Consider the following 66,085-nt stretch of genomic DNA (forward strand, 5'->3'; position numbering starts at 1 on the left):
AAAATAAACTTAGAGAAAAGTTGCTAGTACAATGCAAAGACTTTTGTTTTCTTCAGTTGACACTAAGCTGCTGACCTGTTGTCCCCTCTGTAACAACCAGGTCTTTTATTTTTCGTATTTTGATGCTCTGACATCTGGGATCTGGGGCCTTGCTGACCCTGGAGGGACTGCCCCCTCAGGGTAGCCAGTTCCTAGAGATAACAAACAACTTGTGGGTGAGGTCATTTCAATGTGAATCAGCCACTCCAGAGTCCCCCTCCCCCAACTCTCCACTCCAGCCACTATCCACCTGCCCTAACCACCCCAGGGCCAGGTACCAGACAACCAGGGACAGCTCCTAGAGCCCAGGGAAATTATTCCAACTAGCCAGTCCTAAGCCTGCTTACCCTGCCTTGCCTATTCCTTCCAATGGAAGCCTCTTGTATGTCATCAGACTCTGTTGCTGTGGTGCTTCCCTCCCCCATCTGCCAGAGCCTCCCGTTTTGCGGGGAGAGGGGCACAGATATTGACCCCGCTTCCTGCACCAATTACGTGTTATGGTCATTCTTTGCCTGCTGCTCTGGCCTTTACGCCAGGCCTGAAGTAAAGAAAAGCCCAGGGGTTGGCACCAAACCCTTCTAAGTGTCACCTGCTCCTGACTGCCTCCGGCCCTACCTGATTGCACTGTGTCTCCCTCATGGTGCCCCTCAGGCCCTCACAGCCTAGGGCAGCTAGAGCACACCCAGAAAGTTAGCACATACCAGGCCCACCAAGACCCCCTACCCACGTTTGCACCAAGTCTGAGAACACAGAATGTTCTGCAAGAAACCAGATGAGAGAAGGCCCCCTTTAAAGCATAAGGGCCCCAGCCACCTGCAGGAGGTCCAGCTCTGGGATCATGTGACCAGACCACCAGCCATCGGCAACATGAGCTAAAGCAGACCACACATGCCACCCCTACCAGGGAAAGTGAGCCGCTCCCTTGGGGGCCTTCCGCTGGTCCCCTGGTCAGAGACTGAGCTACAGCCTGTTCTCCTAGGAGAGTCAACCTCACAGACCTGAAGAGAAGAGCAGGAAGGCAAGAGAGGGAAGGAGAGTGGCAGGGAGGAAGGAGAGAGCTGTTGGAGGGTGGGGGAGGAGGAGGTCAGGCCACGGGGTGTGAGGTGCCAACCGTTCCATCAGGTATAGCCAGCAGGGGAGGAGGTGCTGCCCCCGAGGAGAACAGGCTGAGTCCCTCTCGAAGACAGTGCGGCCATGAAGCAAACCTGGGGGCAGGAGCGCCCCTGCAGGCTAGTCCCTAAGCCTGACCCCATAGCGCCCCGGGTTAATGCCCCCTTCCTGCCCCCCGTGCCTCAGCATGGGAGAAGGGAGGAGTAGGGGTGCGGTAGGGTTAGGGGAGGGAGGCCTTGCCCTTGGCCCCCAGGGCACACCTCCTTCCAAGTAGGAGTAGCCAAGTAGTGGGAGGCTCCAGGCAGAAGGGGTTGTGAGGGGATGGGAGGGGGTGGGGGCGATGGAGGCTTTCCCCAGCAACCAGAGAAGATGGTCCTTCTGAGCCGTGGTTCATCCACTTTTCCACTTTTTTTTTTTTTTTGGCTGCGTTGGGTCTTCATTGCTGCGCGCGGGCTTTCTCTAGTTGCGGCGAGCGGGGGCTACTCCTCATTGCGGTGCGCGGGCTTCTCATTGCGGTGGCTTCTCTTGTTGTGGAGCACGGGCTCTAGGAGCGCAGGCTTCAGTAGTTGTGGCTCGCGGGCTTAGTTGCTCCGCGGCATGTGGGATCTTCCCGGACCAGGGCTCGAACCCGTGTCCCCTGCATTGGCAAGCGGATTCTTAACCACTGCACCGCCAGGGAAGTCCCGTCTCATCCACTTCTGACCGGTTTTAGTTTTAGAGACTGATAAAATGGGGCAGAGATGAGAGAGAAGGAGGTAGGATGGCCGAGGAGGGGCACAGCTCCCTTAAGCACGGCTGGCATCAGAAACGGCTGCGCTGTCTGGTTGGAGGTGCACTCTGAAAAGACTCCTGCGTGTCACAAAGCCATCACCCTTTCTCCACCTGTCCGTACTTTAGTTCCACCACTGCCAATTCAGTCCTGAGGTCAATATTCAATTACCCCCGGGCTCCTTCCTCCCTTGGGCCCTTTTCAAAGCCCTAGAGGACGTCATCTACTAACTGATCCATTTCCCTTATGAACCAGCACACAGTTTTCCCTCCAGAAAAGGTAAAGCAGGAACGCAGAACAGGCATTAGGGACTGCAGGCCCCCACTTGCATAAGGCGAAAAGCCAGAAGTATCGGTAAAAGGAGAAAGGCAGGCTGGTGGAGAGTGAGTGAGTCTGTTGGCATATTAGAAAAGGCCCAGAAAGGTTGTGCAGGTGGGACCAGGGCAACGATGTTTCCCTTTCTGTTCCTATCATTCCACAAAATACTTCCAGAGGTCCCTAAACAGGGCCAGGCTCTGGCAAAGCAGCCTGAGCTGTCTTCCAGCCCACCTCACAAGGAAAGGATCACTACTGATGCAGATTTTTCTACCGCAAATCACCACCCACACTGCTCCCTTCCACATAGTTAAAGCTCAAACATGATAGAAATGCTATGAGTAATTCCAGACACCTGCCTCTGTAAAGGCAGGCACACAGCTGCTGTGGTCCAGAAAAGGGATCTCCCACACCTGCTGGTCCAAGGCCAAAATGTGTTCTCACTGTTTCTACCACACTCTAGAGGACCAATATCAGAGTTCCTGGTCTGGGTCTTCACACTAAGCCTGTCTCTCATAGGGGTAACACCTAGGAAGGGGCAGCTAGCGTGGACAGGGCAGCAAATTTGTCCCTGCCGTTGCCATCAATTTTTTGACTAACACCAGATCTCCTTGTCTGGGCCATCCAACCAAGTCTCCCCCTGGGCTTCCTCCCAGCCACCTAGTAAAGGGAGGATGTCTCCTGGTCCATGCCCCTTAACCGGTACATGATTGCTTCTACTGGAAATAGATCAGACTCTGGAAAAACAGAAAAGCTGATGCTATTTCCAGTTCCTGGCCTCTGCAGAGTGCATAAGGCAACTGTTCAATCTCAGAGGGGAGGGTTCTGCAGAGACCACAGGCACACGGCAGCAGAGGCTTGTGAATGAGGCTCTAGACCTCATGGGGCACCAACATTTCCTCCAGTGTTAGTTATTTCTCTGGACCAGAGCTCCCTTTCATTCTCCCTTTGGTCTGTGTTCTACCCATCAGTCAAGGGGAAGATGACTGTTGACCTATCCCCTTAATAGTCAATACGCAACTGCTTCTCCCGGAAATAGATCAGGCTCTGGGAAAATAGAAAAGCCGATGGTGCTTCATGGCCCCAGCCCCTGTAAAGGCACAAATGCAGCCGCCCCATCTCAGTCTATCCAAGGCAGAGGAGACGGCAGCAGAGCCGGCAGTCTAGACTCAACAGGGCAGAAAGGAGAGTGGAGCAGAGCGTGTGGAGAGTGTATTGATCCTTGGGTAAAGAGGGTCAATCAGTTTCAGAAAAGTTTGAATCCTTGTTTTCTGGCTTTTGCTTTTAACCTCCTGAAAGCCATGATCACAAATCCACCTTTCTACTCTGTTGAGTCACTGCCAAAAATTCAAGGATTAGTCTTGGTTTATTAGTTTTAGAAACCAAGAGAGATAGTGTCCCCTTGCCCATAGTAAACTCAGCTGAAAGAGTAAAGCATTACCTAAATCCCTTACCCCAGCCCTGTAAAGGCCCTAACACAGTTGTTTTATTTACAAGGGAGCTAAAGAATGGGTTGAGGCAGACAGCTCCACATGCCAGGCCTGTGAGAAGTGGAGTCTTGACTCTCAGGGACTCTGGAGCAGCTGTGTTGGCAAATCATTGTTTCCGGCTCTCCAGCTTCTCCCCCTTCCGTACTCAGGATTGTTGTCACCACATAATCTTTTCAAAGTCTTCCAAGAGATCATCTTTGAGATTATGTAAGTAACTGCCTATTGACGTGCACTCAAACATGTGGTGTGTGTGAGAGAGATGTATAAAACCGTTCATATCATTACCCCGCCATAAAAATGACTAAGGCAGGCTTGTTATATACCCTTAAAGACAGGAAACTTCGAGGTGGTCGAGGAGAGTCTTGCTTTGGCAGCCTTTCTCTCATCCTGCCTTTGTTAACCAACCTCAGGTTAATCTGGGGATGTTCATTCCCCAATCTCATGTCCATCATGGACCCCTACTTAGCCAAGGGCTGTGAGACTCAGAGACTCGGTTCCTAAGTCCACGCAACCACCCTGATAAGCAGCCTGGGACACAGAACCTTCTCCCCAGCCTCACACCACGTGAAGGAGCAGGCCTGCCCAGTGCCTCCGAGGGTGTGTCGGGCGTACTTGAATCCCAAACAAGGAGGAAGAATGAGAACTTTGGTCTGTCTGACAAACTGCACGGGAAAGCCATCTGGGTGAGGTCGGCTTTCGAGCGGAAAGGTCAGTTGTGCGGGGAGCTCCCAGCTGCGTCCTAACTGCCCCCTGCTGGTGCCGGGACCATATGCTCTGCCATCACCACCACCCCCGCCCCATGGAAGGGGCTGGCCCCCTTGCTCTCATACGTGCCAGGTGAGGCAGGGAGCTATTTTGCACAGCTCCCTGCTGGAAAGAAACTGGATAGTGTGAAACGAAGGAAGAGCATCTCAGAAGTAACAAAAGAAAGAAAATGGGAACTGAAGCACCATCACGTCTTCACAAGGCCATGGCAGTCTGTTTTGCTTGTCAGGAGTTCAGGGTCTACTTCTTGTTATTATTTACGTGCATCTCCAGAGCTTCAAACTATCATTATTACTCACGACTATTAGCTCATCGACATGCTTGTATTCCTAGCATTGATATTTGGTTTGTTTCATGGTATGGGATGTTTTATTACTCAGGTTCTCTGCATTTCTACTACAGCCAAATAACACTCAGTAGTAAAGACGCCAGGGGCCTGCTCCCTAGGCCCTGAAGTCTATCGCCTGAGAGATGGATGTTCTCGGGGTTAGCCCTGCCCAGGAAAGTCACTATACTGTTGTGCCAGACGCTAAAGCACTTCCTCTGGCCTGTGAGAGGGGCGGTGCAGGTCCTGTCACATCCTCAGACTTGACATCCTCCTGTCTCCGCTCCGGGGACTGTAGGATGCTCACCTATGTATTCAGTTCCAGCCCCCAGTTCATATGACTGAGGACTGGCTTTGAGGCAAAGGAGTGTGTAAGGAGCTCCAGCCAGCATTTTGGACTTGGCTTCAAGCTGCCTTTTTCACTTTGTGTGGCTCTGCCTTTGCCTTTAGTTCAGATGGCCTTCCACGTTACCTTTTTCCTACCTTATATAAACTTGGGCCTAAGTCCTTCTCTTGATACTTTACAAAGTACCCTTCATTTTCCTTCCTCCATGGGGAGTTCTCTTGTTTCTTGGTGGCGGGTAGAGGTGGGTGACTCACAGGTTTGAAGTTACTGTGGGGTTCGGGAAGCATCCCTGAAACAGCTCGGGTCACCAATCCTTCTCCTCCCGCTTCCACGGACCCATCTTCTCTAATTTACACACCTCCCCTTCCTCCTACGGTCACTCAGGAAGCTCTAGCTGCTTAGCTTTTTTGTCCATTCCTTCTCCCAGATGAACCCAACTCATAGAAACCAGGCTAGATCCCGCAAGTCAGAGCTGCCCGCAAGGGCCTGGGGTTCCCAAGGCAGCGCCAAAGAATCTCCACTGAAGAGCAGCCGGGTCACTAATCAGAAAGGCCTGGTCCTTAGAGAGTAGATCTAAACAGCCTCAGCTGCCCCTACACCATGCACCAGGGATCTGCCCAGAAGAGGGGCGCTCTGGCATGGTCTCAACTGGCAACAGCCTGCATTCTTTGCATCTGATCTTGTTCTTTCTTCCAGTTCGTCCTTACGCTTTGTCCTTTTCTGTCTGGCCTTAAGGATGAATAAAAAGAAAATAGACCTTGGTACTAGAAGGTTCTGGATTTGAATTCTGGCTCTTCCACTTACAAACATGTGTGACCCTAAGCACATTTCTTTACCTTCTGGGACAATTTCTTCACCACTAAAATGCAAAAGCCTATCACCTACCTCTCAGAGCTGCCTCGGGACTAAACGGGATAACATGCATGGAGAACACATTACAGCACCCAGCGCACAGTAGGTGCTCAAGTCCATGGTGGCTGTTATTCCACCTCCAATCAAGCCTCACGGAAGTCTGGTCGTGGCCAAATGTGCATATTCTGCTCTTCGTATCTGAACCTCGCGACTCTCCAGCTAGAGCACTTCCCTCCTCAACCACGTGGCTTCTATCCCCCAGCATCGGCTCCAGCAAACAGGCTTTTTCAAATTGGCATGGCCCTAGGAACCCTGTTTTGAAACCCCTCCTTCCTCATTTCCAGCCCCCCACGGCACTCCAACCAGCCCTGCTTGTACTGGGTGGGCCTGGAAAATGGGAACTGGAAAAGCAAAACAAAACCAGATCTTCAGACCAAATAAGACTTGGAGACAATGTGGTCAAAGATAAGGTGAGGTATGGGCAAGTCAAGGTGATGTTCAGAAATGATTCCAGGGCCACAGCCAATCTGCCCTAGTACAGCCCTTAGGTATGGTTCAGTGCACCTCTTAAGGGACAAGGTGTGTCTCGGGTGTTTTTAAAGGAGGCGAGCTAATCCAGACACCCACTTTAATTCTCTCAACCACAGGTGTAGTATGGTGGCTGTACCCCTAAACTGTCAACCAAAATACAGAAGAAGGCTCCCGGAGCATCTGGTCTGAGATTGTGGAGAGGGGGTCTGACGCCATGGCTCTTCAGCTAAAACATTGACATAACTTCTTATTGAAACGACTTCTTATTTCCTTTCAAATTAAGTTCAGTCTCAGCCCACAGCATTCAAATGTTTTGCACAAGTTAACCTCAACCTACCTTGCCAGGCTTATTTCACCTTGCTTCCTTTCCACCCACCCTTCAGCCAAACTGGACTGTTTATTCCCTGAACATGACCCTGTACACTCCCACCCCTGTGTCTTTGCCGTTTATCTTATTTTTTTTATTGCAGAGTTTTGGGTTTTTTTTTTTAATTGGAGTATAGTTGATCTACAACGTTGTGTTAGTTTCAGGTGTACAGCAAAGTGATTCAGTTATACATACATACATATATATATATATATATTTCAGATTCTTTTCCCTTATAGGTTATTACAAGATATTGAATATAGTTCCCTGTGCTATACAGTAGGTCCTTGTTGGTTGTCTGTTTTATATAGTGTATACATGTTAATCCCAAACTCCTGATTTATCCCTCCCCCTTTCCCCTTTCCCCGGTTTATTTTTATTTATGACTTCTTCCCCATCCCCCATCACTACCTACTGAAATCCTCCAGACTCCCTCTGAAAAAATGGACCCTCCCATGAATCCTTTCCTGAGCCCTCAGCTCTCCTCCAACGGGACAGAATTTACTTTCTATCTTGCTTGTGGCATGGGTTCTAGCTAGAGCCTAGGTGCTGGGGTTGAGACATACCGGGCAGTCTGGTAAATTGAGGGAACGGTGGTGGGGCTAAGGGCCTCTGAGGAGCTAAATCCTCCTGAGGGGAGGAAATAACCAAGCATGACAGAGCTGACTCAGGCACAAAGGCCAAGTCGGTAGTAGGAAGCCGTGAATTGGAGTACAATGCGAAGGCCCTTAACTGAATCTGCCCAGCCCAGCCTCCCTGGATACCTACTTCTGTCCTATCCAGGGACCTATTTGCATCCAGGAAGGCTTGTCATGGCAGCAAAGGGAATGAGATCCTGACCCCCTCTTCCTAACACAGCCCACTGAGGTTCAAAGGAATAAACCAGCGGTCCCCAAACTTTTTGGCACCAGGGACCGGTTTCGTGGAAGACAATCTTTCCATGGACGTGGGGGGGGGGGGGCGGGGGGATGGGGAGGATGGCCCAGGAGGTAATGTGAGCGATGGGGAGGGGCAGATGAAGCTTCGCTCACTCTCCCTCCGCTCACCTCTTGCTGTGCGGCCCGGTTCCTAACAGGCTGCAGACCGGTACCTGTCTGCGGCCTGGAGGTGGGGGAGCCGTGGCATAAACGATGTCTAATGGCCTGGAGTGGTCCCAAATGAGGTCAGATTGCTGAGAAGGAACAAGGAGGGCGCTCTGAGAGGAGGCTTTCCGTAAAAGGAGAATGTGGACAGGCTCTCAGAGTCCAGATCGTTGGAGGGCATCTGGTTCAGGACATGCAGCCATTCTGGATATCCTGTGGATGCTCCTCGAAAGGAAAGAGCTGCATCCAAGCCGCTAAAGAGTTAAAATCCTCCAGGGCCCAGGCAGTCTTTCTTTAGGACCCTTCTGAGCTGAGTCTGACAGAGTAGAAATGGCACCTTGAGAAACCATCTTGATGAGGATGGATCAAGTCAGCACTCTATGCTGGAACCAGTTCAAGCTGGTGGTTTGGTCGGGGCCACCTCTGATTAACGGGGGTAGTGGTTAGTAGCCAGGACTCTGGAACCAGCTACCTGGGTTCAACAGCTTTCTCATATGTAAATGGGGAGAACTGAATCAGTCAACTGAGAGCAGCAAATGGGACCACCTTGTTGTTAACAGTTGTGAAGTCCATTTCAAGAGGCGAGATTAGGTTGCCAATAACCCAGCAGACTAGAGCAAATAAATAAAGTAGAGGACTGATTCATGCATGTGTGGAAGCAACCCTAGAGATTCTTGGGTCAACTTAAGGAGGGGAACCATTAGAATTCTTTCTGGAAAAAAAATGAGTGTGTATGGGGGCGGGATCTCAATGCCATTGTAATCTGGATATTGGAAGATGAGACTTTTTTTGAGGTATTTTTGACCTACAACGTTATATTAGTTTCAGGTGTACAACATAATGGTTCAATATTTGGATATATTGTGAAATGATCACCACAATAAATTGAGTTAACATCCATCACTATGTATAGTTTAAATTTTTTTTCTTATGGCGAGCAGTTTTAAGATTTGTGGAGACTGGGACTTCCATGGTGGCACAGTGGATAAAACTCCACGCTCCCAATGCAGGGGGCCTGGGTTCGAGCCCTGCTCAGGGAACTAGATCCCACAGGCATGCTGCAACTAAAAGTTTGCATGCCACAACTAAGGAGCCCATGTGCCGCAACTAAGGAGCCCGTGAGCTGTAACTAAGGAGCCCGCCTGCCACAACTAAGACCCGGTGCAACCAAATAAATTAAAAAATAATAATAATAAGACTTCAGGAGAACTTATTTTTAATGTGCAGGCTTATCCTACCCTACCATACTGGCAGCGCCTCGCAGACCAGTGGGGCTCCCTGGAGAGGGACTGCCATGCTCGGTGGGGCAGTGGAGAAGACCACGAGGCCTGGCAGAGTGACACGGAGGTGGTAGGGCACCCAGTGGGGCAGCAACAGCGCCCGTGGGAATATACTTGTTCATGAGCACAGGGAAGACACTAGGAAAGAACTTGAAGGGTTAAACGATTGCCGCCAACCGTAGCACAACCTGAGTCCCAAACTACAGCTAAGACCCCCATCCTTAGGGGCTGCCAGAAATACTTGAGGCGGAGGACTTGGCAAGAAGCTAAAGATCCTGCGTGAGCCCGTGTGTGTAGGTGCCCGAGAAACTGAGGTTTCCCGGTTGTGTCCTTACCTCCTCTCTCTCATTAAGTTCTTTGAGGACAAGTGCTATGTTTTACTTATCTCTGTATCTCCCCAACGCAGGAGCCCTAGTCCTGGCAGAGGGCTGCAGGGCAGAGTGTGGTGCCCGGTGGGGCAGCTGCAGTGCCGGCGAGAGCAGCCTTGATCCAGGCACAGGTGAGACTCTTCCACCTCGCCATCCCCCAACAGCATCTAGCCCGGGACTTACTGTTTTTTTCTCATTTTTCAGCTCTCTTGAAGTATAATTTACATATCATGAGTTCACTTATTTTCAGTGTACAGTTTGAGGTTTAATAAATTTATACCATCACGCAGACATCAATCATCATGCCACATCATTACAGAACACTTCCATTATCCCCAAATTTTTCCTTGGGCTCCTTAGCAGTCATCCGTGCTCCAACCTCCAGACCTAGGCAACCATTGATGTGCCTTCCATCACCATAGTTTCGCATTTTCTCGAAATTTCATATTAAGGAATTATACAGAGTAGCCGGTGTCTTTCATTGCATATGTTTTTCATCCCTGTTGTAACACGTGTCAATAGTTTGTTCTTATTTGGGATCAGTGGCCAGTCTGAACTCATGACAGTTTAGTGCTAATTACGTAGGAAAACCAACTCTCCCAAGTTATTCCAATCCTACAGTCAAGGTGAGAGTGGAATGATCAAAATGCATTTAATATGCAATTTCCAATTTGCAAGAGTCACCATTTTTATCTGGGACGATTCCCACTACAGATAATAGATCATGAAAGGGTTTCATGTTGCTAACTAAATAGTCACAGAATGGTAATACTTACGTCTTATAAAAAAGTAAAATTGATAACCAATAAACTAGATTTTAAAAATAATATGGTTCTTTTTTTAATTGCTGACTAGTAGTCCACCGTATGGATAAGTCACATTATGTTTACCCAATTGCTAACTGATGGACATTTAGGATGTTTCCAGTTTGTTTTTATGAATGATGCTTCCATGCACATTTGCATTCAAGTCTTTGTGTGGACATATGTTTTCATTTACTTGGGTAGATACGTAGGAGTGGAATTGTGTGGCCTTTATTGACTTAGAGTCCCTTAAGAGGGATTACACTGCAGGAAGCTGAAAGTAAGCCCCGTGGAAACGGAACACGTGATTAAGGGTATGTGAGAGAATTTTAGGAAAAGGGAGGTTACTGAGAGGTAGAAACGCACTAAGAGATAAATTTATCTACTTCATAATTTGTACCTCAATATTTAGGAAGCCTAAACATTTTATCTGACGCAAAACTGCCTCCATCTATTATAATTGGAGACTCACTGACCACAGCATACAATATTAGGCATGTGCGGGTGGCCAGTACAGTGATCAGGGCATAGAAAGGCACCGAAATCTGAACAGCCTACATGGTTGTTCACTTTTTCGGAGCCATCAGTAATTATGACAAGAATTTGCTTTAACAAAAAATTCCACTTCAAGATTCGAGTGGAATTTCTACTCCTTGTAGAGCCTACCATTACATAATTTGTATTTTTTTTTAACCTGGTCTCTGCAGAGGCCATTCTGAATAGTAGTCTCCTCTTGAAATATGGAACTATACCAATAAAGTTTTGGAGCAAGAAATTATGAGGGAGAACAGAGAACTCTGTGATGACAGGAATCACTATTACATAGATCTAAATACACCCACAAGTCAAACTTGTCCTCTTAAAATTGATCTAACCCAGTTAATTAATAACAAAGAAATCCATCCTGTTTCCCAGCACAAGAGCATTAAGAAAAAAAATAAAAAAAGGAACCTCTATTGTTGGAGACTTATAGATTGAGAATTCTGGTTATTCATTTTTCAGCTCTCAAATATGCAGACAGAATTTGACCTTGAGTCATAGGCCAAAAGCTTAACCACTTCGTTTTTCTCCCATTGGAAAGATCACCTCAAGCACCTTGAGTCATTTGAGCGCAGGTACCCGATGGTTCAGTAGACGTGGCTTACCCGGGACTGAGATTCACAGGGAGGATTTTTGAAGTATCCATCACATCACAGAATTCCTTTTTCTTTAATGAAGACCCACAGAAATCTCTCTTCGACCTCAATATCAGGAAAAACCATGCTTCTCCTGAACAACTGGATTGTTTTCATTTTTATCCTGTGTAAGTGGTTCTCAGAGTGTGGTCCCTGAGCAGAGCATCAGGATCACCTGGGAACCTGTTAGAAATGCAAATGCTCAGGTTCCACCCCAGATCTATCAAGTTAGAAACTCTGGACGTGAGACCCAACAATCTGTGTTTTGTTAAGCCTTCCTGGTGATTCTGATGCAAGCCAAAGTTTGAGAACATTAACTGAATTGGACTGAAACCAGGAAAACCAACTTTAGAAAATTGGTAATTTATTTGTTCAATGTCTAATACTTCCTTTTGAGTTAAAAGGTTACATTAAGGTTGTATTACAATTGCTTAATCTACAACCAAGTAGTTGGTTTTGAAAACCTTGGATGATAATATTGACCAATTATGTACTACTAAAAACAAACAAAAAGGGATTTCATCATCTTGTATAGGCTAAGTGCCCTGCAACTTGCACTACAAACGATTAACTAGACACGGTTATGCTTTGTGCGTGAATTATAGGGTAAACGAAGTAGATATTAAAGCAGATGAATTTAAATTATCTATCATGATTTACTTGTTAGCCTGGAAATCTCGTTCTTTAGTTAATAAAACACACAGAAGACCTAAGTCCACGATGCCAAATGAGCAAATATGGCTCATTGTCAGGAACTGAGTGTTTTTTTAGCTCTTGCCGCTTTCAGAATCCAGAGGGAACCTGTTTCCATCTCAGCTCTGCTACGGAATGCTTTGTGTGACCTCATATGAGATAACTGTCCCCCTCTGAACCTCATTTTTGCCTCTGAAAAAATTGAGGATTTGATTTCATCATCTTTAAGTTCACTTCCATCTTTGATCTGCTGGGAGTCTGGAATTCTAGAGATCCCCAAACACCAGCAGCACCCGGGACATCACTGCTCTCTCCTGACCTCTCCTGACCAGAGGGCAGAGGAAGGAGGGAAGGCACGCATGTGGCTGCAGCCTGAGGCAAGCATGCCTGAGATCTTCGGAGTTCAGATAATTTTAAAAATCACGCGCCAGGGTTTATTTCTTACTAAACAGTGCTGTGTGGCCATCAGCCGAGGTGTGAAGTGGGGGATACGGCTTGCTCTTTGCTAAATGCTACACGGGAATCCCAAAGAGATTTGATCATTAGCTTTGTGAGAACAAGATGTGAACGGTATAGAGAGCCGTTTTCTGTAGAGCCGATCTTAAAGAGGCAGCCCAGTGCGTGAAATTAACATAAGGGTATATAGTTCAAAGCGAAGGGGTTTGGGTTTATCCAAGCATTCCCCTTCTTCTTTCCCATGAAAAGCAGTTATTTCACTGGGTAATTCAAGACCTGGAGATAATTTCATAAGGAGTGGAGGATAGGTGTGGTTTAGGTTGTTCAAATTAACCAGATAATTGATTCAATTCATCCAGTTCACTCTCCCTGTAGAATTTATTGCGCCTATTATTGTCAGTATAAAAAGCTATCTCTGCTCCTTCTGTTCATTGGGCAGCCAAATACTTTGCTGTCTTTCATGCCACTTCCCAGACTAATTCTGATCTGGATATATTTATAAGCACCTTACTACAAAAAGTTTCTCCTAGCTGAGAGATTATCCTTTGAATTTGATCATTTCAGCGAATATTCCTTAGCAGATAATATTACCCAATGCCTTTAGACTGCTGGCCTCCCACCCTGCATATACACACAGAAATCACATACTTACATTCTCTGTATCAAGGGGCATTTCTTGCTGGTACTATTGCTAGTACTAAGGGAATTGCCTTAATTTTCTGCTTCCTTCGGTTCATGTAAACATTATCTCCATGCCCATCACCTCTGGAGTAGCCTGTGGCATTCCCTCACTTGAAAAGAATTATTTTCATTCTTACAAGTCCTTTTGCGTCAGGACCTCGAGCTGGGTTCTGCATTATTTTGTTTTGGAACAAGGCAGGTTCCTTTTAACCATTTCTAAAGGGAGAAACCCTAAATGGCATTTACAAAAATATATGGCATTAAAACAGATGGTCAAACAGTAAAAGGGTGTTTTAGTAGGACATGTAGAGACAAGGCAACTGGTGGTTTGCCTGGATTTTGCATCTCTTAAAGGTTGCTTTGATACTGTGCAGCAGAGCCCTGGTAATACGCAGGTTTGGGAATTACCATGTGTCAGAGCTGGGTGATAAGCCCAGGTCACCTGAATTATTCCTCCTTGGAAGTGACATCAGCCCTATCAAAATGTGAATGATTTGTTGCTTCAGCACCTCTCTGATATTAAATCTAGAGGAGTGGATTCAAGTTTGTGCTTCAGGGGACACACATACTTATTTACCCTGTAAAAGAGAGTGCACTAGACCACCTTCTGATTGCAGAGAAATGGATGAAAATTGACGAAACCTATACAGATCTTCGTGGTTAGATATGGAAACAGAGTGATTCTAATAAACAATAAGTATTGTTTAATAACATCTAGGTAGTCCATAAGATTCCCCAACAGGGAAGAACAAGCAACTGCAGAGCATTTCCCAAACCCCCCTCCTTCTGTCATGGAAACGCCAATAAAACTCCTCCACCTCCCACACTCCAGTGCCAGATCGGTAAGCATTTAGCCAAGCATGCTGGGAGACAAAGAACAACTGAAGGAAAGGAGTATCCGGGTGTCTTGGATTTGCTTGCCATTCTGCTCTGTTGCTCTACCATCTCGTTACTAGACGTAGGCATTAGACGTGACAATCAACTACATTTGAACTGAGCAGAAGAAATATTAAAGGCATAGGCTTCAGAAGAAATGTCTCAAAGGCAGCCTCAGTCACCTAATCAGACTTTAATTTCAACCACAAATGACACAGAATCATCAAGCCCTGTCGTTCCTAATGATACCACAAATAAAGGAAGGACCGGAGACAACTCTCCAGGAATAGAAGCATTGTGTGCCATCTATATCACTTATGCTGTGATCATTTCAGTGGGCATACTTGGAAATGCTATTCTCATCAAAGTCTTTTTCAAGACCAAATCCATGCAAACAGTTCCCAATATTTTCATCACCAGCCTGGCTTTTGGAGATCTTTTACTTCTGCTAACTTGTGTGCCAGTCGATGCAACCCACTACCTTGCAGAAGGATGGCTGTTCGGAAGAATTGGATGTAAGGTGCTCTCTTTCATCCGGCTGACTTCTGTTGGTGTATCAGTGTTCACGTTAACAATTCTCAGTGCTGACAGGTGGGTTTCTTTTCTCAGTTATATTTGCCAGGATGTGAAATTAGGCGAAAAGAAAGGAAAGCTTGTACGGAACGTTCACTGGCTACTATTCTGCTTTTCTCACACTCTGTAACCTGGATGTAAGATTGAAAAATCGGGGGGCATTTTAAATAAAAGTTGGTGTAAGAATATTAAAATTCCTGTGTTAGCATCGGACGAGAGATTGAAATTGTGTGCTTCAGGGATCATTTATTTTCTTTGAAGTGTAATTGTTTGTTTGAAAGAATACTGAACGGTGTTTTTCCCCCCGGTTTATTAAGGCAAATTATTCCAGGTGTAAAAGAAAAACAATTCTTTCTTTATACATTAGTGCAGCCTAGTGGTGCAATATTGTCAACATTAAAACATCAACATAGGTGTGAAATTGACCACATACACATTACTGTCTACTGGAAGAATGGTAAAAAGATACATGCATCTAATTCATTTGAAATGCATCAAATTAATTAATGGCAGAAAAACGGTGAGGCTTTCAGCTTCCTGGTAACTCAGTGTAATGTCATCACTTAATTGTATTTGTTTTTTCTATAGGCGTTCAATGACATTCTCATTTCCAGACATAAATTAATCCCGGCTGACTTTTAGAGCTCTATGGATGGAGCGTGTGAGAACCCCTGGCAGCCAGGGTGTTTGGGCTCTGTTAGGATATTTTCAGTCTACGTACTGGGTCTTTCTGTGCCTATTGTAGAATGATAACTGTGAAAGCATGAAGAAAAACTGAGGCTCCAAATGTTAAAAGTGATGCTTTAACAAGCCTGCAAGAAGCCTGTAAGTAATCAATGCCTGGCAGTAACAGAAGGAAAAGCTTCTTCAGATTCCGGAATCTGAGAGGAGGAAAAGCTTTCCCTGTGTCTTTTATGGAATTTTGCTTTGACTGGTTTTATATTCTGTTTGAGGGCAGATTTACTTAAAGGCTGTAGATTTTAAGGTGGATTTGTCAGAATAAGGAGGCATCTTTTCATGGGTACAGGGTTTCCGATTTCACCCTTGCCTTGCCCTAAATCTACCTACAGATTGGATCGGCTTGGGCAAGAAATTAGCACTTATGAACAGGGAAGAAATTAACCCTCTCCTCTTTCCTGCGTAAACTCATGGAATTCTTTTCTAGGAAGGTTGATGACTGCTCTCTCACAAGGAAAGGAGAATTAGGTTTAACATCAGTCACTGACATAAAGAGGAAGTCTTTTAGAACCCAAGGTAATGCACAGGTAGTGAATTACTCTCCATCACACACAAAATCATGCCGAAAAATATTTATTTGCCCTAAATAGAGGGTCTACAAGAAAATTATAAAAATTGCAAATCTGGAATATCTCATAACAGTGAATAAAGGAAAAAGTGATTAGCATCAATATAAAATACTGGGATGTATTATGTGTATTTGAAATCGTAACCAATTCCAGTTGGTTAATGTTGACTTGGTTATATACATATGGGATAAGAAGGTAGAACTGGATGACCACGGAGATCACTTCTAACTTTAAGATTCTGTAATTTTGATATTGATTTTGCCCTTTGCTATGATTATGTGTTTCTAGATACAAGGCAGTTGTGAAGCCCTTGGAGCGTCAGCCCCCCAATGCCATCCTGAAGACCTGTGCCAAAGCTGGCTGCATCTGGATCGTGTCTATGATCATTGCTCTACCAGAGGCTATATTTTCAAATGTATATACTCTTCGAGATCCCGACAAAAATATGACCTTTGAATCGTGTGCCTCTTATCCTGTTTCTGAGAGGCTCCTGCAAGAGATACATTCTCTGCTGTGCTTCTTAGTGTTCTACATTATTCCACTTTCGATTATCTCTGTCTATTACTCTTTGATTGCTAGGACTCTTTACAAAAGCACCTTGAACATACCTACTGAGGAACAAAGCCATGCCCGCAAGCAGGTATGTATTAATCAGGACCCACGCATGAATTTAGAAGGGAAATGCCTCCTTTTGCACTCCTGAGCGATAAATACTTTAGCAGTATCGTATTTTTGTTATGGTCATGGGCTGTGGAGTCTGTCAGACCCAAGATTTAATTCCATACCAGCTGAGCAATCTTGAGCAAGTTACTTAACATCTCTGAGCCTCACTTTCCTCATGTATAAAATGAAAATGAGGTCTGGATGATATATATGAAATGCTTAGCATAGTTCCTGCTGCAGAGTAAACATTCAATAAGCGGTAGGACTACTATTATTAGAAAGCTGAAGTTTGGGATCAGTCAAAAATCACCCCACAGAATAGTGAGAAACATCACACAAGGTGAGACTATAAAGTGAAGCATCTTTTGTTTAGAAAAACACAGGATGGTAGAACTGGCAAGAAGCCATAACATTATTCAATGCAAACCACTTACACACAGATGAGCAGACTGGGCGGAGGGGTTATCTCGAGGGATGCAGTGCCAATGGCAAGAGAACACAGTGATTCACAGAAGCTTGATTAAGACCATTGCAAGACCCAGGTGTGCTCTCCTCTCATAAATATGAACAGAATAAAAAGAATATTGGCAAAACATCGTGCCATTTGATTAAAAAAACCCAACAGGATTTCTATCTTTCTTGGGTGGGAGGAGATGATTCCATTTACCTCTTAACGAGTATGTGCAGAGCTCAGCGCTTTTTTTTGTTTTTTTGAGCTAGTACATTCAGTTGCTTCAACAGTGGTGGTCAGGAGGCTAAAGTTGCATTTTAATGCCCCTGTGAACAGTTATCTTTGCTCTATCTGTGACTACAGGCAATGTCTTCACTTAATGTGGTTCATTTCTCTTATTAAGAGGTGCAGGTAGGATTATTTTCATACATGAAGGGTGGCACATTGATTTTTATTCCTTTGACTATATAGTTAGAATTCCTATACATTAACAACAATTTTTGGTACCAATTTAGCAACTTTCATAAACCCCAGAAGACTATTCTAACCTAGTCAGCCTCTGCTGATGCAGTGAAAGCAGGTTTGTATAGCATCTATTTCTTAATTAAATTAAATTTTCGATAATTCCACAACACTGCTTGAGATAATTACAGACACCCTAGAGTATCTCAAAAGCAGGGATGGGAGTCTCTGAATTAGAGCTAATCAGAGACCAAGATCACAGGTTACCATGTCAATTAACTTGCTGTATCCTCTAGCCACGGGCTGACTTCCTTCACCTGCACGTTCAAAGGGACACCAGCCTGTTAACTAAATTTCTATGTAAATCTAGAGAATGGCTTTTTAAAATCTCTGCCAGCTAAATGTTGTTTGGGTTTTCGGTTGTTTTTTGTTTTTGTTTTTTGTTGTTGTTTTGTTTTGTTTGTTTGTTTTGTTTGGGTTTTTGTTTTGTTTTGTTTTCTTGGTTGTTGTTTTTGCCATTTTTCTTCCCCCTATAGATTGAATCCCGAAAGCGAATTGCCAAAACGGTGTTGGTGCTGGTGGCTCTGTTTGCTCTCTGCTGGTTGCCGAATCACCTCCTGTACCTCTACCGCTCATTCACTTCTCAAACCTACGTGGACCCCTCTGCCATTCACTTCATTGTCACCATTTTCTCTCGGGTTCTGGCTTTCAGCAATTCTTGTGTAAACCCCTTTGCTCTTTACTGGCTGAGCAAAACCTTCCAGCAGCATTTTAAAGCTCAGTTATTCTGTTGCAAGGCAGAGCTGCCTGACCCTCCTGCTGCCGATACCCCTCTTGACAACCTGGCCGTGATGGGAAGGGTCCCGGGTGCTGCAAGCACTCAGGTGTCTGGAATTAGTGTGTCCGTGTTCGCTGGCTGTAGTGTGAAGAAGGAAGATGACAGAGTCTAGCTTTTCAATTAAAAATAGTATTTTTCCTCCCAGCGTGTGTATTCGACTCTGAGCTGTGTGTAGGTGTATGGTGTCAGAATTTTTGTTGCTTGAGAATTGTGCTGAAATCTTAGGAGGGAAGGATCAGACAAACCATGATTTTCTTCAATCTACAAGCATTAACGAACATTATTGGGCTTTCTAAATAAAACAGAGCCCCACTAGGCGTAGAAAGACATATCTGCGTATGTCAGTGGGTCCTATAAGAGGCTGAATAGGAGGTGAAGTGAAATAAACAAGATGACACTTAAAAATCTAATGTGTTTCCATCACATCTCTGATGCTTATAATTTCGCATGTACTCCTGTGATTTGCATAAAACTGTGTTTATTATGTGGTGTAAATCTACAGATTATACTTTGCATATGAAAAGGGGCTCAAAGAGAGGTAAAACATCTCTTCTGCAGTTTTCTTAAAAAACAAAGTCCTAAAAGATAAACCTTCACAGGGTTTGTTTTTGACTACCCTCTTCCATTAATCTCTATTCCATTAGAACTAAAGCTGTGCAATGGCAATGACAACGTTTTGGGCTCAGTGAGTATAAAGTAGCGAGTCAGGATCTGGGGCAGGGTGTTTGCCTTACTAGGTCAGCACTTACTGACTTAAGGTAGTTCTGGAGTTACAACTCCCATTGATTGATAATTGGGCAAAGTTATCTTTCACAAATATTGTGAAGAACTTGCCTTCTTCATAGGCAGAATAAGTGGTCATGTTTATGATGTCATTTGAGGGCTCCAAAGAAGGACCCCTGTCAAAAAACCTGTGAGCCTGCCAGTGTCTGAAATTCTTCCTTGAAGGAAATTCATTTCTTTCTGGTAAGCAGTGCCCTCTTTCTAAAAAATGCAGAAGTACCACATGAGATCCCTAACACCTGGGTGTGCAGTTACTATCAGATCATCTTCCTGCTTGACTACCTTAAACCTGATGTGTGCCTAAATCCTGTAAGAGTATGACCTAATTAATCTCTGCCCTTGGAAATCAGAGGATTTTCTATCCTCTGCTCCTACTTGCTAACACTATAAGCTTGTTAATAAATATTATTTCAAACAACTGTTGTCAATAGACGTGTCAGATTTAGATTTGTGCTTTCAGAAAATGTTTTCTTGGGGGCAAATTAAAGCATATGTTTGGCACAATCGATAGTTAAATTTGAATTTTCAAAAACTTGATTTTGGGGTGTGCTTTTGGTAGCTTTGAGCTTTCTTTAAATGGCTTGTGCAATTGTGAACTTTTGCTTAAAGATGTGGCTCGAAAAGGGGATATATATTAACACTAGACTTTACATTTAAGTAAAATTGGTTTACTTAAAGTGTGGGGGGGGTGTTAGAATTGTATTAGTATTGCTTTGGGTTGGATGTTGTAACAAGGGGAGAAAAATAAATATGAAATAAAGTTTTAAATGACTGTGTAACTTTATATTCTAAAAACAATACTTCTGACAGAATATCACTGAGAACCCATTTTAACTCCAAAATGTATTTTCAAGTGCCAAACTCCAAAATATTTTACTATTTTCCTTACTCTGGGTAAAAATTACATCTTTATTCTCCTAAGCATAACATTTTAGAAATAACTTGATCAAAGTACCAGATTACAAAAGCTAAGCGAGCTTTTTAGCAGTTGATAAAACTAGAGCTCCAAGAACTTTGATTTTCTTCATTCTCAGTAATCCCTAGGTGACTTAGGGGTCTGATATAAAATAAATCCCTGAATGGCTTTATAGGGCATCAGCCTCCCGTCCAGAATTGGGGAATTGGGATTAAAATTCATGGCTTTGCTTTGATTTTTTTTGGAGAGGGTGGTCTTATTTTTAACAGATTATCCTTGTCAGAGCTAAACTTACAAGTAGGCCCCAATATCCACAATTTTTTTCACACGGACTATTGTGTGCAGCAATGTTACTACATTTCACTTCTTTGGAGAGGGTCCTAAATGGGGGCATGGGGGAACACATGAAAAACAAATTTTGTATACTTCTCAATTTTGCTCAGGGCCTGCCCTGACCCAAGACTTAGAATAATGGACCATAATAATATAATATGCTACAAAGCAGGAAAACAAAGTCACAGACTTAGGTAAGTCTTTGTCATTGAAGTTGATAGTACTACAAAACATTTAATACTAGTATACCTACTGACAATAGCAAATTTGGGTTTAAAGAATTTCTGCAGTTATTACCATCTTAAGTCAGGGATCCATCAATTTTTTTTTGTCAGAAGGAGTTACTTTTATTTCCACTAAGTCTTGAGATAACAGGAAGTGGGGACAGGAAAATTCCCGAACAGAGTGAGCCTGAATGGGCCATTAAAAAAAATCTACTTTGGTATAGTTCAGTAATTTTCCAGAAAGACTTCCTAGGCCAGGTAGATGACTTCTCTGTCCAGGCAGTCTCTGCTTTTGTAGGTTAATGAATTTTTATCCACCAAGAAGTCGGTGGCCTATTAGGCCAGGAGTACAGCACAGACCACCCCTCACAGAGAAGAACGAACGTGATGTTCAGGGAGAAGCCGGCTGTCTGGGTTTTGTCTTCCTGGGTCCAGCAGCCCCTTGTGCAGCCCATCTATATTCCATTCCTGGAGTTTCAGGAGCTACCCCCATCCTTATAATAACAAAGGACCCCCCCTTTTTGCTTGTTAACTTGAATGTTTCTTGCAAAAAATCTTGGAAATAAAAACAGGTTATAGGGACTTCCCTGGTGGCGCAGTGGTTAAGAATCCACCTGGCAATGCAGGGGACACGGGTTCGAGCCCTGATCCCGGAAGATCCCACGTGCCGCGGAGCAACTAAGCCTGTGCGCCACAACTACTGAAGCTGGTGCCCCTAGAGCCCGTGCTCTGCAACAAGAGAAGCCACCGCAATGAGAAGCCCGCGCAGCGCAATGAAGAGTAGCCCCCGCTTGACGCAACTAGAGAAAGCCCGCGTGCAGCAACGAAGACCCAACACAGCCAAAGATAAATAAATAAAATAAATTTATATAAAAAAAGAACAGGTTATAAAGAGATACTTCCAGATTACCTCAGTTACTAGGGATTTAATTCTAGGAATCCACAAGGAAATAAGAACTGGAACCAGGCCTCATAGAGACAAAAGTGTTGCTTAAAAAAAAAGAAAAAAACTGGGAATTCCCTAGCGGCCCAGTAGTTAAGGACTCCACACTTCCACTGCAGGGGGCATGGGTTCGACTCCTGGTCGGGGAAGTAAGAGCCTGCATGCCGTGGGGCATGGCCAAAAAAATTAAATTAAAATAAAAAATAAATTAAAAATTAAAAAAACAAAACTGTCAGGGCCAGTGGCCAAGTAGGATGCCACTGTAGGTACAAGCATGCTTAGGTCCCAACTCACTACTCCACTATTACGGTGACTCAATGACCCTCTGTCACTGCCTCAGCTTCTCCTCTCACCCCTGGAGAACTTCTCCACAGAAGGCCTCTGTTCTGCTTACTACCTTCCCTGTGTGGGCCTCCCTGCTTCTGGGCTACTCTGACCATGTCCCTGTCTGTTCCATACTCAACCCTCTTTCTGGGAGAGGCTTGTTGGCTCAGTGAGTCAAATTCAGTCTAGAATGCGGGGCTACCCTACCAGGTCACCTCACAGGCCTCTGGGTAGCCCGTGACTGGGTCACATGGGAAGTAACCTTTTTGGCCACCTGCTAAGAGGGGTCTGTGGATAGAGCAGGCGCTCAGTGTCACGTGCAGCAGGGCTGCGTAGCATATTATCACCTATGCTGTGAACTCACTCAGGAATGAAATGGGAGCCCAATAAACACATTGCTGAAAACAGCTGTACACTATTTTTGAATCCTGGAAGAAATATTTAGCAATGCTTAAATGAGCCTAATAAAACTCATGTTATCTATATTATAAAAATGCACGCAAGTTCTATTGCATGCATGTTTTTTTCTAAGAGATCAAAAAACGACGTTAGTGGGGCAGTAAAGGTGGTGTGCACACTGGATGTTAAAAGTTTTAGGTTTGGAGCTTGAGCACGTCTGAATCATGGAGTACAAGGGGCAGGCAACTGCTGCCCTTCCTTTCCAGGGACATCTCCAGCCTGAGGAAGGTACCGGAGAGATAAAGGAGGGAGCAGAGGCTTGGAAAGAAGGTTGGTCCTTCCACCCATCGTTCGTTCATTCATTCATTCACTCACCACACACGCACTAGACACCAGACCCTGCACTAGGAACTCGGGCTAACCAGAGCCGGCGCCTCTCCTAGTGAAATCGTAACGAAACAAGCGAAAAGACTCGTTTCCCACGCGGAGGAGGAGCCTCCGGGCGAAGGAGGCGCGCCTTTCTCTCGCACCGAGACCTGTCCCGCCCGCCCGGTCCACTCCCTCAAGATGGCGGCCGCCTCGACGCCTGCTCCGGCGCCGGCCAAGGGGGAACCTTCCCACGCCTTCGGGCTACCGCCTCGCCCCGGCCCCTCCCGGCCCGCCGCGGACCCCGCGGACTCAAACGGCCCCGAGGCGCCGCGCCAGGAAGTCCCAGCTGGGCATCACCGCCCGGCAGCAGCGCAGACCCCGAGCCCCGCCCGCCGAGCCCCACCCCCCGAGCCCCACGCCGCCTGCCCGCGTCGGCGCCTGTTGACGCCACTGGGGGAGTGTCTGCGCGACCCGCGACGTCGCGACGCGTCAACAATGGCGACTGCGTTAGCATGAGCGGGCCTCCGTTGTCAAGCGGTTTCCAGACGTTACGGCGGGAGCCGCAGTCGTCTTAGACCCGGCCGGCGGGGAGCACAGAGCACCTTGTGCTCGCTCCCGCCGCGTTGTGGACCGAGCGGCGGTGTCAAGACCCAGCGGGGCGAGCCAGGTGGGCGGCGGGGCCGGGAGCAGCGGCGCGTGCGCGCGGCGGGCGGGGGGCGGTGCGGCTGGCGAGCGGCCCTGACTTCCCGGGGGCTGCTGGGGCGCCGCGGGGAGGCGGGCGGGGGGGCGCGGGCTGAGCACGGCCAGCCTCCCTTTCTCTGTTCCCCTCCAGCGTCAGTTCGGCCTCTTCGCTCTCCCGGACCCTGCCACTGGGCTAAGTCGGCAACATGAGCTGCAACAACTTGGATGAGAACGACGAGTTTGATGAGCAGTTGCGAATGCAAGAATTGTACGGAGGCACTGAGGACGGCGACACCGAGAAAGATCCCGGTGGAGAAAACGATTCTTTCCGGCAGCAGTCGACTGACACCCCATACGAGTGGGACCTGGACAAGAAGGCTTGGTTCCCCAAGGTAAAAGTCGCACGGGCGCCGATGCGCAGCGGGCCCGCCTGGCCAGCCTCGCGGGGCGCTCCTTTCACGTTTTCTTTGCTGAGGTCCTGGGTTAGAGCCCCTCTGGATAGTGACGTTTCTTTTTGTTGTGTCTGTAGCAGAACCGACGTGTAAAGGAACGGAAATCTTTAGGGAGATGGCTTCAATGTAATTTAATTATTAAGCCTTTTCCATGCCTTATAAATTTTATCTATGAAGGTTACAGTTGGTGACTGCTTTTTATTGCAAAGAGGAAAAACACCAAGAGCAAATTCAGTCGATGTTAATCTCACGTAGTCTCAATCTTACTTATCCTAGGAATTCAGATGTTTAGCTGATGTGCTATGTGCACAATTCAGCTTCTTGATTTGAAAAATTGATAAATTGATAATTCTTTACTGATTGAACTTTGCACCTCTTTTTACTTTCCTACTAAATTTTGTCCCTAGACACGTATGTTTGAACCATATTACCACGGGAATATGACAAGAGGTGCACAGAATATGGATGGAAAAGATCTGAGCATATTTATTTAGAGTACTTGGAAATTGTTAAGTATTCTATTTTAGCTTGACGGTGAAAGGACTGATGTTAAGCTTGGGTCTCTAAACTTTTTGGTCAAAGTACCCTGTTAATCAAAGTCTCACGGTATGGGTGGAAAAAAAGGATACTTATCACACAGTAATAGACTTGCAAGCCAGTAATACAAACTGTGTCTCCATTGTGTAATTTGAGTGTGATTTTTTAATTATTTATTTCACCTTTTTTCTTTCCCACTTTGTATTTGTGTGTATGTTCCAATCCCTCCGAATTGTTAAACTTACTATTTCACTTGGCTGCTGGTGGTGCCAGCTAGAGTGCATATTTGGTTTCTTCAGCCTTCAGAGTACTTTAACAATCGTCTGATAATGGATTAATTTGTGGCTCTATCTTTTTATGTTATGGAAGCCCATACCTCTTCAAACTTCAAGTTTTAAATTTTCCTCATTCCTGTGTGTGCCTAACATTGATTGGTGTGAAGATATAACTATATTTCTTTTGTTGTGCAATTGTGTTTTTTCCCTAAGAGCCAGGAGGATGGTTGTGAGTTGGATTTGTTCTTGATTTGTTCTGACATTAAATGATAATGTGATTTAATTAGTGACGGTGTTAAAATAGCATTTAATTTTATAATTGTTAGCCCCATTCTTTACACACCAAATCAGAGTTCTACTCTTTGTGTTCTCTGCCTACAGGTATTTAAATATTTAGAGTAGATATACTTTTGTTCATCCATATAGCAAAAGAAAATTTGACCCTGTTGTTAGATTATTAGTTGACTGTTGGTTTTTATTCTGTTTATTGTTATCTGATACTTCCTTTGTTATATTTATTTGTAGCCTTAGTCAAGTAGACTGCAGAGATAGTAATTTACAAGTAAAACAACTAGAAAAGGTGCCAACTTAAAATGCCTTTAATAGTATCTCAGACTTTTGTGCTGATAATCCAAGTACCCATGTCCTAATTTTTTATTATTTTGTGTGCAGTTTTCTATATAAGGTGACTGTTCTTGCATTGACACAGAAACACTTGTATGTTAAGTTGTATTACTGAGTATGCTGTTATTTAACACTGTAAACTTTTTGCGTGAGGAAATCATTTTTGAATTTATGTGTGTGTGCTAAATTTCTTGTTTAGATCACTGAAGATTTTATTGCTACATATCAGGCCAATTATGGCTTTCCTAACGATGGTGCGTCTAGTTCTACTGCGAACGTCCAAGATGTCAGTGCTAGGACTGCAGAAGAACCTCCGCAAAGAAAATCCCCCGAACCCAGTGATACCAAAAAGAGGGGAGAAAAGAGAAAGGGTGAATCAGGCAAGTGGATTTAGCTTGCAAACATGAGTGTAAAAATTAAAAATATGAGTGTGTGTGTATATATAGTTACTTTTGGGAGAATTATAAAATAGCTTTGACAGAATCATAAGATGGGTTTTTTAAATATTATTATTTGGGTTCATATGTTGGCTCTCTCACTAACCTGTGGGCATCCGGTGGGCTCTTTCAATTCAGTTCAGTTCTCAGTTTCTTCCTTTGCAAAATAGAGCTGTCATTAGGAGATTATCTAAAGTTCTGTTTGTAAGGTGATTTTTTTTTGTCCTTTTTGAGTTTAATTAAATTAAACTCAAGAAGTCAATTTTGCTTCAGCTTGGCCAGGTCTAACACAGTAGATTGGAGTCAGAAGCCACTTATGCCAAGGCCTAAAGTCAGTGCAAGGGTGAGGTTTTTTTAAGGTAATATCAGATTCATAAAGAACCAAGATAAACTAGCCATCTTTTTTCAGACTGGGCTCTGAAACAAATTACTTGTCCAAAGATCCAAATACTTTGAAAGCTGGACAGTGATTTGATTTCATCTGTCTTGTTCTAAGGGTAAGAAAAAGCTTCTGGAAGTTTTGAGAAACTGCCACACTGTCAGGATTTCATAATGGGACTCTTACCTTTTCTGGCATGTGTTTTATTTATTTACTCGATTTTGATTTTTAGGATGGTTTCATGTTGAAGAGGACAGAAACACAAATGTGTATGTGTCTGGTATGTATACCTTTTTAACCACATTTAGAGTAGAAAATATTTGATTTTGAGATTTTTCACAAAGTGATTTTTTAGTTTTCAGTTTCTCTGAATTCTATTTTGTATCGTTGTGTCATTATTTGTTCAGCCATTTATGTGAGTGAGGGATATGTTGTTTTTTTATGAAACTGAGAAAAATTAAGTGTATGTAACTTTGCGTGCCATCCTTTCTGTCTGCTTTAGGTAACTCACAGCTGTTTGCCCCTTCAGATTCATTGATACAAGGCCTAAGCAAAGCATGATTTTAATGTATATTTGAATACATTAAAACATGACATTTCTTCACGTCTATAGATGTGAGATTTTTACATACTTTTAGAAAATCAAAATTGCGCTCATCCAAGTCATGGATTTCGAATTGGTAGAATCCCTAAGTAATCCTCACCTTTGTTTTAGATGCCTTTATAATTTTTTTCCCCCTAACGTCATAGGTTTGCCTCCAGATATTACAGTGGATGAATTTATACAGCTCATGTCCAAGTTTGGCATTATTATGAGAGATCCTCACACAGAAGAATTTAAGGTCAAGCTTTACAAAGATAATCAAGGAAATCTTAAAGGAGATGGACTTTGCTGTTATTTGAAGGTTAGTTATGTGGTCAAGTAAGTTTCTCCTATCTCCGTTTCTTTTTTTTTTTTTTTTTTTTTTCATTTTCCTATCTCCATTTTTAACTCAGGAACCAGGGCTATAATTTTGTATAGATGATAACCAAGAGTGAGAGCTATTCAAAACAGGATGTGAAGAAAACTGTTGTTTCAGATTGTGCCTGTGTGTATCACATTGGTAAGGTTATTCACGCGCTCTTGTAAGAAAATATGTTACCAGGTCAAGGTATTATGTAAGTCATATGACCGAGGTACTTCTCTTGTCTTAAAAAAATTCTTGCTGCAAAGATCTCTTTAGGAGTGTATGCATATAATCAATGCAGAACACATTCTAAAAATTCGCAGAAAAAAGAAAGCCAGTAACATTTTATTTGCCCACTGGAATGAATTAGACCAGGGTTTGGCAAACTTCAGCCCACTGCCTGTCTTTGTAAATGAAGTTTTATTGTAACCGGGCCACATTGATTCATTTACGCATTTGTCTGTACCTCCTTTCACATTTCAACAGCAGAGTTGAGTGGTTGCCACACAGACCACAGGGCCCACACAGCCTAAAATATTTACTCACTAGCCCTTTACAAAAGTTTTCTGACCCCTGAATTAGACCATAAAGGTGCTAACTTATGCTTAGTGCTTTGAAATATATTTTGAATGAGAGAGAAGAGAGAGTGGTATTAACAGACATTTGCAGAACTTTATGTATTCATGATACCATAAATGGCATGGGGGGAAGCTCAGTGCCAAAGGCAGCCATCATTTTTGGAACACCTGTCCCCTTAGGAGCATGTGTTGCGCATTACTGCATGGTACAAAAGAAATGGGTACAATGATGGCGTGTACATGTGTCATGGAACCTGAAAATAATTACAAAGCAAAATCAAAGTGATGGAACAACAGTACCAACATCACAAGTGTGTTGCAAGTATACAACATTTCAGTGAAATCAGAGGGCGGGTAAGATTAAGCTGACAAGCTTTGGGGGAGATAGGTTTTTGATCTGGTTCTTGAACATGATGGGCTCACACATGAGTACGACCATTATAGGAAGATATTTATGTAATTTTCAAATGTAAGGAGATTGAATGCTTTATAAGTTCTTCAAGGATTACTAAAAATCTGTGAACAGATTCTTAGGGGGTTTGATTGGGTTTTAAAATTTTGAAGAGAAAAATGGGGTTTTGACAAATTTGATATGTCAAATTTATGACCCATAAAAGTGCAAGATTGCCAAACCAGTAAACTGAGTTCCAGAAGAATATAGTTAATTGTTCCAGGATCCATATTTAATTGCATGGCAGAGTTCAGTTGTCCTTTTGAGTTCTCCTCAGGTCCTCAGATCTTTGAATCTGTGTAGAGCTGACAATTGCCCCCTTTGTATAGGACCCAGAATCCTCAAGTGTGTGTAATGTTCAAGCTATCAGATAATCATCTTGTTCCCAGTATATCACAGAGCTACATTTTAATTGGTGAACACAAAAGATTAAAGGCTGACTATGCTATTCCCAGTTTCTTGAGTCATCTAGTCTTTTAAGTAGGAAACTTTTAGAATTTTAAAACTGGAATGCACCTTAGAAATCACGCAAGTCCATTTACCTCATTGTATAGAGGAGAAATTGAGATTCCAGGAGGCAAAACTACTATTCCAGTAATGGTATAACTTATTGAGTACCTACTGTATGCCAGTCACTATCCTTTATATGCCTTATTTCATTTAAATTTGTCAAGAACCCTGCAAAGAAGGCATTTCCATTCCCATTTTACAGATGAAGAAATTGGGGCTCAGGGAGCTTGAATAACTTGCCTAGGTTCACATAACTGGTTGAGGACAGCTATGTCTTAAGTACACATTTTCCGGTACGTGCTCTGTAGCTCTTTATTCCCATGTAGGTAGTTACATTTAAATCTTTATTTCATGTATAGTCATCATTCATCTAAAACACTCCTGCTGAAGCTTCATTTCAGTGTGTAACTTACTGACTGTAACTTGCTTTCCCTTTACAAAGAGAGAATCTGTGGATCTTGCATTAAAACTTTTGGATGACGATGAAATTAGAGGCTACAAATTACATGTGGAGGTGGCAAAGTTTCAACTGAAGGGGGAGTACGACGCCTCAAAGAAGAGGAAGAAGTGCAAAGACTACAAGAAAAAGCTGTCTATGCAACAAAAGTTTGTGGTTTTTTTTTTTTTTTCCATTTTGAAAGATTTCATATAAATATCCTAGAGTATACTTTTGGTAATAACCACCTGGTTTTTTTTTTTAACGTCTTTATTGGAGTATAATTGCTTTACAATGGTGTGTTAGTTTCTGCTTTATAACAAAGTGAATCAGCTATACGTATGCATATATCCCCATATCCCCTCCCTCTTGCGTCTCTCTCCCACCCTCCCTATAACCACCTAGTTTTGTTCCATCAAGTATGCCTACAGATTATTTTTAAAGAATTTTATTTGCTATGCATCTGAAACTAACACAACACAGTAAATCAACTATCCTCCAATATAAAATAAAAATTAAAAAATTTCATTAGATCATCGGAAACCCTCAGTAATCTGTGTAATAGGATGATTTGGCAGTGGTGGTGGTTTTCGTTTTCTGGGGTATTCATTTTTAGTATAACATGGGCTTAAATGAAATAAGAAAGCCATCTCTACAGAAAATGTTGAACATCAGATTAAGTAAGATGGTTTAGGTTTATATACCAGAGCCATTAGTTCATTTTTCATGTGGATGGGATCAGCTACACCAGGAGCTAAATTTTTGCATACTGGTTTGTTAGTAGGAGTTAGAAATTAGAAATGATAGGTTTTATCATTTTATCATGTACTGTGTGGTTGTGTATAGTATATACAAGTCATCAAGTTTCTATTCCCTTTATTTAATATGTTTTTTGAAATATGCTGGTTTTAAGAAATGAGCCAAAATAAGTACTTTTATCAGAGTGAATTCTAATAACACTTCTAACACTATGCTTAAACTAATGATAAAATGATCAAAGAAGCATTTAGTTGTGATGTCTATAGTTTTTACAGGAATCGTTAAAATAGATACCTAAAAATTTTATAAACAAATCAGTAAAATTTAAGGTAGTAACAAAGAGTGAGTAGTTTTACATATTTCAATGCAGTTTGTTCTTTATAATCGTAAAATACCTAAAAACCAATACAATTTGAACATTTTCTTGGCCTCAGTGTCTCTTCCTAGATAGTCATAGATACTAAATAATTAGCAATTTTTCAGGAGTCTCATTGGAATGTTTGTAACCAGCCAGCTGTTCTGAAAAATATATATATATTCTGGGGATTTCAGATACTGCGTCCATCTTTCACCTGACCATTATTTTTATTCAGAAAGTTGTAATGGAGCTGTGACTAAAATACACATTGTTGTTTTGGAATCAAATAATTATCACTATTTAAGTGCTCAATAAAGGATTATATTTAACTGCTCATTTTTTGTTTTTCGCTCTGACAAGTCTGAAACAAAATTCACAGCTTCTTGTTCCTGCTTTGTCGCGTTAGGCAGTTGGATTGGAGACCTGAGAGAAGAGCTGGCCCGTCCCGAATGCGCCACGAGCGAGTTGTCATCATCAGAAATATGTTTCATCCTATGGATTTTGAGGTAGGAAGCAGTATTCTTACTGATAGAAACATAGATATGCTTTCTTTCAAGGGAGCCCAAAGCTTGCCTCACCCCATCCTTCTCATGTCACATCCTGCACGTTCATCTAGTCTTCAGGGTCGGAAAGTGATACCAAGAATCACCTGAAGGTTTCAGATTTTCCCAGGTTTAACCCAGCGTTCCTTTAATCGTATCGCAGGTAAACCTGTCTAATACCTGTACCGTGGCCCCAAACAGCAGCTACTTGGTATGGGAAATGATTAAAAATACAATCTTTAGAAGATTTATGGGAGTCGCTTGTGGATTTTGAGTGCAGTTCAACAATGCAGGCTGATTTTGGTGGGGAGGACCAGTGTCACACTTGGAAATGAAAACTTCACTTTAGTGCTAAAAGTTTGATCCTTAAAAAACCTTAGGTTAATGAAATACAGCCCCTGACATTTGAGTAGCGAAGGTTGTTTTTTTAGGACCTAATCTTTACAAAACTCTTTAGTGGCTATTAAGAGGACTTTGTAATAATTGGTGTCCATGCAAGATTCTAGGAACAACAAATAAAAGTGAATAAAGGAGGAAGAGCTACTAGAGAGGTTTAAGGAATATTAATTGCCATCAGGGTACCTTGTGTTATGTTCTGCCTCTTGTCCTTATCTCTGTGTTTTGGCCTAGACCGATGGGATCATTCATGGAAGAATTCTTTATTCTCTGCCTGACTTCCGAAATTAATGATAACAAATTACACATAAGAAAAAAATGTTCATAATGTAAAATTTCAGATGGCTTACAAATGATCTAGTTGCACCCAAGGCCCACTCTTGTTCCTTTTGTGCGGTTAAGCAGATTTAGAGTGACAGTGTCATTTTATCCCCCTTAGAGAGGGCACCAGAATTGTCTGTTGAACTCCATCTCTGCAGATGGTGATGTGATAGGGTTTATCATGCACCTGTGGAGTCTGTGTCTTTTGAGGTCATTGGGAAGATACCTGTGGTCTATTTATACTGTTTGGTGTCTCTTCTGACTAGAACCCTGAAGCATCTTGAAATACGGCAGAGCTGCATTAGACTTGCAGTGATAACGAAGCATGTTTAAAAAATACACACATACACATGCACACTAGATGCTTTTTGAAATGCTATCCCTGCCAGGTGGGACTTTGAAAGGCATGCACAGATGGATCATGGTATCTAGTCTACTGGGTACAACTCCAGAGTTTCCTGTGATTCACCTACATTTTATTTCCCTGGTAGATAATTGGTTTTTTAATTAGGTGACCTATTACTTTCTGTGACTTGAGATCCGTGATTCACAACATTCCATACGCCTAACACTTGGACATGATTATAAATGCAAACTTAATTCATGAAGTATCTGGGCCCTGTGCAAGTTGAAGTGTATTGTGCAATTGCCTTTATGTGTTTCCGCCTCCTGCCGTTGTTCGTTGAGACCCTAATTTAAGTCTAGCTATCACCCTGGGCACACTTAATTTTTCCTAGCTTAACAAATATTCTTTCCTCCAAAAAGCCATATTTATTCTTCCTTGACTTCCCACAAATTTCCTCCAGTGGATATTTTTAAAGATAAAAGTTTCATGCTTGTAAATTCTTGATAGCTTAAAGAAAAAAAACCTTTACTGGTTTAATATAAACTTTGGAGTTATAGAACCTTTATATTAACCCTGTTTTATTTTATTCATAGCATTTATTATTATCTGAAGTAACTGGATCTTCTCTGTTAGAATGTGAGCTCCATGAAAGCTGGGGCTCTTGTCTGCCTGGTTTGCTGTTATATGCCCAGTGCTTAGAATCATGATTGGCACATAGTAGGCCCTCAGTATTTATAGGAAGAAAAAGTGAGAGAATGATTGAATGAAACCCTTTTTACTCACAAGGCAGAGTGTTTTCATCCACTCAAGGAAGAAAACGTTTTCTCTTTAGCATCTTTGCAAATGGAGGAAAGTTTTCAGACTGCTGCACCACAGGGGCTGGGAGCGCAGTGATGGGCTTCAGAGTTCACGGGCAGAGAAACCCTTGATGCTGTCCTTGTTTGCCCATCTGACTGGTCTTGTGTGGTCTGACGAGTTTGATGAGAGCCTGTCAGGAGTCTTGTTTTTTTGCTCAGTGTCTCATGGGCCTGAACATAAAAGTGCATCACTGTAGTAGACTGTCCAGTATGCTAGACTCTAGCCACATGTGGTTAAATTTAAATTAATTGAAGTGAAATAAAATGAAAATTTAATTCCTCAGGTGTATTAGCCACATGTGGCTAGTAGCTACCATATTGGATAATGGAGTATTCACTTCTATTAACACAGAAAGTTCTGTTGGGCAACGCTGGTGTAGACATTATATAACTCTGGATAGAGGTGTTCAACTGGAAAACTGCTTTCATTGGATGTTTTTGGGGAGTGTTTGATTTGTCCAGAGATTCCATATGAATCTAAAGAACAGATCAGCATTGAGGTTTGTAGTAGAAGACAAAAACTGAATTGTCAGGTAACCGGGGTGTCAGAAAGAAATCAGCTTTTGTGGGGTGGAATACAGGCACATCTTGTTTCATTGTGCTTCGCTTAATTGAGCTTTGCAGATACTGCTTCTTTTTTTTTTATTTTTACAAATTGAAGTTTTTGTAGTAACCCTGCATGGAGCAAGTCTGTCAGTGCCATTTTTCCAGTAGCATTTGCTCACTTCATTTCTCTGTGTCACTTTTTTGGTAATTGTCCCAGTAGTTTAAACATTTTCATTATTATTATATTTGTTATGGTGATTTGTGATCAGTGATCTTTGTTACTATGACAACTCGCTGAAGGCTCAGATGATGGTTAGCATTTTTTAGCAATAAAGTATTTTTTAATTAAGGCATGTCTTTTTAAAATATAATGCTATCGCACACTTAATAGACTACAGTATAGTGTAAACATAGCAGGAAAACCAAAAAAGTTCGTGTGACTTGCTTTATTATAATATTTGCTTTATTGCGCTGGTCTGGAACCGAACATGCAATATCTCCGAGGTGAGCCTGTATATGTTTACTCCAGACAGTTGACTAGTGTTAGAACCAAAATACCTAGAAATACTCTTTGGTATCAGGGTGAACAGTGAAGGCTAATATTTTAAATGTAACTTTAAGGGGTTTTCAGTATTTAATTCAAAGCCTTATTTAAAAAATTCATGCCTGGCAAATTTGAATACCAGGAGGTGAAGAACCAAAACTCAGATGCAAAGGTAGGTTTCTCATTGTGTGTACTAGCGCTGTCCAATAGAAGTATAATGTGAGCCACATGTGTAATTTAAATTTTTCTAGCAGCCACAATACAAAAACAACATGAAACGGGGTAAATTAATTCTAATAATGAATTTTATCTAACCCAGTATATCCAAAGTATTATAATTTCAACATGTAACATAAAAATGTTAATAAGCTATGTTACATTGAAGTTTTTTTCCCCTTTGGTACTAAATTTTCAAAATCTGGTGTTTATTTCACACCTGCAGCACACCTCAATTTGGACTAGCCACATTTCAAGTGCTCGGTAGCCACGTGTGGTTAGTGGCTACTATCTTGGACAGTGTAGGTTTAGCTTGGAAAAGAATGAGAAATACGGTTTATTTCTGGGAAAACAAAATATCACCCTGGAAAAACATTTTAAGTGTTGACTGTGGAAGGTTTCAGCGTTTCAGTCTGAGTTTAGTCTCAGGTCTGTTGCTTGCAAAGTGTTGTCTTTAGAAAATTTTCATGCTTAGCTAGGTTAAAGATATTTCCCGGGGGAGAGGGTTATTATCTTTAAGCCTCATGATACTATATAACAGTGAAGATATATTTGTTTTTCAAGCTGGTAAACATGAAAACAGAGGTCTGGGAAGTCTTTGGCTGAAATTTGATATTCTTGTAGCAAAGTCGTGAGACTTTGATAAAGAAATAAAAATGGTAATTCACCCCTCCCCCTACAGTGGAATCATGCTTAAATGTGTTAAATATTTTGAAACAGTTTTTGTTTGTTTTTAAAATAACCCTGATTTCCCTTGGTAAATAAAATGGAGTTATTAGGAACAGTTTATCAAACTCTGAAAAAGCTTTTATTGACTGTTCATTGCGTGAAAGACTGTGCTGTGTTCTGTGAGGTATTCGAAATTCAGTCAAAGGAGATTCCTGCCTGCGGAAAGCTCACAATCTGATAGGAGCTACCCCCCCCCCACATACACCCCCGTAAAAGCCACCACATGAGTACATGGAGTTTATGCTCCATTCCCCATTCCTCTCAGGCCTGAGAATTTTCTATAAAACAAATTGGCCTATTCTCCACAGTTAGATTTTATAAGTGGGAGAAATCCAGAGTCCTGCCAGCTGTACTCTTCGAAGCTTCAGATTTATAGGATTTGATAGTTTTGATTTTAAATTTGATTTCAGTAACTGCCTACCAGTTGTTTATTTTTGCCTTTTGACAAAACTTTAGGAAGGAGAAGCCACTTGTCATGTTTTGCTGTTCTCTTTAGTTGGTGAGGAACATATAAACCCGTGAGATAGACAAATTCATATGTTTCCTAAAAAGTGTAAGTCTGCTTCATTAGAAATTTGTAGGTAGGATATCCTCGTTTATATTTGTATGTAGTTGAAATTCAAGTTGATAACGTAACTTTTTTATGAGCCTTTTTCATGTATTGGGACTTGGAGGCAAGATGAACAGGAACCCTTATGGGGGAGGTTTACCCTGTGAGTTAAAATAGAATCGTGGAAGCACAAAGAATAATCTTAGAACACTTAGTCAATGAAAGGGATATATGTCTCCCCATTACAACATTTCTGTAAATAGGAATCTATGCAAAACACAAAATAAAATTTCCTCATCGGTACAGTCGTCGTGATCCTGGTGCAGAACATAGGAATTAGCAGTCTCTGACTTAATATGAGCCACAGGACTTCACCTGCTTCAGCTGCTGTTATTTGTGATTTCCACTGACACTTCCCTTCCCTCTCCTTTGCCACTGCACACCCCTAGTGCTGCCTACCATACTTGCCTATTCCCCATCTTAAAGCAGGGCAGACCTGTAGTAGTAGCAGCAGCTGTGGTAGTCTAACTTCATTTGACTTTGATTTTTTTAATTTTGTAGACTGCAGACAAACAACTAACCTTAAGCAAAACCTTTGTTTATTCGTTGGTTTGTCAAAGTAAGAAATTTGATTCTCAGGAATTATACTTAAAGAAGGGGGCAAGCCCATTTTAATCAAGTGTGTTTTTGCAGGATGATCCACTGGTGCTGAACGAGATCAGAGAAGACCTGCGGGTGGAATGTTCAAAGTTTGGACAAGTTAGGAAGCTCCTTCTCTTTGATGTAAGTTCATGGCTTGGACAAATGATTTCTTAAGCAATTTTCTTCCATTTTAATAAGTTATTACCAAACGTCAGTATGCCTCCAAATTTTACATAAATGTTTTTATGTAGTAGGTCTGCTGTCTAGTGGTAGTCATCTGTAAGCAGTATTAGATAGCATTATTAGATGAACGTGGATTACAAGCGAAGGCTTTGATAGACGTGATATCCCTTGGTTATTTTCCTTTATCATCACTCTAGAGTTTATGATCAGGTGAAAAAAAGTATAAGAGACATGTATGAGACCTTATGGTTCCCTATTTGGCCACATCTCCCCCTCTTTCTGAATTATTTCTTCTTCCGTATTTGGAGAAGAACAATCAAGAAAAATACTCTCCTGTATGTTCCCCTTTTCACCTTTTTTTTACATCCAGAATCAACACATAATAATTGAAAGAGTCACCATTTATTGATTGCATACTACAGCTACTTTACATGTTGTCTCATTAAATCCTCCAAATCCTCTGAGGTAGGTAGGTGCTATTTTACCCATTTTGGTTAGTTACCCATTTTACAGATGAGGAAGTTTAGAGATTGAGCACCTTGCCCAAGGTCATTCAGCTGGTAAGTGGCAGAGCCAGGATTTAATCCCAGGGCTATTCAACTTCAGAGTCCACGTTCTTAACAGCCATACTGTTCTGCGTCTCGTTAGACGGTGTTATCAGCAGGAACATTTCCAAGGATATCATGCTTGGTTTTTGCTAGACAATGTTAAGCTGAAGAAGCAGCTAGCTGCGTGTTACTGGCTGCAGTAAAAAGGAAGAAAGACTTCATATAAAATCTTTAGCTCAAATGATCAGAAGGAACACTACTTCCCTACTTTGTCAAATGTATATGTTTTACTTTAAATGTTCTCATTCATTCCTTCTTTTTCTTCCTTGTCTTTCTAGAGACACCCTGATGGTGTGGCCTCTGTGTCCTTTAGGGATCCGGAGGAAGCTGATTATTGTATTCAGACCCTCAATGGAAGGTGGTTTGGTGGCCGTCAAATCACTGCCCAAGCGTGGGATGGGACTACAGATTATCAGGTGAGTTCTGCAACTGTCAAGGGCACATGAATTGTTTCATTACCAACAAATACTGATCTAGCAGTTTTTCACATAAGTTTTAAGTTCTGTTTAATCTGTTTAACAGTACTTCTTTTAAATAATCCTTTATATTCAGAGTACGGAAAGAAAAATGTTTCAGTCTTTCAGTTTATAAGTCTGAAATCAGTTTATAAGTCTTGAGGCTTGCTCAGGATAGCAATAAGAGAAGAACAAATTAAAGTGCTCTCTTCCTTTCTGTCTTGTAAAGTACAGACAGTTCAATTATTAACTTTTTAATTGATGAGACATTTCTGCAGTGCTGTGGTATTAGGCGTTTATTTAAATGATCTTAAGGTCAACTCTAGTAAATCAAGATGTAAAGTGTTGGAAACTGAAGATAGGGAATTGCTTTAATTTCCTAAAAGTGATACCTTATAAAATCAGAGTACTTTTGGCGATATTAGAAATGTTCAGAGACGCTGTTACTTCTTTTGGCCTACAACATATTTTAACGGTAGTTTCCATGTGTACACAGGTGGAGGAGACCACGAGAGAAAGGGAGGAAAGGCTGAGAGGATGGGAGGTTTTCCTCAACACTCCCGAAGCCAACAGAGGCCTTCAGCGTTCAGATTCCGTCTGGGCTCCAGAAAGGGCGGGGCCTTCTAGAGTTAGGCATTTTTCAGAGCACCCTTGCACATCTCAAACGAATGTTCAAGAAGCCGCAACTGAAATGGCATTTGAAGAACCTATAGATGAAAAGAAGTTTGAAAAAACAGAAGATGGGGGAGAAGTTGAAGAAGCTGCTTCTGAAAAAGATGCTAAAGAAAGTGGCCCTGAAAAAGAGGCTGAAGAAGGCTGTCCCCAGAAAGAATCTGAAGAGAGCTGCCTCGAAAGAGAGTTTGAGGAAGGCTGTCCCAAAAGAGAGCATGAAGAAGACTTCCCCGACAGAGAGTCCGGAGAACGCAGCCCCAAGAAAGAGCATGAAGAGGGTAGTCCTAAAAAAGAGTCGAAAGAGAATGGCGCAGAAAGAGAGTCCAAAAAGAAGAGACTCAAAACAGATCCTGATGAGAACGGCCTTGAGCAGGAGCCTGAGGAGGAGGCCAGCCCCCAGAAGGCAGCTGAAGATGGCAGCTCAGAACAAGGGTCTGAAGAGTGCTCGGAAAAGCAGTTTGAAGACGACTCTGAAAAAGAGTTAGAAGAAAACGGCCTTGAGAAAGGTTTTGAGGAAGAGGGCTCTGAGAAGGAATTTAATGAAAACGTTCTTGAAAAAGAGATAGGGGAAAATGACTCTGAAAAATCAGAATTCGAAGATGACAGCTCTGGGAAAATGTTTGATGAAGAAGGCTCTGAGAAGGAGTTTGACGAAGAGTCAGATGAGAAGGAAGAAGAGGAAGATGTGTATGAAAAAGTATTTGACGATGAGTCGGATGAAAAAGAGGATGAAGAAGATGCAGAAGAAAAGGGTCTGGAAGACGCAGATGAAAAGGACGAAGAAGACGATGCAGATGAAAAGGTGTTTGAAGATTCAGATGGAAAAGAAGATGAGGAAGACGTTGATGGAAAGGAAATTGAAGCCATAGATGACAAGATGTTCGAAGATGACGATTCCAACGAGAAGTTGTTTGATGACGATGCCAGTGACAAGTTGTTTGAAGATTCCGATGAGAGAGGGACTGTGGGTGATTTAGGGAATGTTAAGGAGGAAGGGCCCCTCTCCACAGGCAGCAGCTTTGTCCTCAGTAGTGATGACGACGATGAAGACGATGATGATGACGTTTAATCCCTTAAACTTGCTTTGGAGGGTGATTCCTCCATCTCCATTTTGCCTCTGCTCCAGGGTAATTAACCAGTAGTGTTACATGAACGTGTGCATAGAGGTAGGATGCCCTCAGCTCAATGCAGTGAAATGTGTCTGGTTATCTGTACTGACCGATTTTAAATATATGTGAACAAGTCAACTGGATTCTTGTCTTTTGTCAGATTTGTTAAGTGCATGCAGAATAATATTTTTTAAAGTATTCTGATTGAAGTTTGTGATATTCAAAAATAAAAAATAAGTTGTTAATATGCAGAAACAGAAAATTAGACCTAAGTTAAATTGCATTTTTCATTCTTGCTATTGCTTTATTCATACTAAAGTTTGGTTTTTCTAAGGACCTGAAAAATCCCTGTAGGAGCCTCCTTGCTTCAGCTTATGATGTTACCACTGATGTCCCCATTTCCCCTTTCTAAACCAGAACATGTTACTAAAACTTATGAAGTAAAGAACACTTCGGAGTTTTTCCCTGCCCAGTCCTCGCAAGTTACTTTTTTCTTTTCTACCCTCTTGCCATGAAAATTGAGGCTTAAACATGCAAAAGTAAACTTCCCAAGGTCCACAGCTTCCATTGTTGAAAATACAGAGGAAATCAGAATTCTACTGTGTACTGTTTGGGCCCCTCTAGAAGCTGATTAAAGTTACAGGACCTTTACCCAGAAAAATCTATGCATGCACTACACAACATTTTGTGTACAGTTTGGGGTGGTTCATGGATCCCCTGGAGTTTAAGAACTTTTGTCATGCATATTTCAGATTTTTGCTTTTGATTTTGTTCTAGAATCGTGGTATCTAGTATATGCTAAGTTGTGTTGTCCCAGTAAAAATTTGGGTCTTTCTTGATTGTGCTTTCCAAATTCAGTATTGATAAATTGACTTCTGATGTAGCATTAAGTTATTCTCATAAATTAGAAGAATTAAAATAAACTGCATTGGTGCTTTCTCATTATACCGTCTGTCAGTGTAATCATTACCCTCTATAGACAGAAAAGAGTTCTTATACTTCAGGACAGCTTTCTGAGAACGTTTTAGTTGATGTCTGGGATCTATTAAAAATCTTTAGGCTTTTCACCGGGGATAAATCAGTAAAAGAGGTGAAGAAAGTTAAACATAGAAAAACTGCAAACCAAAATAGTGTTCCCTTTGAAGATAAGCCAGAAGCATTTAAACACTATATTTATTGTGTTTTACTACAATTTATTGTAATTTGTTGGAAAATTGGTTTTCTAAACGAAAGGGTAAGAATGCTTTATCTTCCGTACACAGTGGTTGGAACACATAACTACGACATAAATTGGCTCTAAGCCTGTCAGAAGGAGGCCGTTTTCATTCTGACTTCTTTTCCCCTGCTCATTAGTTTGGTTGATATCAAGTACTCATGCTCTTTTCATATAAACACCCTGGAGCAAAAGTCACAAACAGCTGTAAAATGGTAAATAATTTACAAGGTGATATTGATGAGCAGACGTTAAGAGTCATGAAGCACTCACCTGTTTTCTAAGCAATCAGGTTTTATTGGTCCTGAAAATGGAATTTACTGTGGAGCAACAATACATCTTGTTATCAAAAGAAAATTAAAATGTACGGGTGGATTGTAAGCACAGCAATGCTCAACAATTACCGTACAGTTTCTAAGGAGTAATGCTCCTTAAGACTATATATATAGATTTCAAATAATGTATTCAACCCTGAGTGCATGAACCACAAGTTGCTTCAGAGATGCCTTTGAAAGGTTTGAATGCCCTGCCCTCTGAGTCTACAAGTACCTTGTATAGGAACATACTTGAAACTTAATGTTAGAAGGTAAGAATATTACTGGTCTTGCCAATATTAATGAAATCTTTGAAATCATTACTACTTTCTACAAAAGAAACCCGACAGCAAAATTGGAGTAATTTGTTCCAAGGATCTCTTCCTTCTCAAGTAACTCTCTCTGGGCTCTTTCTCAAGCCCTGCGTTGTCAAATCTAGCCAATCTGGAAGCCACTACCTCTTCCTTTTTAGAGTGGAATCTTCTCCTGATGTAAATTATTTGGTGATTCTGAGGCTTGGAGAAAAGGTGGGAGTTAGCTAGTTTTCTGAATATACCTTTCTCAAATAATGCCAAGACGTGCTCTTGGGAGTTCCCTGGTGGTCTAGTGGTTAGTATTTGGTGCTTTCACTGCCGAGGCCCAGGTTCAATCCCTGGTCCGGGAATTGAGGTCCTGCAAGCCGCAAGGTGAGGCCAAAAAAAAAAAAAAAAAAAAAAGTGCTCTTAATTAGTTTGAACAATGCCATGGCTTGGACAACAGCAGAAGGCTTATAAATGTGCCCTTTGTGAATATTTGTCAATATTCTTACACATTATTTTTTCCTTATTGAGTCTCAGATTTACAAACTGCATGCCTGTTTTTAGACAGTCACTTCTATTCATTTAAAGTCTATATTCATAAATGCTTCAGAAAAATGAACAACTTATAAAAACAAGAAGCTGCTCTTCAAGTTGTTCTTTCTTAAAACCACTTACGCAGTAATCCAGAGATTAATTTCAAATCCCTCTATTTTTTAAAAGCACAAGTTATGAAGCACTATAAATAATCTTGTGATATGTCCTAATAAATAAATAAAATTAGTGTAAAAAAATCTGTTTGCTCAAATTATTTTTGCTTCTTACCACACTTCATTTACCTGACTGGCTTTGTTCATATCTCTCTAAGTGAAATACAACCTGATGTGAGAAAAAATGTTAAAATTATCCCTTTCTAAAATCACTAATTGCTATTGCAAATAGCCTAAATTCTTGGACACCAATTATCGCAGGGATCGATTGCTTGAGAAAAATACTTAACAGTTTAAAGTTTATTTTTAGGTGTTCAGATCTGTCCTACAGACTTGTTTCAATTTTCATTTGGAACCAAGAGGATACTGTGGTTAGATACAGTACGCTCAGATAGCATCTTTAGATTGGCTTGTGTTTATAGTTTAGTTATCTGTAGCATTTCCGGGCTGTGTGATGAAGATGCACCAGTGGTCCCAGGCTAGATAAAGAAAGCTCGGACAATAAAATCTTTTATGAATTTTTTTTAATTAAAAAATGAAAAATAAATAATAAAATAAAAATTTAAAAGCTCAGACAGCAGCAGCACAAAGGTGGCTTTTCTGCTGCCACTATTCTACTTTTTGCACCCCTTTGTAATGCTTCTGCTGAAATAGCAATGATAATGTTAGAAGAGCAAAGCTCTTAAGAATAAAGCGTTTTTCGATTTGCCATTTCCAGCTTTTTCATAGAAATTGAGACTTTAATAATAATAATGATAAACCTGCAACATCTTAATGTAAAAATTTCTAGACTCAACTCTGTCTAAAGTTTGAAAATGTGATACCTTGAGCTCTTGTTTTTCTTTATTTTAAAACTATCTTTTACTTTAAAAATAAGATTTTTTTTTTTTTTTTTTTTTGGCCGTGGCGCGCCATGCGGCATGTGGGATCTTAGCTCCCTGACCAGGGATTGAACCCAGGCCCTTGGCAGTGAAAGCACGGAGTCCCAACCTCTGGACCACCAGGGAATTCCTGAAACTATCTTTTAAATGAACAAGATAAGCTTTGGTTTTCAGGCGATTCTTAGGAAATTAAAGATTAGGGTAATAAAAATTTGTGTATCATTTCAATGCTTTTTACTACGAATATATTGCTTACCATATTAAGATACAAGTAGTGTTAGACTATTGGTTTGGTGTATTTACACTCACTATAGCATCTATTTAATTTGATTCAGTCCATTAGCAAGTATAGATTGAACCAGTGTGTATCTATTAATATACTAGATGAAGTGGGGCAGAAGGGGCAGTGAGAATAAAGGCAGCATTAGGCATGAACCCTCCTCAAATGGCAGCTGTCATCTATGTTGAGATAAGACAGCCAAAAAAAAAAAATGTGGCAGTGATCCAGCAGTACCATTTCTAGAGCCTAGCACTGTGCCTGGTACTTAATAGGGGCTCAAATAAATATTTGTTGAATGAATGAATGTATTCTATGGATACACTTGCACACTCCCATTCATTCATTTAAAGAGGTTCATTGGCTTTACCACCACCTTGTCATCATTTTTGTTGATTTCAATATTGGAATGAAAGACCCTGTTCTTCCCCCAGTCCTCCCACCTCAGCAGCCCAACTGTCCAAACCCCACATCTAGGAATCATCTTTGGTTTCTCTCTCCACCTCCCACATCCAAGCCATGTTGGCTCTAACTCCAAATACACCCAACATATGAACGCTTCTCCCCATGTCCACTCCTACCACATTTACTGCCCACAGTGCCCTGATGGCTCTCTATTTAAATGCTCCAGTCACACTTAGAATAAAGTTCAAACTCCTTACTGTGGCCTGAGCACAAAGCTCTGAGTGATCTTGCCCTGCTGCCTCTCCAGACTCATCACAATCACACTGCCATCACCTTGGGTTCTCATTCCTATCCCAGGACCTTTGCACATGCCTCAGCCTGGGATGCTCTCTCCCCGGCCAATCTGGATCTCTCTCATCCTTTAGACTGCTTAAGTATCACCTGCTTAGAAATCCTGACCGTCAGTAAACCACCCTCTTCTCCCCCTTGATGCTATTACTGTTGAATCCTTTTCACAGCAACAGATTATCTTATTTGTTTACTTGCCTTCCCCACCCCCCCTTCTCCCCCCGGCTGCCTTGCAAGCTCTGTAATAGCCATGGCCTTCTCCTGGGCTCTGCTGTCTCTCCAGTGCCTAGAACAATGACTGGCACAAAGTAGACAATCAGATATTTTTTCAGGGGTGGGAATCATCATCATGAATGTTGTATTCTGTGAGAATCTCCACATTTTTAGAAAAATGTGAAGAACAAGTAGGACAAGAGAAGGGGAGTAACAACAGTTATCTGTAATATAAAACCAATGAGATAAGAGTTTGAAAACACAAGGCTCAAAGGTAGAGTTAATCTCTACTGAGGAACATAAAAAATATCATTTTACAGTTTATTACATTCTTTTTCTTCATCTTCATGCAGAACTGGATTTGAATCATAGCAAAAGGCCCTGCTAAGATAGGTTAAGCTTTCTGATAGGACCTCTCAGTGGGAAGCTTATGGAATCCTCATTTCTGGAAATCTTCCTGGATAGAAAACGTCTTTCCTGAATGAATAGTGGAATATTTGCATTGGAAAGTCCATTTATTTGATTCCTACAATGATTTCATTCTCTGACCTCCTGATGCTCTTCTTCCCTGTCATTTTATTCTCCCTACCTGCTCTGCAGACAACCGGAAATGTTACCAAAATGTTGTGTCTTTACAAACTAGTTTAGGTCTCTTCCAATCTGACTACACACATCATCACTAACCAGTAGAAGTAGCTCCATCTTTGATGAAAATGAAAAAACAAGAGCCAGATTCAAATGCAAAGGCCAGTATCACTGCAAGAGAGTAGGGATCTGGGCCAGTTGGTGAGAAGACTCTCTATTTCATATCTATATATACCAATAACTCTGTTACAAACTCACTGTCTTAATACCAAGATACTGAGCTTCATTTCCAGTTCCACCTGAATATTGAAATCTCCCAGAATGATGACGGGGACAATGGTGAAGTCAATGAACCTCTTCAAATGAATGAATGGGAGAGTTCAAGAATATCCATGGAATACAAGAACAGGTCTGCAAATCTTAGAACTTTTTATGTCCAAGTCCCACACAATCAGGAATTCGCTTATAAAACTTTCAGAAGTACTGGTTAATCTGTTCATTCAGTGAATACAAACTATGACCCAAACATTGTTTTAGGTCTGGGAATACAGGAATGAACAAGGGGAAATTAGAAAGGAGATAGACAATGCATATATTTTTGAAAGATAAATTTAGATGGTAGATGCTGGGAACAAATCAAATCAAGATGATGTGCTAGAGCCGATTTAGTGGGGGGAGAAAATTCTTTAGGGTGGTGAGGAGGGAAGGTCACTGAGGAGATAACATTTAAGCCAGTACCTGAATGATGAGAAAGAACCTGCCAGGTGAAGAGCTGGGGAAAGATAGTTCCAGAAAGAGGGAGCAGCAAACAAAAAGACTCTGAGGCATGGTTTGAGAGCCATGGAAAGAGAATGGGTTTTATTTGGAATATAATAGGAAGCAGTTAGAGAGTTGATTTTTTTTTTAACTTTTTTTGGACTTGGTTTTAGTTGAGGTATAGTTGATTTACAATATTGTATTAGTTTCAGGTATAGAGCAAAGTGATTCTGTTATACATATATATGTATATATCTATATTCATTTTTTGGTTCTTTTCCATTATAGTTTATTACAAGATATTGAATATAGTTCCCTGTGCTATACAGTAAATCCTTGTTGTTTATCTATTTTTATATACGGTGGTGTGAATCTGTTTATCCCATACTCCCAATTTATCACTCCCCCCCAAGAGAGTTGATTTTTAAACAGAGTGTTGGTGCAATTTGATTTATATTTTAAAGGGATATTTTTAGGGATCTCTACTGCTGTGTAGAGAACGAACTAGAAGGAAAAGAGAAGAAAGGAGCCTATTTCAGTAGTCTGGGCAAGCAAAGATGGTGGTTTGGACTAGGGTAGTAGCTGTGGAAGAGGTGAGAAGTGATTGGATTCAGGACATATTTTGCAGGTAGATATAACATGGGGACTGAGGGTGGTAAGAAGTTTGGATTTTATAAGTACAGATGTTTCTATTATAACGATGCCTCTGAAAAACTTCACATTCTGCAAAAATATGTGCTAAAAATAATAGGGCTTATGGGAAAATGTAGGGTTAGGGAAAACCACTCAAAACCCAAGGAACATGGTAACCGGAGCATTAAGAAAGCAACAGCAATTCCAATGGTAGTAATAGTGGAGTTATGTCTCTATGGCATTTGTGTCCTGTATCCCCACCAGTTAATCCTTCACAGTATTAAACCCTGGGTCAGCTTCCTCCTCCAAGATGTGAGTCCTTGAGGGCATTCACTTCTAATAAAGACCATCCTCAGTGAAATTAAATAAATGATTCAGGACATAGCCTTTTTATTTTTCATCATTTTACCATGGGAGAAATGCCTCTGCAGCATCTTCCTCTTCATCTGTACTCAGCCTGGACAGATAGCTTACCGCAGAAAGGACCACAGCCACTATTGAAAGCACTAAAGCAGCCACACTAGTACTAAAGGAAAGTCTCTGCAGATTTCCTGCTTTTTGCTTAGGGTCTTCGTATATTGCTCAGGCCTTTTTAAGGGTGAGGAAGTTGGCCACAGGTCGCTTCAAAATGTTAGCATGCTAGAAAAATGGCATGTTAACCGGCACAACTTCTGTGTTATCCCAACATCAGTCCCCTATTACTTATTAAGTAATTTCCAACACAGAAAAACACACTGTCAGAAACAGACTATACAAAAGAAAGCCTTTGGAGCTGTTAAGCAAAGGAGTGACGTGATGTGATTTCTGCTTCAGAAAGATCACACTGACTGCTGAGAGGAGGACAAACAATGGAGGAAAAGGGCAGCCCTGAGAGACTGTTGCACTGGGCCAGGTGAGAGGTAATGGTGGTTCCGATTAGGCGAATAGCAGTAGAGATGGTGAGAAACGACTGCATTCATTCTGGATGTAATTTGCTGGGAGAGGTGATAGCATTTGCTGGTTGAGTGGATGTGGGGATTGAGGGCAAGAGAAGAATCAAGAATGACTTTCTAGTGAAATAAACCAGATATAGAAGGACAAATATTGTACAATTCCAGTTTTATGCGGTATCTAGAAGAGACAAATCCACAGAGACAGAAAATAGAATAGAGGCTGCCAGGGGCTGGGAGGGAGGGAGGAAGAAGTATTGCTTAATAGGTACAGAGTTTTGTTGGGGAAGATGAAAAATTTTCGATATAGATAGTGCTGATGGTTACACAGCATGGTGAATGTATTTAATGCCACTGAATTGTGGTTAAAATGATAAATGTGAAGTTACGTATATTTTATAACAATAAAAGAATCTCAGCTCACAGATGGCTGTTTCAGGGAAAACTTCTGAAATCCTATTATACTCACTCACAGAAGACTATGCTTTTTCTTTCATCACTTTTATCCTAGTTTGTAAATATGTATTTATTTGTGTGGTTTTTGAGGAATGTCTTTCTCTTCTCCAGGACTGTGTGATCCATAATGATTTCCATGTCAGATTTGCTAACTTATCTCCCAGCAGTGTCTAGCCCATTGAACTAATTTGGTATAAAAGTTTTTATTGAATTAATTTTTCCAGTATTAAGGAAGGAAACTAAAATACAATCTTGAGCACCACATGCATCGCAATTATCTAAACCTTTCCTAGCCATGACATTTATAGAGCTGACTAATTTTAATAGGTCATTTAAAAATATATTTAGCAAACGTGGCATGACTATGCCACACACAAATGCAGAGAGAGAAAGAAGTCTACTTATTCTATTGTTACATCACATAATTATCCATGATCAAATTATAGATTGTAGAAGGGATAATTATTTCTAATGGTCTCCAAGAGCCATCATTTTCTTTAATCAGAATTTGGTAGGGATTAAGTGATTCGGAAGGGGCACGGCAAAACATTCTGATTTTAGGTGATTCACCTGAAGACTGATAATCATGGTAAGTAAACAAAGTTTCCTCTGAGAATCTACATGTCTTGTAACGGGCTTCAAATAAATTAACAGAGTGGGAAATATTATGGACTTATATGCCTAATAATTTGCAATAACTTTTCATGCAATTATTAATAGTTCAAGGGATGAACAACAAAAAAGTGAGGTTTGCTCCTGTTTTCACTTTTCTTTTCTCATTTGACTAGAAAGTTTAAGGCTTTAGAATAGCTTCTTTGGCGAATGATTTAGATTCTGAATACCTGGCAGAATACTGACAAAATTTATTCTGTAAGCGTATTTAAAAACCAATTCTCCTTCTAGTCAAATGCGTTTTCGTTTTTTAGTAGTAATTATAGTGGTGGTGAGGCTGGTAGATTCAATGCTACTTAAAATGGGAAATTTCTCTAGTTCACATTAACTATATTGAAGTTATTTTACTATATGCCTATTCCTTCTTAATCTGCTTTGTTATTAATAAGTGTATTCTCCAGTTGTGTCACTTAGTCTATTTTTTCTCCAGTTGTGTCACTCAGTCTATTTTTCCAAATAGAAACAAGTTCATGTCTTTGTAAATAAATGATTAAGACTGTTAAAAAAAAAAAAAAAAGGCTTCCCTGGTGGCGCAGTGGTTGAGAATCTGCCTGCCAATGCAGGGGACACGGGTTCGAGCCCTGGTCTGGGAAGATCCCACATGCCGCGGAGCAACTGGGCCCGTGAGCCACAATTACTGAGCCTGCGCGTCTGGAGCCTGTGCTCCGCAGCAAGAGAGGCCGCCATAGTGAGAGGCCCATGCATCGCGATGAAGAGTGGCCCCCGCTCGCCACAACTAGAGAAAGCCCTCGCACAGAAACAAAGACCCAACACAGCCAAAAATAAAAAACAAATAAATTAATTTAAAAAAAAAAAAAGAATGACTTTCTAGAATTTTGTCCCGAGCAACTGAGTGATTGGTAGTGCTATTAACTGTAGAAAGAAAGATGGGAGAAGGAACAGGTTTGAGGAGGGGAGGAGGCCATGTTAAGTTGGAGATGTCCATATGACATCCATGGGGAGAGGGCAAATAGGCCACTTGATGTATAATTCTAAACCTGAGGGATGACATCGGAGCTGGAGATTTCAACTTAGTGACATCAGCATAGGGATAATATTTCAAGCTAGGGGACTGGATGAGGAGCCTTCAGGAGAGACAGTGAACAGATGAGAGGAGAGGACCAGTCCCAGCCCTGAGACACATGAGCATTTGCAGCTGAGACAGGGGAGAAGGGATCAGAAAAAGAGATTGAGAATGAGTGCTCAGTGATACAGGAGGAAAAGGGAGGAGGGTGTGGGTTTCTGGATGCCAGGAGAAGAAGGTATTTCAGGAAGGAACGAGTGATCAGCTGTGAGGAGGTGAAAAGGAGGGCAGAGAATTGATCATTGCATTTGGCAAGTTGGAGGTGGCTGGTGATCTTTGTGTAGAGCCATTTCAGCAGAGTGCTGGAGAGTAAATTCAAGTGGAGGGGCTTAAGAAGAGAATGGGAAGCGAGAATGTGGAGGCAGCAACCATAGGCAACTATTTTGAAGACTTTTGCTGTGAAGGAGAGCAGAGAATGGGGCAGATTCTGGAGGAGAATGTGAGGTTAAAGGAAGGGTTTTTTGTTTTGTTTCATTTTGTTTTAACCTTCACTTATTCCCTCTCCTCTTTTCTTTACGTACATCTGAGTTTCTTTTTTAAGTTTTTTAATTTTTATTTTTTAGCTTCATCATGCGGCACACGGGAATCTTAGTTCCCCGACCAGGGATCAAACCTGTGCCTCCTGCAGTGGAAGCAGGGATTCTTAACCACTGGACCACCAGGGAAGTCCCAACATCTGAGTTTCTGACCTATACCATCTTCCTTTTCTCTTAAGAACTTTTAAGGGCTTCCCTGGTGGCACACTGGTTAAGAATCTGCCTGCCAATGCAGGGGACACAGGTTCAAGCCCTGGGCCGGGAAGATCCCACGTGCCACGGAGCAAATAAGCCCATGCGCCACAACTTCTGAGCCTGCGCGCTAGAGCCCGCGAGCCACAACTACTGAGCCCGCGAGCCACAACTACTGAAGCCTGCGCACCTAGAGCCCGTGCTCCACAACAAGAGAAGCCACTGCAATGAGAAGCCCTTGCACTGCAAGGAAGAGTAGCCCCTGCTCGCCACAAGTAGAGAAAGCCTGCACACAGTAACGAAGACCCAATGCAGCCAAAATAAATAAAAAAATTTAAATAGTTTACAAAAAATAAAATAAAGAACTTCTTTTAACATTTCTTATAAGACAGGTCTACTGGTAGCAATTCCTTCATATTTTTGTTTGTCTAAGGTCTTTATTTGTGTTTCACTTTTGAAGGATAATTTCACAGGCTACAGAATTCTAGATTGGTAGACTTTTATTCTCAGCACGAAATATTTCACTACACTCTCTTCCTGTTTGCATGGTTTCTGAGAAATCAGATATCATTCTTATCTTTGTTCCTACTCGTACGTAAGGTGTTTTTTCCCTCTGGCTTCTCTCAGAATTTTTTCTTTATCTTAGATTTTTTGTCGTTTACAACTGATATACCTAGGTGTAGTTTTGTTAGCATTTATTCTGCTTGGTGTTGTCTGAGCTTTCTGGATCTGTGGGTTGGTGTCCGACATTAATTTGGGGACATTCTCAGTCATCATTGCTTCAAATAATTCCTTTCTTTCTTCTTCTGATATTCCCATTACGTGTGTACTACACCTTTTGTAGTTGTCCCACAGTCCTTGGATATTGTTGGTTTTTTCCCCTGTCTTTTTTTTTCTGTTTACTTTTCAGCTTTAGAGGTTTCTACTGAGATGTCCTCAAGCTCAGAGGTTCTTTCCTCAGCTGTGTGCAGTCTATTAATAAGCCCACCAAAGGCATTCTTCATTTCTGTTACAGTGCTTTTGATCTCTAGCATTTCTTTGTGGTTCTTTCTTAGAATTTCCATCTATCCGCACACTGTCTACTTTACCCATTTAGAGCCCTTAGCAACTTAGTCATAGTTGTTTTAAATTCCTGGTCTGATAATTCCAACACCCCTGCTGTATCTGGTTCCAATGGTTGCTCTGTTTCTTCAAATTGTGAGTTTTGATGTATTATTTATTATTATGTCAGTATTTTACAGATGCCCTTTATCAAATTAAGGTAGTTCTTTTCCATTCTGAGTTTCCTGAAGTTTTTATTATGAATGTGTGTTGAAATTTATTAAATATTTTTTTCTCTATTGAGAGGATCATTTAAAAAAAAACCCAGAAATTGTGTGTTTTGCCTTTTAGTATGCCTTGAAATTTTTTCTTGAAATCTGGACATGATGTATGAGGTGAAAGGAACTCTGATAAATAGGACTTTAGTGGTATGCTGGTAAGGTGTTGGGGGAGGGGAGGCATTCTACAGTCCTATGATTAGGTCTCAGTCTTTTAGTGAGCCTACGCCTCTGGACAAGTGTTTCTCAGCTTTTTCTTCCCCCTTAGGTGGGACAGGATGGCTAGAGGGGGCTGGAGTTGAGTATTTCCCTTCCCTCAGGTCAGTTAGGCTCCACTAAAACCCCCAGTAGGTTAGGCTCTGGTTAACTAGTCTCTCTTGAGGGTAGACCTTGTTAAGAAAAACAGGGCGCTCTGGTGTATTTCAAAATGGTTCCTTTTCCCCTCCGCCTGTTGGAAGCACGAGGGGATTTTTCTCGGATATTTATTGTGAGAACCTGGTCGAGCTCCTGGAGGTAAAACATAAAATGTGGGCACTCACTGATGACTAGGTCCCCCTGGGGTATTTTATCTCTCAGACTTGTCTATACTGAGCCTCCAGCAATTTGTCGATTACAGTTCAGGTTTTCCTGCCCCAGCACCACTTCCCTCAGTGGTTTCTGCTCTAGTAAATTGTAATTCAGTCAGTCTCTTCAATTTGGGAGCAGCGGTTTGCCCTGTGACCTCACTTTTCTTATGAATCTAAGAAGAGTTGTTGATTTTTTAGTTTGTTTAGCTTTTTACTTATTGTTAGGATGCAGTGGTGACTTCCAAGCTTCTTACATGCCAGACCAGAACTAGAAGTCTTTTTTAAAAAGTGGGTATATATATATATATATATACACACACACACACACACACACACACACACACACACACATATATATATCACTTGTATGCTGATGGGATGCTGCAGAGAAATGGATGTGTAAGAGAGGAGAGGATAATTACAGGTCGAAACCCTTGAGTAAGCTATTTCAATTGGAGAGATGCAAACAAGTTGCCTTTGGCTGGGCAATTCAATTGATCAATGCAAATTGTAGGGCAGATAATAACATGTTTAGCCTTCCATTGTGACCAGCAGTTACCCACATCTCACTCCACCAGGCCAAAACAGTTTGCTCACTTGAGGGACTGGACTAGCTTTTAAGTGGCTTATGCAGAACTATCAGCTTAAAAGTTGCCTACTGAACAGCAGTGGAGACCAGGCATATCAGAGGTGAGCAGCTGCCCTGATCAACTCTGGAGCATGTGTGAACACACTCCCAGAAATACTTTGGGGAGAAAGGAGCAGACCTGGAAAGGATTTGGGAGTCCTGCAAACGTGGGTGATCAAGGGAGCTAGTGTCATTTGGGCAGTGATGTAAATGTGACTTCATTTGTACCCAGAGACTGACGAGGCTCTGGTCAAGTACACTTAGGTTAGTGCTTCTTAAACTTTAGCATAAGAAACCTGAAAAACTAGTTAAAACGCTAGGCCTCACCCCCAGAGATTGTGATTCAGTAGGTCTGGGGTAGGGGCTGAGATTCTGCATTTCTAACAAGCTTCCCAGGTTCTGCTGGTGCTGCCGGTCTTGATAGAAGGCTGGCCTGGAAGCAGTGGGGCCATAAAGAAGCACTGATCCTGTCTCCATGCGGCAGGGGGTAGTCAGGAAAATCTTCATAGGAAGAGTATGTGAGCTGCAAAGATGCATAAGTGTCGGGCATGCCAATAACAGGAGAGGGAGTGCGCTTCTCATGGTGGTGTCAGCTGAAACTAAATTGATCACGTGGCGATCGACGTTGATTGTTAACACAACTGTAATGAACACATCTGCTTTGCTGCGGAGCATTGCAAAGGAAACACTGATTTTAGATAATGCATTGTTAATGGATGTGTTAGTTTTACTAAATAAATATGATAGGAAAAGATTTGGATAACACTTGGCTATTATTGGACCGTGAATTTAGATTATGGGAATCCTAATTCATTAATAAAGGAGCAAAGAGGAGGGACACGAGTGTGTTTCATTTCCTACCATAAACTATAATAAAATTTTAATAAATACTTCAGATAAATATCCCCTGGCCCCCCTCCCCCTGAGGATACCTTTGCTTATTTAATAGCTGCAGGCTCTACCCATCCAATAAAAAGAGAATTTTTTACTGTACCTCTCTATAGATTGACATTCTTTAGTTTGGTTTAGTTTTGTTCTGTTTTTAAATTAATCAAAGGCCAACAGTGTTATCAGTCTCTCTGGAGGTTTGCACAGATGAATAGTGTTTATGTTGAAACTTCACAGTTGACTTGTAGTTATCTCATTATAAATCAGAACATTGTTTTTGTTAAATGCAAGTTGATTTTTTTAAATAAAATTCACGCTTTTATTTTTAAATTTATTTATTTTTTAAATATTTATTTATTTATTTAGGCTGTGACGGGTCTTAGTTGCAGCACTCAGGATCTTCGTTGCGGCACGTGGGATCTTTTAGTTGCCACATGCAGACTCTTAGTTGTGGCATGCATGCGGGATCTAGTTCCCCAATCAGGGATCAAACCCAGGCCCCCCTGCATTGGGAGCATGGAATCTTACCCACTGGACCACCAGGGAAGTCCCCAAGTTGATTTTTAAAGGTCTTCTAGTATTTCTTTAAAATAGATTTCATAAAGTAGTGGTGCTGCATTATAAATCATGTATATATTTTAAACTTTGATTGATTCTGCCAAATTGCCCCATAGAAATGTTGAACTCAAAAACACCACTCACTACAACGGTGTGTGAAACTGTGCAGTTTCCTCATATTTTTTTAATTTATTTATTTATTTATTTATTTATTTATTTATTTATTTATTTTTTTTTTTTTTTTTTTAAAGATTTATTTATTGATTGATTGATTGATTGTTATGTTGGGTCTTCGTTTCTGTGCTAGGGCTTTCTCTAGTTGCGGCAAGCGGGGGCCACTCTTCATCCCGGTGTGCGGGCCTCTCACTATCGCGTCCTCTCTTGTTGCGGAGCACAGGCTCCAGACGCGCAGGCTCAGTAATTGTGGCTCACGGGCCTAGTTGCTCCGCGGCATGTGGGATCTTCCCAGACCAGGGCTCGAACCCGTGTCCCCTGCATTGGCAGGCGGACTCTCAACCACTGTGCCACCAGGGAAGTCCTCCTCATATTTTTGTTAATACTAAGTGTTATTGACCTTTAAAGTGTTTGTCAATCTGATAGTTGAAAATGGTACATCATTTTTTTAACATATTTATTGGAGTATAACTGCTTTACAATGGTGTGTTAGTTTCTGCTTTATAACAAAGTGAATCAGTTATACATATACATATATCCCCATATCTCCTCCCTCTTGCGTCTCCCTGCCACCCTCCCTATCCCACCCCCCTCTAGGTGGTCACAAAGCACCCAGCTGATCTCCCTGTGCTATGCGGCTGCTTCCCACTAGCTATCTATTATACATTTGGTAGTGTATATATGTCCATGCCACTCTCTCACTTTGTCACAGCTTACCCTTCCCCCTCCCCATATCCTCAAGTCCATTCTCTAGTAGGTCTGTGTCTTTTTTCCTGTCTTGCCACTTGGTTCTTCAGGACTTTTTTTTCCCTTAGATCCCATATATATGTGTTAGCATACTGTATTTGTTTTTCTCTTTCTGACTTACTTCACTCTGTATGACAGACTCTAACTGCATCCACCTCACTACAAATAACTCAATTTCGTTTCTTTTTTTTTTTTTTTAAACATCTTTATTGGAGTATAATTGCTTTACAATGGTGTGTTAGTTTCTGCTTTATAACAAAGTGAATCAGTTATACATATACATACGTTCCCATATCTCTTCCCTCTTGCATCTCCCTCCCTCCCACCCTCCCTATCCCACCCCTCTAGGTGGTCACAAAGCACCGAGCTGATCTCCCTGTGCTATGCGGCTGCTTCCCACTAGCTATCTATTTTACATTTCGTAGTGTATATATGTCCATGACACTCTCTCACCCTGTCACATCTCATCCCTCCCTCTCCCCATATCCTCAAGTCCATTCTCTAGTAGGTCTGTGTCTTTATTCCCGTCTTGCCACTAGGTTCTTCATGACCTTTTTTTTTTTTTTTCCTTAGATTCCATATATATGTGTTAGTGTACTGTATTTGTTTTTCTCTTTCTGACTTACTTCACTCTGTATGACAGATTCTAACTCCATCCACCTCATTACAAATACCTCCATTTCATTTCTTTTTATGGCTGAGTAATATTCCATTGTATATATGTGCCACATCTTCTTTATCCATTCATCCGATGATGGACACTTAGGTTGCTTCCATGTCCTGGCTATTGTAAATAGAGCTGCCATGAGCATTTTGGTACATGACTCTTTTTGAATTATGGTTTTCTCAGGGTATATACCCAGTAGTGGGATTGCTGGGTCGTATGGTAGTTCTATTTTTAGTTTTTTAAGGAACCTCCATACTGGTCTCCATAGTGGCTGTATCAATTTACATTCCCACCAACAGTGCAAGAGTATTCCCCTTTCTCCACACCCTCTCCAGCATTTATTGTTTCTAGATTTTTTGATGATGGCCATTCTGACGGGTGTGAGATGATATCTCATTGTAGTTTTGATTTGCATTTCTCTAATGATTAATGATGTTGAGCATTCTTTCATGTGTCTGTTGGCAATCTGTATATCTTCTTTGGAGAAATGTCTATTTAGGTCTTCTGCCCATTTTTGGATTGGGTTTGTTGTTTTTTTGATATTGAGCTGCATGAGCTGCTTGTAAATTTTGGAGATTAATCCTTTGTCAGTTGCTTCACTTGCAAATATTTTCTCCCATTCTGAGGGTTGTCTTTTTGTCTTGTTTACGGTTTCCTTTGCTGTGCAAAAGCTTTTAAGTTTCATTAGGTCCCATTTGTTTATTTGTGTTTTTATTTCCATTTCTCTAGGAGATGGGTCAAAAAGGATCTTGCTGTGATTTATGTCATAGAGTGTTCTGCCTATGTTTTCCTCTAAGAGTTTGATAGTGTCTGGCCTTACATTTAGGTCTTTAATCCATTTTGAGTTTATTTTTGTGTATGGTGTTAGGAAGTGTTCTAGTTTCATTCTTTTCCATGTACCTGTCCAGTTTTCCCAGCACCACTTATTGAAGAGGCTGTCTTTTCTCCACTGTATATGCTTGCCTCCTTTATCACAGATAAGGTGACCAGATGTGCATGGGTTTATCTCTGGGCTTTCTATCCTGTTCCATTGATCTATATTTCTGTTTTTGTGCCAGTACCATACTGTCTTGATTACTGTAGCTTTGTAGTATAGTCTGAAGTCAGGGAGCCTGATTCCTCCAGCTCCATTTTTCATTCTCAAGATTTCTTTGACTATTCGGGGTCTTTTGTGTTTCCACACAAATTGTGAAATTTTTTGTTCTAGTTCTGTGAAAAAAGCCTGTGGTAGTTTGATAGGGATTGCATTGAATCTGTAGATTGCTTTGGGTAGTAGAGTCATTTTCACAATGTTGATTCTTCCAAACCAAGAACATGGTATATCTCTCCACCTGTTTGTATCATCTTTAATTTCTTTCATCAGTGTCTTATAGTTTTCTGCATACAGGTCTTTTGTCTTCTTAGGTAGGTTTATTCCTAGGTATTTTATTCTTTTTGTTGCAGTGGTAAATGGGAGTGTTTTCTTAATTTCACTTTCAGATTTTTCATCATTAGCATATAGGAATGCAAGAGATTTCTGTGCATTAATTTTGTATCCTGCTACTTTACCAAATTCATTGATTAGCTCTAGTAATTTTCTGGAAGCATCTTTAGGATTCTCTATGTATAGTATCATGTCATCTGCAAACAGTGACAGCTTTATTTCTTCTTTTCCGATTTGGATTCCTTTTATTTCTTTTTCTTCTCTGATTGCTGTGGCTAAAACTTCCAAAACTATGTTGAATAATAGTGCTGAGAGTGGGCAACCTTGTCTTGTTCCTGATCTTAGTGGAAATGGTTTCAGTTTTTCACCATTGAGGACGATGTTGGCTGTGGGTTTGTCATATATGGCCTTTATTATGTTGAGGAAAGTTCCCTCTATGCTTACTTTCTGCAGGGCTTTTATCATAAATGGGTGTTGAATTTTGTTGAAAGCTTTTTCTGCATCTGTTGAGATGATCATATCGTTCTTCTCCTTCAATTTTTTAATATGGTGTATCACGTTGATTGATTTGCGTATATTGGAGAATCCTTGCATTCCTGGAATAAACCCCACTTGATCATGGTGTATGATCCTTTTAATGCGCTGTTGGATTCTGTTTGCTAGTATTTTGTTGAGGATTTTTGCATCTATGTTCATCAGTGATATTGGCCTGTAGTTTTCTTTCTTTGTGACATCTTTGTCTGTTTTTGGTATCAGGGTGATGGTGGCCTCGTAGAATGAGTTGGGGACTGTTCCTTCCTCTGCAATATTTTGGAAGAGTTTGAGAAGGATAGGTGTTAGCTCTTCTCTAAATGTTTGATAGAATTCGCCTGTGAAGCCATCTGGTCCTGGGCTTTTGTTTGTTGGAAGATTTTTAATCACACTTTCAATTTCAGTGCTTGTGATTGGTCTGTTCATATTTTCTATTTCTTCCTGGTTCAGTCTCAGCAGGTTGTGCATTTCTAAGAATTTGTCCATTTCTTCCAGGTTGCCCATTTTATTGGCATAGAGTTGCTTGTAGTAATGTCTCATGATCGTTTGTATTTCTGCAGTGTCAGTTGTTACTTCTCCTTTTTCATTTCTAATTCTATTGATTTGAGTCTTCTCCCTTTTTCTCTTGATGAGTCTGACTAATGGTTTATCAATTTTGTTTATCTTCTCAGAGAACCAGCTTTTAGTTTTATTGATCTTTGCTATCATTTTCTTCATTTCTTTTTCATTTATTTCTGATCTGATCTTTATGATTTCTTTCCTTCTGCTAACTTTGGGGTTTTTTTGCTCTTCTTTCTCTAATTGCTTTATGTGCAAGGTTAGGTTGTTTATTTGAGATGTTTCCTGTTTCTTAAGGTAGGATTGTATTGCTATAAACTTCCCCCGTAGAACTGCTTTTGCTGCATCCCATAGGTTTTGGTTCGTCGTGTTTTCATTGTCATTTGTTTCTAGGTATTTTTTGATTTCCCCTTTGATTTCTTCGGTGATTACTTCGTTATTAAGTAGTGTATTGTGTACCCTCCATGTGTTTGTATTTTTTACAGATCTTTTCCTGTAATTGATATCTAGTCTCATAGCATTGTGGTCGGAATAGATACTTGATACAATTTCAATTTTCTTAAATTTAGCAAGGCTTGATTTGTGACCCAAGATATGCTCTATCCTGGAGAATGTTCCATGAGCACTTTAGAAAAATGTGTATTCTGTTGTTTTGGGGTGGAATGTCCTATAAGTATCAGTTAAGTCCATCTTGTTTAATGTATCATTTAAAGCTTGTGTTTCCTTATTTATTTTCATTTTGGATGATCTCTCCATTGGTGAAAGTGGGGTATTAAAGTCCCCTACTATGATTGTGTTACTGTCGATTTCCCCTTTTATGGCTGTTAGTATTTGCCTTATGTATTGAGGTGCTCCTATATTGGGTGCATAAATATTTACAATTGTTATATCTTCTTCTTCAATTGATCCCTTGATCATTATGTAGTGTTCCTCTTTGTCTCTTGTAATAGTCTTTATTTTAAAGTCTATTTTGTCTGATATGAGAATTGCTACTCCAGCTTTCTTTTGATTTCCATTTGCACGGAATATCTTTTTCCATCCCCTCACTTTCAGTCTGTATGTGTCCCTAGGTCTGAAGTGGGTCTCTTGTAGACAGCATATATATGGGTCTTGTTTTTGTGTCCATTCAGCCAGTCTGTGTCTTTTGGTGGGAGCATTTAATCCATTTACATTTAAGGTAATTATCAATATGTATGTTCCTATTCCCATTTTCTTAAAAGTTTTGGGTTTGTTATTGTAGGTGTTTTCCTTCTCTTGTGTTTCTTGCCTAGAGAAGTTCCTTTAGCATTTGCTGTAAAGCTGGATTGGTGGTGCTGAACTCTCTCAGCTTTTGTTTCTCTGTGAAAGTTTTAATTTCTCCATCAAATCTGAATGAGATCCTTGCTGGGTAGAGTAATCTTGGTTGTAGGTTTTTCTCCTTCATCACTTTAAATATGTCCTGCCACTCCCTTCTGGCTTGCAGAGTTTCTGCTGAAAGATCAGCTGTTAACCTTATGGGGATTCCCTTGTGTCTTATTTGTTGTTTTTCCCTTGCTGCTTTTAATATGTTTTCTTTATATTTAATTTTTGATAGTTTGATTAATATGTGTCTTGGCGTGTTTCTCCTTGGATTTATCCTGTAGGAGACTCTCTGTGCTTCCAGGACTTGATTAACTATTTCCTTTCCCATATTAGGGAAGTTTTCAACTATAATCTCTTCGAATATTTTCTCAGTCCCTTTCTTTTTCTCTTCTTCTTCTGGGACCCCTATAATTCGAATGTCGGTGCGTTTAATGTTGTCCCAGAGGTCTCTGAGATTGTCCTCAGTTCTTTTCATTCTTTTTTCTTTATTCTGCTCTGTAGTAGTTATTTCCACTATTTTATCTTCCAGGTCACTTATCCGTTCTTCTACCTCAGTTATTCTGCTATTGATCCCTTCTAGAGTATTTTTAATTTCATTTATTGTGTTGTTCATCGTTGCTTGTTTCCTCTTTAGTTCTTCTAGGTCCTTGTTAAATGTTTCTTGCATTTTGTCTATTCTCTTTCCAAGATTTTGGATCATCTTTACTATCAGTATTCTGAACTCTTTTTCAGGTAGACTGCCTATTTCCTCTTCATTTGTTAGGTCTGGTGTGTTTTTACCTTGCTCCTTCATCTGCTGTGTGTTTTTCTGTCTTCTCATTTTGCTTATCTTACTGTGTTTGGGGTCTCCTTTTCGCAGGCTGCAGGTTCATAGTTCCCGTTGTTTTTGGTGTCTGTCCCCAGTGGCTAAGGTTGGTTCAGTGGGTTGTGTAGGCTTCCTGGTGGAGGGGACTAGTGCCTGTGTTCTGGTGGATGAGGCTGGATCTTGTCTTTCTGGTGGGCAGGTCCACGTCTGGTGGTGTGTTTTGGGGTGTCTGTGTCCTTACTGTGATGTTAGGCAGCCTCTCTGCTAATGGATGGGGCTGTGTTCCTGTCTTGCTAGTTGTTTGGCATAGGGTGTCCAGCACTGTAGCTTGCTGGTCGTTGAGTGAAGCTGGGTCTTGTTGTTGAGATGGAGACCTCTGGGAGATTTTCGCTGTTTGGTATTATGTGGAGCTGGGAGGTCCCTTGTGGACCAGTGTCCTGAAGTTGGCTCTCCCACCTCAGAGGCACAGCCCTGACTCCTGGCTGGAGCACCAAGAGCCTTTCATCCCCACGGCTCAGAATAAAAGGGAGGAAAATAGAAAGAAAGAAAGAAAGAAAGAAAGAAAGAAAGAAAGAAAGAAAGAAAGAAAGAAAGAAAGAAGATAAAATAAAAGAAAAGTAAGATAGAATAAAATAAAGTTATTAAAATAAAAAATAATTATTAAGAAAAAAATTTTTTAAGTAAAAAAACAACAGAAAAGAAATTGGATGGACAGAACTCTAGGACAAATGGTGAAGGCAAAGCTATACAGACAAAATCTCACCCAGAAGCATACACATACACACTCACAAAAAGAGAAAAAGGGGAAAAAATAATATATCTTGTTCCCAAAGTCCACCTCCTCAATTTGGGATGATTCATTGTCTATTCAGGTATTCAGCAGATGCAGGCACATCAAGTTGATTGTGGAGATTTAATCCGCTGCTTCTGAGGCTGCTGGGAGAGATTTCCCTTTCTCTTCTTTGTTCGCACAGCTCCCGGGGTTCAGCTTTGGATGTGGCCCCGCCTCTGCATGTAGGTCGCCTGATGGTGTCTGTTCTTCACTCACACAGGACGGGGTTAAAGGAGCAGCTGCTTCGGGGGCTCTGGCTCACTCAGGCCGGGGGGAGAGAGGGGTACGGATGCGGGGTGAGCCTGCGCACGCAGCAGAGGCTGGCATGACGTTGCACCAGCCCGAGGCGCGCCGTGCGTTCTCCCGGGGAAGTTGTCCCCGGATCACGGGATCCTGGCAGTGGCGGGCTGCACCGGCTCCCGGGAGGGGCGGTGTGGAGAGTGACCTGTGCTCGCACACAGGCTTCTTGGTGGCGCAGCAGCAGCCTTAGCGTCTCGTGCCCGTCTCTGGGGTCCGCGCTGATAGCCGCGGCTCGCGCCCGTCTCTGGAGCTCGTTTAGGTGGCGCTCTGAATCCCCTCTCCTCGCACACCAGGAAACAAAGAGGCAAGAAAAAGTCTCTTGTCTCTTTGGCAGCTCCAGACCTTTTCCTGGACTCCCTCCCGGCTAGCCGTGGCGCACTAGCCCCTTCAGGCTGTGTTCACGCCGCCACCCCCAGTCCTCTCCCTGCGATCCGACCGCAGCCCGAGCCTCAGCTCCCAGCCCCCGCCCGCCCCAGCGGCTGAGCAGACAAGCCTCTCGGGCTGGTGAGTGCTACTCAGCACTGATCCTCCATGCGGGAATCTCTCCACTTTGCCCTCCGCACCCCTGTGGCTGCGCTCTCCTCCATGGCTCCGAAGCTTCCCCCCTCCGCCACCCGCAGTCTCCGCCCGCGAAGGGGCTTCTAGGGTGTGGAAACCTTTCCTCCTTCACGGCTCCCTCCCACTGGTGCAGGTCCCGTCCCTATTCTTTTGTCTCTGTTTTTTCTTTTTTCTTTTGCCCTACCCAGGTACGTGGAGAGTTTCTTGCCTTTTGGGAGGTCTGAGGTCTTCCGCCAGTGTTCAGTGGGTGTTCTGTAGGAGCAGTTCCACGTGTAGATGTATTTCTGATGTATCTGTGGGGAGGAAGGTGATCTCCATGTCTCACTCTTCCGCCATCTTCTCCTCTCTGGTACTGCATTTTAATTTGTACTTCCCTAATAACTAAGGAAGAGAAGCTTCTGTTCATCACTTTACATTTCTTCCTCTTGGATTTGCTTCTTCATATCCTTTGTCAAGTTTTCTATTGACTTGCTTGGCTTTTCTTAAAGATTTGTAGTTCTTTTTCTATTATAGATAGTAGTCATTTGTGATAAGTACTGCAAGTAGTTTATATCAGTCTGCCCTTGGTCTTCGAACTTTATGTTGATTTTCGTCATGCAGAATTTTTTTGTGTGTCAATTGGGAAATCTTTCTCTTTATGTCTCCTGAGCTTTGTGGCATGCTTAGAAAGACCTTCCCCATCTCAGTATGATACTTATTGTAATATATTCCCCATATATATGTTTCTATATATTCTTTTTTGTAGTTTAATAGTTTAATTTTTATGTTTCTATCTTTAACTCTTATGGTATTTACTTTTGCATAAAACATGAGAAACAATTGGAGTGAGGGGAATTCAGAGCTCAGTTTTCAACATATGATGTTTGTGGTGCCTATTAGGGGAGAGGGCTAGGCTGGAGATGTAACTTTGTGAATCATCGTTACATGGAAGATATTTATGACTCTGAGGCTGGGATCATCAAATGAGAGATTATAGCATCAGAGGAGAGAGGCCAGAACTAATCAATCCCTGAGGTAACCCAAGGTTGAGAAGTTGAGCAAAGGAGATTGGGAAGAAAGAGGCAGCAAAGTCAGAGAAAAACAGGAGAGAGCGGTGCCATGGAAGCCCAGAGGAGGATGTCTGAAGAACAGAAGAAAGTGATCAACCCTGCTAAATATCTCTAAGAGGTCGAGTAAGACAAGGACAGAGAGATGTCATTGGATTTAGTAACGTTGAGGTGATTGGTGACCTTGACGAGAGCAGATACGTTGGAGTGGTGAGAATGGACGCCCTCCTGGACTGGGTTTAAGTGGGAAAGGAAAGGTGAGATGTAGAGATGCTCACGAATCATGGACCACATGTTCAAGAAGTGTTGCTGCGAAGGGGAAGAAAGGAATGGAAATGGAGGTGGTTGGGATAATGATGGAAATGATCCAGTAGAGATTGAGAAGTTGAAGCAGGAGAGAAAGGGGATAACTGAACTTTAAGATATGCCTCTAAGTTAATTCATTTCCAAATGAATAGCCAATTGTCTTGATACCATCAAATGATTCATCCACCTGTTTCCTACTGATTTGAAACCTATAAAAATATGAAATACTCATTTGTTGTCCATAGTCTGTCCTACTGATCTTCCATGACTTGGCTTCCAAGCTACTAAGACCATTTTCAAGTTATGCCCATTGCGATTGACCTGTTTTATTTCAGCAATTGTTTCCCATGTGTAACTCTGTCTTATTCTCTGACTACCTCTTCTTAGCAGACTAATTTTGTTCTAGGGATGCAATATTCTCTTAGACATCTCTCAAGATACAAGGTAGAATTTTAAAAACATTTTCCACACTAAATTTTCCCTCAGAAGTCAGTTGTTTTCTTGTTCATCCTAGTGTTTCTCCATTGTGCTGTTGATTTTCCCGAAATGTCTGGTGACAAGCCATTCATATGAAGGACTTGGCTACATTTTGGTAACCTGGCTGGAGTCCTCAGCAGTTGTGAATCACTATTCACCTGACAGGTTTTCTCCCGGAATGTGGCAGAGCTGTGTGGGTGAATGGTTAGGATGTGCCAACAGGAGGGTTCCCATTTATGAAGCATGGATGGGGAACAGGTGGCAGTCAGAGGTGGGGAAAGTGTCTTATTGGGTGTATTGTGGTTTAGAGGATTTAACCGCTGTGCCAGCATGTCCTTTGTCTCCATATCCTTATGGTGGTCCCCAAATTACCTGGACACACCCCGCTTCTCTCTCCAACCACAGAGTCGATGCTGGGCTCCCTTTCTGCGCACAAGAAGGGCTTTATTTAGAAAGCTGCTCTCACTGGCTATGGCCAGGGCTGAACACTACAGCAAGACACTGTGCACAGAGTTGGAGAATGGCCCAGCTGCTTTGGCAGACCTTTAACTTCTCTACTTTCTGTTCCATGACTCACTGTAGCTCCTAGCCCCTGCGAATTCTGAGTTTTTCTGGGGCTCTATTTGGAGGATTCATAATCATTTCTCCAGTATCCTTCTCCTATTCCTGTGTTAGCAGGATGTGGGTTCCACAGTATAATTTCTAGAAATATCCTATTGTTTCTGAAAGGTCACACAACGATGGTTTAGCGTACAGACTCTAGAGTCGGACTGCCTGGGTTGGACAAGCTCTTAACCTCTCTGTGGCTCTGTTGACTCGTTTTTTAAATTGGATAATGATAGTGCCTACCTTGTAGAATTATTTAAGTGGTTTAATACATGTAAATTGTTTAGTGCAGTAGCTGGCCCACCGGAAGTGCTGAATAACTATTAGCCATTATATTTATCTGGTCTGAAGGTGATACCTTTTCGGGCTTTCTAGCACTGCTCTGGATTTTTTTTCTTCTTATTTGTATATTTCTTTGGGCATTTTAGTGGGATTTGGGAGGGAAGAAGAGATTAAATACATTGCCTAGGTCCATCACCTTGAACTGGAAGTGAGCACTGCATTTGAAAACAATAAAAAATAAACATTTCAGGTTGTTAATTTTCTACCATTTTGAATTTCACATTCTCTTGATTTACTTAGAATAAGCACAGCTGTAAGAAATCCTAGAGATCATCTAATAGAGCACTCTTCCTTTAAAAATGGGAAAAGAAATGAGAACTTCCCCAAGGTTGTGAATCTATTTAGGGGAAGATCCTATACAAAAGTCAGGATCTCTTGCCTCCTAGTCCAATTCTCCTCCCACTGAAAATAAGTAGATAAATATCTACCATAGGTACCAAGGTTATAAACTTTGTCTGGGACCATCCTATGCCCCTTTCCTCCTCTTACAAGAAAACAGTCTCTCCTTGTATTTAAAGCCCATCTTTCTACCTGGACTTTGATCCCATCCTCTCCTCTTGCTTTCTCCAATATTTTATATTATTAACAATATCTTCTTTTTGTAGTATATTCAGTCTCTTGCTCTGAACTGGATCCTTTCCATTGGCCTTTAATCATGTTGAAATCTATCCCTTCAAGAAAAAGGAACAACGAAGTCAGTCAACCGCTCATACTCTCACTCCCAGATTCTGCTCAATCTTTCCACTCTCTTTCACCTCCAAACTCTTGCAAAGTCCTTCTCACATTGTCCGTACTTTCCTTTTCTCCCATCCTGCTGGAGTCTGCCTCTGGCCTCATCCCTTCAGCAAACATCTCTCACTAAAGTCAATTATGACTTGCATGCTACTAAATCCAACAGAAATTTTTCAGGCATCAGATTCTCCCACTTCTCAGCAGCATTTGACCCAGGTGATGGGTTCCACCATCTTGGAACATGTTCTTCTTTGGGCTGTAGGGTCCTGACGCTCTCCTGATGTTTATCCTCCCTCCTTTGCCATTCTTTCTCAGTAATGTCTGCTGGCTCATTGCTTCCACCTGGCCGGTAAATGTTGCAGTTACACGAGCAGGCCTTTGTTCTTCTTTTTGTTCCCCCGTATTTTTTAGAGTGGTTTAGTTCTTTTTTATGTCTTACTCTCCGCTCTCCCTGGGTGAGTCAGAGCCCAAGGCTTCAATGACCGTCTACATAACATCGGCTTCCAAGTTCATAGCTCCAACTCAGACCTCTCTCCCTACTGACTACTACCATCCCTTCTTAGATAGCTCAAAGATTCCACAAAATCAACATGTTCAGACAGAAATCTTCATTTCCTCTCATAAAGAAGACACACCTGCGATGTTTCATAGCTCAGTGAAAGGCACTCTAATCAATCAAGTTATGCAACCCGCAAACCTAGGAGTTATCCTTGAGACCCCTCATTCCCTATATCCAATTCGGTATCAAATCTGTCAATTTTATTTTCTAAATACTACATCTTGAATCCATCCACTTCTCTCTGCTTCCACCTCAACCCCCAGATGCAGCGACCATCATCTCTCCCCTAGACCACGTGAGCAACCCTCCAACTGGTCTATTCACGGCCATGTGCTCCTCCATCCTTTCTCTATACTGCGGCCAGACAGAGGTTTTCAAAATGCACATCTGGGGATTTCCCTGGCAGTCTAGTCGTTAGGATTCTGTGCTCATACTGCCGAGGGTGCAGGTTCAACCCCTGGTTGAGGAGCTAAGATTGTGCAAGCCGTGGGATATATAAAATATAAATGAAAAAAGAAAACAAATGCATACCTGATTATGTCACTTCCCACTCCCTCCCCTTCCCCACTCTCCT

The 66,085-nt window shown here is 41.6% G+C and overlaps 2 protein-coding genes across 3 annotated transcripts; both read left to right on the forward strand.

The window, feature by feature from the left end:
* The first annotated feature begins 7,977 nt into the window (after positions 1 to 7,977).
* On the forward strand, positions 7,978 to 23,266 carry BRS3 (bombesin receptor subtype 3). The gene is made up of 3 exons (XM_082446137.1): positions 7,978 to 14,914; positions 16,492 to 16,843; positions 18,316 to 23,266. The coding sequence occupies exons 1-3, from the start codon at positions 14,481 to 14,483 to the stop codon at positions 18,727 to 18,729; spliced, it is 1,200 nt and encodes a 399-aa protein (XP_082302263.1). The 5' UTR covers positions 7,978 to 14,480; the 3' UTR covers positions 18,730 to 23,266.
* Positions 23,267 to 23,384: 118 nt separating this feature from the next.
* Positions 23,385 to 39,186, forward strand: HTATSF1 (HIV-1 Tat specific factor 1). Of its 2 annotated transcripts, XM_082446135.1 has the most exons (10): positions 23,385 to 23,575; positions 23,741 to 23,981; positions 25,677 to 25,857; positions 26,526 to 26,573; positions 27,044 to 27,198; positions 29,222 to 29,385; positions 30,739 to 30,838; positions 36,073 to 36,162; positions 37,091 to 37,228; positions 37,764 to 39,186. In XM_082446135.1, exons 2-10 carry the CDS (start codon positions 23,796 to 23,798, stop codon positions 39,006 to 39,008), a joined length of 2,307 nt encoding a protein of 768 aa, XP_082302261.1. In that variant the 5' UTR covers positions 23,385 to 23,575; positions 23,741 to 23,795; the 3' UTR covers positions 39,009 to 39,186. The 2 variants fall into 2 exon arrangements, with proteins under 2 accessions (XP_082302261.1, XP_082302262.1); XM_082446136.1 differs by lacking the exon at positions 26,526 to 26,573 and having other exon boundaries at positions 23,411 to 23,575.
* The last annotated feature ends 26,899 nt before the right edge of the window (positions 39,187 to 66,085 follow it).

Source organism: Balaenoptera physalus (genome assembly GCF_965194825.1).
Source record: "Balaenoptera physalus genome assembly, chromosome: X".
Classification (NCBI taxonomy): Eukaryota; Metazoa; Chordata; class Mammalia; order Artiodactyla; family Balaenopteridae; genus Balaenoptera; species Balaenoptera physalus.

What these genes read in the sequence shown, in the direction of transcription:
- BRS3 (XM_082446137.1), top strand. Translation starts at nt 14,481, where the DNA reads ATGTCTCAAAGGCAGCCTCAGTCACCTAATCAGACTTTAATTTCAACC. An exon ending in ACAATTCTCAGTGCTGACAG is followed by an intron (nt 14,915 to 16,491) that starts GTGGGTTTCTTT and finishes ATGTGTTTCTAG; the next exon opens with ATACAAGGCAGTTGTGAAGC. An exon ending in AAAGCCATGCCCGCAAGCAG is followed by an intron (nt 16,844 to 18,315) that starts GTATGTATTAAT and finishes TTCCCCCTATAG; the next exon opens with ATTGAATCCCGAAAGCGAAT.
- HTATSF1 (XM_082446135.1), top strand. Translation starts at nt 23,796, where the DNA reads ATGAGCTGCAACAACTTGGATGAGAACGACGAGTTTGATGAGCAGTTG. An exon ending in AAAGAGAAAGGGTGAATCAG is followed by an intron (nt 25,858 to 26,525) that starts GCAAGTGGATTT and finishes TTTGATTTTTAG; the next exon opens with GATGGTTTCATGTTGAAGAG. An exon ending in ATGGGACTACAGATTATCAG is followed by an intron (nt 37,229 to 37,763) that starts GTGAGTTCTGCA and finishes ATGTGTACACAG; the next exon opens with GTGGAGGAGACCACGAGAGA.